Source organism: Dipteris shenzhenensis, chromosome 7 (assembly GCF_047967505.1).
Source record: "Dipteris shenzhenensis isolate YYH24624 ecotype China chromosome 7, Dip_SZ_1.0, whole genome shotgun sequence".
NCBI lineage: Eukaryota > Viridiplantae > Streptophyta > Polypodiopsida > Gleicheniales > Dipteridaceae > Dipteris > Dipteris shenzhenensis.
The window spans coordinates 6,928,954-7,001,042 of record NC_141602.1 but is presented as its reverse complement, the minus strand read 5'-3'; the positions used below and the strand labels follow the sequence as shown (position 1 = coordinate 7,001,042).

Sequence of the window (72,089 nt, the reverse complement as noted above, 5' to 3'; positions counted from 1 at the left end):
GAATTTTGGTTTGGTATATTATTCATCGGAGTAGTTGAAGTGTTGGAGCACGTCATTATATGGATATTTGGAGAATGGCACCAATGCCATTCATCACCTAAAGAATGGAGAATGGAAATGGAGCCATTCTCAATATAATCATATAGTGTTCAAGATAATGGCACTAGTGCCATTCTACACATACTCAAATAATGGCACTAGTGCCATTCTACACATACTCAGATAAAGATTGGCATTAGTGCCATTCTCTAGAAGGTCGGATGAGAAAACTCTCATGTGATAACCTTTACATCAGGAGAATGGCATTGGTGCCATTATCTACAATCCATGTGATGGGGAGATCTTGGATTACTTCTTAGACTCTCCCATATAGTGATCATATGGCTCTAGTGCCAATCTTACATGTGAGTTTGTGGATATTGCTACCAGTAGTGAATGGCAACTTGGTGCCAATCTCATGCTGGAATCTGGAAAGTAGCATTATTAACCCTAAACTTACATGTAGATTATAGAGTGTAGTAAATTCAAGATGGTACCATTCAACATAAAATCATATGGAGATGGTACCATTCAACACAAGCTCACATGGAGAATGGCACTAGTGCCATTCCTCAACAAAAATACGAGGTGTCCAATGCAATTCCCATGGTGGTTCCACTATGTTAGTAGTAGACAACTATAGTCTAATCATTCTTGCCTTGCTGATGGGTACCATCTATCAATAAAACTCATCCCAGCCCTTGGGATTGAGAGTTCCTTGTTGATTCTATTATATCAACAAGGAATCCCAACACTTGGGATAAAAACTTTCCCGGTACTTCTGGGTTCCCACCACCATGGAGTAGGGGTCATTGCACTAGGCAATGCCCTTGGTGGTTCCACTATGTCAGGCAACTATAATCTAATCTCTCTTGCCTTGTTGATGGACACCATCTGTCAATGAAACTCATCCCATCTCTTGGGATCAAGAGTGCCTTGCTAATGCTATTCTATCAATAAGGAATCCCAACCCTTGGGATAAATACTTTCTCATTACTTCTGAGTTCCCACCACCATGGGGTAGGGGTCATTGCACTAGGCAATGCTTGTGGTGGTACACTATGTCAGACAACTACAATCTAATCATTCTTGCCTTTTTCATGGACACCATCTATCAATGAATTGCATCCAGACTCTTGGCATTGAGAGTTTTTTATGAACAACGAATCCCAACCCTTGGGATATATACTTTCTCATCCAAACTCATCCCACTGACTTGAACTATGGATTGCACATTCTTCATGAAACCCACATGGAATTGCCAAACGTGACAATGCCCACAAACTCACATGGAGAATGGCACTAGTGCCATTCTCCACAAACTCACATGGTTCCAATATCCATGTGAATATATAGACAATGACACTTGAGTAAATCTACACAACCCTTTGTGAGGTATGACATTGATTCCAATGTTAGTGGATTTATATAATCATATCATGTTATGGACAATGGCACTAGTGCCATTCTCTAACCATCATCTGTGTGACAACATTGACATACAGGAATAATTTGAATTCTATATGAGTTGAAGTTTGAAGAATGGCACTGGTGCCATTCTCCAAAACATCATGTGAATATTTTATAAATATCACCAATGCCATTCATGCATGGAGAAATGGAGAATGGCACTGGTGCCATTCTCCTCGATCTATGTACTAGTGCTATATTGTGCAATCCCTATGATACATGGCACCAATGCCATTCTACACATACTCAAATAAAGATTGGAATCAATGCCATATTCTAGAAGGTCAGATGACAAACTCTCATGTGATAACCTTCACATCAAGAGAATGGCATTATTTCCATTCTCTACAATCCATGTGATAAAAAGGCACTTCTGCCATTCTCGATTTGCTACATGTGGCATTGCCCACAAACTCACATGGTGCCAATATCTTTGTGAATATATAGAGAATGACACTGGGGCAGATCTACACAATCCCCTATAAGGCATGGCACTGATTTCTATGTTATTGGATCAATTTAGTCATATGGTGTTGTGGACAATGGCACCAGTGCCATTCTCTAAGCGTCATCTATGACAACATTGACATGCATGAATAATTTCAACTGTATATGAGTTGAAGTTTCAAGAATGGCACAAGTGCCATTCTCCACAACATCATATGAATATTTTAGGAATAACACCAATGCCATTCATGCATGGAGAAATGGATAATGGCAATGGTGCCATTCTCCTCAGTACATGTGATTGATGCCATAGGTTCCACTCTTAATATAATCATATGTTGTTGTGGAAAATGGCACCACCACCATTTTCTAACCAACATCTGTGTGACAACATTTACACACATGAATAATCTATATGATTTGAAGTTTGGAGGATGGAACTGGTGCCATTCTCCACAACATCATAAGAATATTTCAATAATAGCACCAATTCCATTCATACATGGATTCGCACTCTCCTCAATCCTTGTGATTATTGGCACACATGCAAGTCTCAATGTAATCATAAGGTGTTGTCGACAATGGCACCACTACCATCTCTAACCATCATTTGTGACAAAATTGAAATCTAGGATATGACCACATGCAATTGATTTTTGCCAAATGAAATTGTCATGAGGGTGTCTTCTTTACCTACTCATGAGGCCTTCCTTGAATTTTGGATTGGTATATTATTCATTGAAGCAGTTGAAGTGTTGGAACACGTCATTATATAAATATTTGGAGAATGGCACCAATGCCATTCATCACCTAGAGAATGGAGAATGGCAGTGGTGCCATTCTCCTCAATCCATGTGATTAATGGCACTCTTGCCATTCTCAATTTAATCATACAGTGCTCAAGACAATGGCACTAGTGCCATTCTACACATACTCACATAGAGATTGGCATCATTGCCATTCTCTAGAACGTCACATGAGAAAACTCTCATGTGATAACCTTTACATCAGGAGAATGGCACTGGTGCCATTCTCTGCAATCCATGTGATGGGGTGGATCATGTATTACTTCTTAGACTATCCTTGTAGTGATCATATGGCACAAGTGCCAATCTACATGTGAGTTTTTACATATTGCCACCAGTGGTGCCAATCTCATCCTTGAACCTGAAAAGTAGCACTGTGAACCCTAAACTTACATGTAGATTAGAGAGTGAAGTAAATTTGAGATGGTACCATTCAACATAAAATCATCTGGAGATGGTACCATTCAACACAAACTCACATGGAAAATGGCACTAGTGCCATTCCTTAACAAAAATACCAGGTCTCCAATGCAATTCCCATGGTGGTTCCACTATGTCAGACAACTATACTCTAATCATTCTTGCCTTGCTGATGGGTACCATCTGTTGAGATATCGAGCTCCACTCGAGATATGCCAGGGTGACCGTTGTGTACTTATGTCACTGACTTGTTAGTTGGAGATGCGGTTGGTACACCGCCCACGAATAATAGCTGGATGACAGCTATCCTTATCTACTATAGTTTGTGGCTCAGTTAGTATGCCACCTTAGTTAGTTGAGTTTGGTTTGAGACCCACATATAGGGTTCTTCTATTTCTTTGTACTAGAGTTCTTTTGGCTTTCACAACTAAGAAGAGGAAAACTGTTTTCAGCCTCCACCTTTGTGTGTATTCCCCCATTGTGATTGTGAGAAAGCCTCAAGTGAGACTCCTTCCCTCTCTCCCACAATCTTCACATGGTATCAGAGCCTTGTTCGTGGTAAGGAGCTCAAGAAAGCAAGCCAAGTTCGTGGTGTCCTGGTAAGAGGACCAGTGTTGCTTTCCTATTTCGAGTTTGGGAGCAAATCTCTGCAGGTAGCACAGCCAGAAGTGCAGGAGTGCACTGTTTCAGATTGAGACGCCCTTCGCGGTGTGGCGAGAGCGCAGTATATGCTGCGGGCATGGGCAAAGCCCTCAGTGACTTTATTTTTTTGATTTGTGGCCGTTTTGGGGCCCGTTTTGAGGGCGGAAGTTCTTCGCAGGCACTCAAAAAAAGGCCCTATTTTTTGCTGTTGTGCGACCACTGCGCGGCTAGTCGGTGGAAAGGTGCCACATAAATTGCATCGTATGCCTGTGTGCAGAGATATTGGGAGTTGCAGATTCATGCCTATTGCCTGTTGATGCAAAATCGTCACTAGGAAGTGACTGTGTGGTGAAATACCACTCTCGTCGGTTTTGCAGATCTGCCCGTGTGAGGCAAAAGCTATGTTTTTTGCAGTGACAGAATATTTTGCAGTGTTCTGTAATGGCATCTGATTCTCTTTTGCAGATTGTCACTGAAAAGCTTGACAAGAACAACTTCCAGGCATGGAAGTTTAGAATGACGAATTTCTTGATGGGAAAAGGCTATTGGGAATTCATTACAGGAACTGAAGAAGAACCTGTTCTTCCTAATGTTCCCAGTCAACAGGAAATGCAGGCATTCAAAGGATGGCATGAGAGATCCAGGAAAGTTATGTACTGGCTGTCTATCAGTATTTCGGACTCCATGATTGTGCATATTCAGGATGCAAATACGCCAAAGGAGGCATGGGATACTTTGGCAAAAATGTATAGCACAAATACGCAAGCCAGGAAAATGCAACTCAAACAGGAGTTGCACAATGTGCAGAGAGAAAATTTGAGCATAAATGACTACCACATGAAAGTGAAGAAAATTGCAGATGCACTTGCTTCCATTGGGTCGCCAGTGGATGATGATGATTTGGTTTCTGTGACCTTGAATGGTCTAGGAAAGGATTATGCAGAGTTCCGGACATCCATTGCCGTCTGTGAAAACTTTCTTGATTTTGAGGAGTTGAATTTCTGAAGAGCAGAGAAATGGGGGTGCATCTTCTTAAGCAGGAACTTCAAAAGAAACTGTCTTCTACTCAAATGCTGGCAGAGGTAGAGGCAGAGGTAGAGGAGGCCGATCTGCAGGCCATGGTAGAAATCAGAATATGCAACAAACGCAAGAAAACCAGTCCTATGCAGGAGGACGTGGTAACTCTAGAGGCAGGGGGAGCCAAAGAGGCCGTGGTGGATGGCAGAGAAGCCAAAATGCAAACAGCAATGTTGAATGCTACTATTGTGGCAAAATGGGTCATATGGCTAAAGACTGCTACAAAAAGCAGAATGACATTATGAGTGGAAAATTGCAGCAAGGCAATTATGCATCCTCTAGTAGATAGGGCGATGACAGAAATGAGCATTTGTTTATGGTGCAGCATATGACAAATTCTGTAACAAGTGCAGAAGAAAGCAATGATGTGTGGTATGTTGACTCGGGTGCATCAAACCACATGACAGGTCACGCTGAATGGATGCAGGATGCAAGAAAAATGGAAAAACCAGGATTTGTGGAGACTGGTGATGATACTGCACATCCTATTGTGCAGATTGGCAAAATTCCTTTGTCTATGCAGGATGGGAAAAAGAAATACTTGTCTGATGTATTTCATGTCCCGAACATCACCAAGAACCTGGTTTCTGTTGGTCAAATGGTTGAGCAGGGCTTGCAGGTTAGATTTAATCCTCATGGATGCTTTGTTGAGGATATGAAAAATAACGGTCGCTTGATAGCAAAAGGAAAGAAGAAGGGCAAGATGTTTACGTTGGATGCAGACATGCCTGAATTGAGTGCAGCAATGTTTGCACATGGGACCGGTGTAGTTGCAGATATTGATATCTGGCACAAACGCATTGGTCATGTTAATATACAATGACTAAAATCAATGCAAGCCCAAAATATTGTTGCAGGATTGCCTAAATTCAAGGTTGCAGAAATGCACAAGGTTTGTGAAGCCTGTCAATTTGGGAAACAGGCAAGGAAACCTTTTCCTAGGCATGTTCAAGAGAGTAAAAAGCCATTGGAATTAATCCACTTTGATGTGTGGACTACAAAAGCTGCATCTATTGGAGGCTGTCACTATTTTGTCACATTTATTGATGACTTCAGCAGAAAACTGTGGGTGTATTTTATGAAAAAGAAAAGTGAAGTGTTTGGGCACTTCAAAGCTTTCAAAGCTATGGTTGAAAAAGAAACAGGCCTGCAAATAAAATGCCTAAGGTCAGATGGAGGGGGAGAGTACCTCTCAAATGAGTTTGCAAGGTTCTTGTAGGAGCATGGTATAAAGCAGCAATATTCATGCAGCCATACCCCACAGTAAAATGGAATTACAGAAAGAAAAAACAGGCATATTGGAGAGGTATCTCGGGCTATGCTAAATGAAAAAGATCTACCAGATTATTATTGGGCTGAAGCAGTTGCTACAGCAGTCTATATAATGAACAGGACTCCCACTGCAGCAATACATGGCATGACGCCAGAGGAGATGTATACTGGTAGGAAACCAGATATTTCTCATTTGAAGATTTTTGGTTGCATTGCCTATGTCCATGTGCCAGATGAGTTGAGGTCCAAGTTGGATCCAAAAGTTGAGAAGTGCGTCTTTATTGGTTATTCTCTGCAGCAGAAAGGGTATAGATGCTATAACCCTTCTACACGTAAGTTCACAGTGAGCAGAGATGTTGTTTTTGATGAGATGAGCAGCTGGTATAAACCAGTAAATGTGATGATTGATGTAGATGCACAAAATGGTATTGCTGCACAGAATTCACAGCAGCAATCACAAAATATCAGTGGACCTGCAGTGTCCTCTAGCAGTGGTTCACATACTTCACCATGGACAAGTAGATTGAGATCAGGAGAATCTCCTCAAAGCAATGCAGATAGTGGTACGCAGGTATCACGAAAAGGAAAAGAGAAGGTAGATCAGCCCATGTTTGATGTGAATGCAGGTCACTCTTATGTGGATGGTGAATCCAGTGGCTCAGAACAGAGCATTGATGATGAGTTGGGTATTCCTTCTATTGTTACACCTGGAGTAAGGAAGACCAGGGATGTTTTGAGAGCACCTGGAAGTGAGCCTATTTTGCGTAGGTCTACCAGGGTTAGGTATCCTATGGATAGGCTGAAATATGATGGATTTACAGCCATTCACTATGCCTATATGGTCAAAGTGATACAGGAACCAGAACCCACTTCTTTTGAGCAAGCCATGGGAAATGAAAAATGGGAGAAAGCCATGGATGAAGAAATGGATGCCTTGGATGCTAATGCTACATGGGAATTGGTGCCTTTGCCTAAAGGCAAGAATGCAATTGGTTGTAAGTGGGTTTATAAGATCAAGCACAATGCAGATGGTTCTGTGAATAGATACAAGGCAAGATTAGTTGTCAAAGGGTATGCACAGACATATGGCATTGATTATGAAGAAACTTTCAGCCCGGTTGCAAGGATGGCAACCGTAAGAGCAGCCATTGCTATGGCTGCATCAAAGGGATGGTCTTTACATCATATGGATGTAAAGAATGCCTTCTTGCATGGTGATTTGCAAGAAGAGGTCTTTATGGAGCAGCCAGCAGGTTATGTTCATGCTACTCATCCTGAGTTTGTTTGCAGGTTGAAGAAAGCCTTGTATGGCTTGAAGCAAGCACCTAGAGCATGGTCTGACAAGATAGGACAGTATCTTGTCACTATTGGCTTTCAGATTTCCAAGGAAGATTTCTCACTCTATGTGAGAAAAACAGAGAAAGGGATTATGCTGCTGGTCATTTATGTTGATGATTTGATCATCACAGGTGATAGTGATGAAGATATCCTTCATGTGAAAATGCTATTGAGGCAGAAGTTTGAGATGAAGGATTTGGGAGAGCTGCGTTATTTCTTGGGCATTGAGGTGATTAGATCACCAAGTGGGATACAGCTCTTGCAGAGGCAGTATGGATTGGACATGCTGTCCAAATATGGGATGACAGGTTGTAAGCCTATTTCAGTTCCTTTGGAGCAGAATGTGAAGCTGAGCGCAGATGCAGGTGAGCTTCTGGAAGACCCTACTATGTACAGACGCATAGTAGGAAGTTTGTTTTACATGACTATTACCAGGCCAGATTTGAGCTATGCTGTTGGGTTGGTAAGTCAGTTTATGCAGGCTCCAAGGAAACTGCATTTGGATGCGGCTAGACGCATACTCAGGTATGTGAAGTCCACATTGCAGTATGGACTATTTTATGAGGCTGGGGTTCAGATACAGTTGCATGGATACACTGATGCTGATTGGGCTGGTAGCATTTCTGATAGACGATCTACCAGTGGATATGTGTTCTCTTTTGGGAGTGCTGCAGTCACTTGGAGCAGCAAGAAACATCCTACAGCTGCCTTGTCAAGCACAGAGGCTGAGTACAGGGGTGCAGCAATGGCTGCATGTGAGGTAGCTTGGTTGCATAAGCTACTCTATGATATGCATCAGTCTACAGATGGGCCGGTTGTCATTTATTGTGACAACATGAGCAGTATACACTTGGCAAAGAACCCAGTCTTTCATGCCAGAACAAAGCACATTGAGGTGCATTATCACTATGTGCGGGAGAAGGTTTTACTAGGTCTTATTGATCTAGTTTATGTCAGCACAGAGGATCAGGTAGCTGACATATTCACGAAAGCATTGGGCGCAGAGAAGCTGCGCAAGTTCAGAGACCTGCTTGGTGTGCAGGATTTGGGATTGAGCTCGAGGGGGAGTGTTGAGATATCGAGCTCCACTCGAGATATGCCAGGGTGACCGTTGTGTACTTATGTCACTGACTTGTTAGCTGGAGATGCGGTTGGTACACCGCCCACGAATAATAGCTGGATGACAGCTATCCTTATCTACTATAGTTTGTGGCTCAGTTAGTATGCCACCTTAGTTAGTTGAGTTTGGTTTGAGACCCACATATAGGGTTCTTCTATTTCTTTGTACTAGAGTTCTTTTGGCTTTCACAACTAAGAAGAGGAAAACTGTTTTCAGCCTCCACCTTTGTGTGTATTCCCCCATTGTGATTGTGAGAAAGCCTCAAGTGAGACTCCTTCCCTCTCTCCCACAATCTTCACACCATCCATCAATAAAACTCATCTCAACCCTTGGGATTGAGAGTTCCTTGTTGATTCTATACTATCAACAAGGAATCCCAACCCTTGGGATAAATACTTTCCCGATACTTTGGGGTTCCCACCACCAATAGAGGTAGGGGTCATTGCACTAGGCAATCCCTGTGGTGGGGGGTCCACTATGTCAGGAAACTACAATCTAATCTCTCTTACCTTGTTGATGGACACCATCTATTAATGAAACTCATCCCATCTCTTGGGATCGAGAGTGCCTTGTTGATGCTATTCTATCAAGAAGCAATACCAACCCTTGGGATAAAGACGTTGCCAGTACTTCCAGGTTCCCACCATGATGGGGTAGGGGTCATTGCACTAGGAAATGCTTGTAGTGATTCCACTATGTCAGACAAGTACAATCTAATCATTCTTTCCTTTTTCATGGACACCATCTATCAATGAATTGCATCTAGGCTCTTGGGATTGAGATTTTTTTATGAACAACGAATCCCAACCCTTGGGATATATACTTTCCCGATAGTGCTAAGCTCCCATGGCCACATGGTAGGGGTCATTGTTCTTTGCAATGCCTTTGTGGTTTCACTATTTTTAGACAAGTATGAATAATATATACAATAACAAACTCCAAAAACTCCATAAAGCGCATTGTTTTGTGAACATCCAAGGAACAACTTTTGAAGATGTTGGACAAGTTAAGGAGATGGAGGATACCGAGAAAGATAACGTTCCTTGTCTCAAAATTCATACATTAGGTGGCAATGTGGATGAGTTGGATCGTGCTTGTTCTGATCATGCGAGAATGAATGCTATGTGAAGAGAGTGGGAGAGAAGTAAGGAGTCTCACTTGCAGCTTTCTCACATACACAATGGGGGAATACACACAAAGGTGGAGGCTAAAAACAGTTTTCCTCTTCTTAGTTGTGTAAGCCAAAAGAACTCTCTAAGTACAAAAGGAATAGATGAACCCTACATGTGGGTCTCAAACCAAACTTAGCTAGCCTAGGTGGCATACTCACTGAGACACTAACTAGAGTACATAAAGATAACTATCATCTAGCTATTATTCATGGGCGGTGTACCAACCGCATCTGCAGCTAACATGTCGATGACATAAATGCACAATGGTCACCCTGGCTTATCATGAGTGGAGCTCGATATCTCAACACTCCCCCTTGAGCTCAATCCAATTCCTGCACACCAACCAAATCTCTGAACTTGCGCAACTTCTCTGCACCCAATGCCTTCGTGAATATGTCAGCTACCTGAATCTCTGTGCTGACATAAACTAGATTAATAAAACCTACTAGAACCTTCTCCTGCACATAGTGATAATGGACCTCAATGTGCTTTGTTCTAGCATGATAGACTGGGTTATTTGCCAAGTGCTTACTGCTCATGTTGTCACAATAAATGACAACTGGCCCATCTGTAGACTGATGCATATCATAAAGGATCTTACGCAACCAAGATACCTCACATACAGCCATTGCTGCACCCATGTACTTAGCCTCTATGCTTGCCAAGGCAATTGTAGGTTGTTTCTTGCTGCTCCAAGTGACTACAACACTCCCAAAAGAGAACACATATCCACTGGTAGATCGTCTATCAGAAATACTACCAGCCCAATTAGCATCAGTGTATCCATGCAACTGTATCTGAACCCCAGTCTCATAAAATAGTTCATACTGCAATGTGGACTTCACATACGCAATTTCCATGGAGCCTCCATAAATTGACTTACCAACCCAACAGCATAGCTCAAATCTGGCCTGGTAATAGTCATATAAATCAAACTTCCTACTATGCATCTATACATAGTAGGGTCTTCTAGAAGATCACCTGCATCTGCGCTCAACTTCACATTCTCCTCCAAAGGAATTGAAATAGGTTTACAGCCTATCATCCCATATTTGGAGAGCATGTCCAATCCATACTGCCTCTGCAAGAGCCATATCCCACTTGTGGATTTAATCACCTCAATGCCCAAGAAGTAATGCAGCTCTCCCAAATCCTTCATCTCAAACTTCTGCTTCAATAGCATTTTCACATGAAGGATATCTTCATCACTATCACCTGTGATGATCAAATCATCAACATAAATGACAAGCACTATAATGCCTTTCTCTGTTTTTCTCATATAAAGTGAGAAATCTGCCTTGGAAATATGAAAGCCGATAGTGACAAGATACTGTCCTATCTTGTCAGACCATGCTCTGGGTGCTTGCTTCAAGCCATACAAGGCTTTCTTCAACGTGCAAACTCCCAAGAGGTGTCCACTGAAGCATGCGAAGCTCTGAATCTCTGAATGAAGTAAGTGGTACATCTTGAAGAGAGTAGGGCTCTATCACCTGCCGGCGGATCGAGAGTGCCCAAGAAGAAGGCTCACCCTCATAAAACACCCGGTGCCTAGTAAGGGATAACCATACGACTGAGCCCCAAGTCATGAAGAAAGGAAAGTATGAAAAACGATGAGTATCCGAGCAACCCCTTTCCAAAGAGTAGCCTCCTATAGATGTAGCTTTAGTAGTCCACACGTCAGAGTGGATTGATTCCAATGGCCTCTTACTCTCTTGAACATGTCTAGGAAATGGTTTCCTTGCCTGTTTTCCAAATTGACAGGCTTCACATATCTTATCCATTTCTACAACCTTGAACATCGGCAATCCAACCATAATATTTTGGGCCTGCATTAATTTAAGTCGTCATACATTAACATGACCAATGCATTTATGCCAGATATCAATATTTGCAACTACACCAGTCCCATGTGCAAATATTGTTGCACTCAATTCAGGCATGTCTGCATCCAATGTAAACATCCTGCCCTTCTTCTTCCCTTTTGCTATCAAGCGACCTTTATTTTTCATATCCTCAACGAAGCGTCCATGAGGATTAAATCTGACCTACAAGCCCTGCTCAACCATTTGACCTACAGAAACAAAGTTCATGGTGATATTCGGGACATGAAATACATCAAACATGTATTTCTTTTTCCCATCCTGCATAGACAAAGGAATTTTACCAATCTGCACAATAGGATGTGCAGTATAATCACCAGTCTCCACAAATCCTAGTCTTTCCATTTTTCTTGTATCTTGCATCCATTCTGCATGACCTGACATCATTGCTTTCTTTTGCACTTGTCATAGAATTGGTCATGTGCTGCACCATAAACAAATGCCATCCTGTCTACTAGAGGATGCATAATTGCCTTGCTGCAATTTTCTAGTCATGATGTCATTCTGCTTTTTATAGCAGTCTTTAACCATATGACCCATTTTACCACAGTAGTAGCATTCAACATTGTTGTTTGCATTTTGGCCTCTCTGCCATCCACCACGACCTCTTTGGCTCCCCCTGCCTCTAAGGTTACCACCTCCTCCTCCATAGGACTGGTTTTCTTGAATTTGCTTTATATTTTGATTTCTGCCACGGCCTCCAGATCGGCCTGCTCTACCTCTGCCTCTACCTCTTCCAGAGTTTGAGTCGAAGATGGTTTCTTTTGAATTTCCTCCTGAAGAAGATGCACCACCATTTCTCTGCTCTTCAGAAATTAGAAGAGCAATCAACTCCTCAAAATCAAGAAAGTTTTCACGGACGGCAATGGATGTCTGGAACTGTGCATAATCCTTTCTTAGACCATTCAAGGTCACGCAAACTAAATCATCATCTTCCACTAGTGACCCAATGGAAGCAAGTGCATCTGCAATGTTCTTCACCTTCATGTGGTAGTCATTGATCTCATATTTTCTCTCTACACATTATGCAACTCTTGATTGAGCTGCATTTTCCTGGCTTGCGTATTTGTGCTATACGTTTTTGTCAAAGTATCCCATGCCTCCTTCGGCGTGCTTGCATCCTGAATATGCACAGTCATAGAATCTGAAATACTGAGATAGCTAGTACATAACTTTTTTGGCTCTCTCATGCCATCCTTTAAATGCTTGCAACTCCTGTTGATTGGGAACATTAGGAATAACTGGTTCTTGTTTAGCTCTAGTAATGAACTCCCAATAGCCTTTTCCCTTAAGGAAATTCGTCATTCTAAACTTCCATGCTTGGAAGTTGCTCTTATCAAGTTTCTCAGTGACAACAAGTCATGCTTTTGACATGGTAATCGGAGAATGGCACTAGTGCCATTCTTATCTCTATTACATGATTTGGATTAGAAGAATGTCTAAGATGATTTTGCTTTTTTTTCAAAATTTTGTAGGTGTCGCAAGCATGTCGATGGGCGATAAATTTGCTACGAAGGACACACACATGGTCACATATGATGATGACATCTATGAACAATGGATTCGGATTTTGACATTGGTGAAGCAGGGTGATCTTAGGGTCAAAATCCCACAATAAGATATATGAGGTGTCTGGTAGAATTAAAAGACGATGATATATGTGCACTTCAAGTAGAGATTGAGTGTAAAGAAATTGTCTTGGTCAAGTCAAGCAAAGATAGGGGCTCCATTGAAATGTCTCAATGAGCGATGGAGATTAAGCATAATGGAGCTCTGAAAGAAGTGCTCATCAAGGAGTTCAACTCATGCCACCCTTCGCCCCAACATCAAATGTGGGATGCCCTTGAAACTTACTTCAAAATTGATTCAATTGTTTATCCATGTGAGTCATGGGTTAAAGAGAAGCTACAAGTTGGCAAGTCCACACCTAATTTCCCAAAAGCCGCATCAATCTATGTTGATTGGGTGATTAGTTCAATAGAGGGTAACAAGTCTACATCACAGTCTTGTTTTCCTTGGACAGTTATTCAGGTGAACATGGAGATGGAGGGGGAGAACTTTCTAACATGTCACTCCAAGGGACAGCTTCCAATCAGCTTGTGTGTGCATGACACCTCAAAGGGATCTGCCAAAGGCATGTGTTGGGAGAGAGAAGCTACAAGTTGGCAAGTCCACACCTAATTTCCTAGAAGCCGCATCAATCTATGTTGATTGGGTGATTAGTTCAATAGAGGGTAACAAGTCTACATCGCAGTCTTGTTTTCCTTGGATGGTTATTCAAGTGAAGAGGAGATGGAGGGGGAGAACTTTCTAACATGTCGCTCCAAGGGACAGCTTCCAATCAGCTTGTGTGTGCTTGACACCTCAAAGGGATCTGCCAAAGGCATGTGTTGGGATAAGGATGCCTTCAAGAAGTTGCTCTGTGGTTTGATGGAGACCGTTGCCACCCCATCACAAAATGTATTGCTATCATTTTTTACAATGACAGAGATGGTAAATCTCAAGGAAGTGGTAGAGGCTCAATTTTGGCATAGAAGGTTTGTGGGTATTATCCACATGAATCAAAGAGCACACAAAAGGTTTTGTTTGAAACCTTATGTTTTTTGTTGTTTGTAAGCTCACATGATGGGTTTGATGGATTTGAGCACCTATTAGAAAACACTAGGCCATACACAATAACTGAGGACAATATTATTTATTCTAATGAGGATGATGAGTATGAAAAAGAGGCGGTTGTGAAGCATGGCATCAGGATTGCATCAGGTGCTATTGTAGCAGAGAACATGAAGTTGTTGTTGACGTCTTTACTAATGAAGGTGTGGCATTACAATCATGGTCAACCAAAAGAAAAGTGATCGCACTGGTGAAGACATCCCAATAGGTGACAGAGGTCAAGGCTATGTGTGTGGCACATGCATCAGATAATCCCCATATTAAGATTTGGTGTAGCATTGAGATACCTCTCGAGACACATAGAGTTGATTCACCTATAGATGAAGGAATTGAAGAGGGTGAGCATCACATTGAAGATTGCAACCTTTAACTAAAGCAGAACTTGAAGCTATCCCAAAGATTACATTGGAAGATTTAGAGCAAGAAGGTCTTTAGCTACTCATTTATTCCTTATGTATGCAGTTTCAAAAGAAAATTTAAAAATAAAAAATATTATGACTTTTATGGATTTTCTCGATTGCACATACTCTCATTATATGAAAGAGATTAAACATGTGGTATGACAAAATTGTGTGATATAATGACATGGGGAATGGTACTAGTGTCATTCTCCTTATGTGTGGTTATACGCAAGAGGTACTACTGACATTCTATGTGACCTCATATGGAGAATGGCACTAGTGCCATTCTCCCTTTGTGGTTATGTAGAAATGGTAATACTATTATGCTCCTTTCTTGAATCTATGTTAGTTGAAAGCATTACAGAGATTAAAATTATATAGTATTAACTATTCTGCCAAAGTTTGGATTTGGGTGCTTTCTACAAATCTATTGGAGCATTGGGAATGGCACTAGTTTCATTCTCCCACTAAGATTATAGAAATTCTCCATGTCATCATTTGGAGAATGGCACTTGTGTCATTAATTCTATGGGGTTATGGATATTTTATGTTCCTTTGTCAACTTGTGTGCTTTGACTGTAACAAAGAGAATAAAACTGTAATACAATATCTATGCTTTCACATTGTGCATTATACATTTCTTTTGGGACATGGGAAAAAGTCACTAGTGGTATTCTCTCCTCTCAATGAGGATATAGAGAAAGGCACTAGTGGGATTCTCAATAACCTTATATGTAAAATGGCACTAGCATCACCCCAAGAGAAGAATGGCACTAGTGCCATTCTCTCTATGAGTTGAGAGAGAAAGGTTGCACTATTTGCATTCTCAATGGACCTTTACAGATATTGGCACTAGTGCCATTCCCCAAAAAGACAATGGAATGTAATGGATAATGGTCGTACTTTATAGTTCTTTATTAGTTTCATATGCTTTTTTGCTTCGACATTGTTGAATACACTCTAAAGAATCCAAATATTTCTATTATCCTCAACTTCCACAGGGACCAATGATGCATGGAAGGATATGGAGACATCAAATGTAGAGGACAACATACCAGCCAAAACAGGGACTATCAATGACACGATGGAGATAGGAGGTATAGAAGAAAACATAACACCAAAAAATGGATACAATTGCAAGGAATATCATTAATCCTATACTTTTAGAAAAGAACATGGATGAAAATACTGTCTCAACATTGGGGACAAGACTAGATAATCTTATTGTTGTTGCAAACATGTATGAAAATGTAGCACTTGACAATTTGGATGAATCCGTAGCCAGCAACTTCAAGGAGAATTTGGATCTACATCCACATACAATTTCTTTGGATATGCCATGAATAACAACCATATTAGACTTGAATGGCTTGCTATTGAGTCACTACTTATTTAAGTTGCCAATACATCGATCTATTATGCATGGCAAAAATATTTCTATGGTTGTTCATCCTGAAAGCATAGAATTCCTTAAAATCTTTCTCTACAAAGATTTAATGTAGGTATCTGGTCAACTGCAATGGAGCATAAAATACTTGATATGGTAGGAAAGCTGCAAAATTATGCAAATGAGAGCCTCCCTTTCTTTGTTATATGGTCTCAGCAAGGATGCTACACTTATAGTAAGACGAGGATAAATAGGCCTGACAAGGTTGGTGTTGAGGCAATGTTCAAATCCTTAGCAAAAATCAATTGCATATTTCCTTCAACATTTGATGTACAAGACAAGGATGATAATATTCTACTAGGAGAGATGATGCCTTACTTACTACACTCAATGAAGCGAAATATGTGCGCAACATGATCGAACAAATTGGTATGGACAATTACCTCTGATGGAGGGGCATAAGGATTTCAACCTCATCCAAAAAGTAATTTTTGAATGGAGGGAGGAAGATCATGCATGGTCAAGAATGTAATATAATACAAGAAATCTTCCTCTTACAGATCAACTAAGAGAGAGGACTATAGGTGGTAATACAGAACCAAAGGGTGTGCACCCTAGGGCAACCCATGGTGGTGATGGCTAGGTGCCTAAACTCAATGCATACCAAATAAGTGTTTTAAGGAATGCTCCACAACTCTTTAGCATAAATGCTATGCAAGTTTCTCAATTGGCTATAAACCTAGGGTACAAAGGTCGCTATATCAAGAAATACATTGCTAAGGCGTATATAAACCGACTACAAAATGCATATTTTCCATGAAGGTACAAATGTCAATGTGTTTTTTTATTTTATCTCAAGTCTATATAACTGTTGTTGCAGCTAATTGGAATAGTCTTTTGTGATGTAGAGAGATATATATTAAAATCATGCTTGAATAGGTACATACTAGAACGAGATCCATTTAGACCACCAAAATTACCTATCCCTATCAACAAAGTGTTCTGGATCAAAATGTGGCTTTCGAGGTGCATGAGTCAACCATTACACATGTTGGCTTGGCCTTGTTTGTGCATGACTTCATCAAGAGAGGTACTACTATGATCCATTATGGAGGTGACAAGCACTCCTACAAAGACTGGAAGGAATTATGTAGACTTCATCCAAGGCTAAAGAAGTACTCCATCCAAGAAGACCCTACTGTCCCTATGAAGGATATGGTGCATATTGTTGATGATGTTCAATATGGCAATGTGGCAGGGTTTATTAAAAGCAATAGAAATACCAATGCAAAGCCAAATGTTTGTTATGTATTTTCCCCTAATGTTCCACCTTGGTATGACCCCATGAAGAACATAGATATTGCAGAATATGGTCACATTTGTATTGAATCCATAGATGATATATACATGCAGAAGAGCAGCTAATTGTAGACTTAGAGTTTTGAATAACAACATTCTATTTCTTTATGCAATCATTATTTATGGAAATTACTAGTTTTTTACCAGATGTGTAAATTGGTTCGTAATTGTTGTGTGTGAATAATATGCAAACATGTTCATAACTACATTCATAATGGATTCTGAAGGAGTATCCCTCGTGCCATCCTTTCCAATGGATTGTGGAGAGCTGGAATAGTGCCATTCTCCCCGTCGAGGCTATAAATTGAGAGTTTCTTTAGAATCATGACTTATTTCAAGGATTTCAATGGTGCATCAACAAGCTATTATGTTTTCATCCTAAAGTGTAATTTTTTACTTTGCAATGAGTACTCAATATGACATGTAAAGTTGTCCTTTTACAATAATGCTAGTCACAGTCTAAAGATTGAAAGTCCATGATAAATAATTGTCATTGCCACCTAATTTTACATCAAATGCTTGTCATTTCCCATTGATTTTACATCAACTACATATCTTGAATTCATTCTCCTCTAGAAAAACTTAGTCAAGTTAAAGAGCCTATACATTGTCATTGCAATAGTCATGGTTATTATAATTACACTCTATGTATTTTAAACGATGTTTTGGAGATTTTCAAATGAGAATGCTCACAATAAAGCGAGTCTCAATATCAATGGAAATTCTAGAGAGTTATTATGAAGGTGTTTTTGAACACCACTATGCCTCACGAGATGAATTTCACTCAAATGGGTTTCAAAGTTTATTATTTTTTTGATGATAATGTTGTTTAGACACTATTATTGTATTTATTATTTGAGAATGTAGTTGATATTTCATACTTCATGAATGGAAATATAGTCTATTTTCACATATTTCTCCTGTTTTTTCATGGAGAAAGGCTACAATTTCTTCCAAAATCGCCACTCTGGGAATTGCATTTTTCTTGAATACTCACAACAAAGCGAGTCTCAATATCAATGGAAACTTGAGAGAGCTAATATGAAGGTGTTTTTGAACACCACTATGGCTCACGAGATGAATCTCACTCAAATGGGTTTTGAAGTGCTCATGCATGAGTATAAGCATAGGAAAATGCATACGCTTATGAAAAGAGAGAAAAAAGGATGAAAGAGAGAAAATAAAAGAGGGGAAAAGAAGACAAGGAAGAGGAAGGAAGAGGGGGAAAGAGATGAAAGAGGGGAAAAAGAAGATGGGAAAAGAGCATAAGCATAAGAGAAGGAAAAAGAAGAGGGGAAAATAAGAAAAGAGAGGAAATAAGAGGGGGAAAGAGGATGAAAGAGAGAAAGAGAGAAAGCATATGCTTATGCTTATGCATGAGCATATGAGCATATGCTCATGCATAAGCATAAGCATAAGCAAATGCATATGCTTATGAAAAGAAGAGAAAATAGGATGAAAGAGAGGAAATAAGAGAGGAAAAAAGAAGAGAAAGAAGAGAAAGAAAGAGGGGAAAAGAGAGAAAGTCGAGAGAAAGCATATGATTATGCTTATGCATGAGCATAAGCATGTGATCATATGCTCATGCATAAGCATAAGCATAGGCAAAAAGAGGAAGAGGGTGAAATAGAGGAAGAGAGAAGAAAAAAGAGAGGGGAAAAGAAGAAAAGAGGAGAAAAGAGAGAAGAGAGGTTGAAAGAGTGGAAGGAAAAGAGAGAAAAATAGAGGGACAAAAGAGAAGAGAGAAAGCATAAGCATATAAGCATATAAGCATACGCATACGCAAAGGAGAGAAAAAGAAAGGGAAGGAAGAAGAGGAAATAATAGAGGGAGGGAAAGAGGGGGGAAAGAGAGAGGAAAACAGAAAAAGAGAGGAAGAAGAGGGAATAAGGGAAGAGAGGGGAAGAGAGGGTTCTTACACCCATCATTGCAGCTAGCGCTTAAGGCACTAGCTACAGGCCAATATTGCAAATAATGAAAATTAAAAAAAGAAAAAAGAGGAAGCAGTTTCTTACCTGGAAAAGTCCCGCTTGTTGTTTCATGGACTGTGGCCCTACAAAAGAGAGGAAACATACCATTTTTCAGATAAGTAGTTAGAGGAAGGAGGAGTTTGGAGAAGCAACTTTCCAAAGGGATTGGATTGAGGGGACAAGCATAAGCCTACAAACAAGGAGAAAGCACGAAAGGAAGGGAAAGAGGAGGAAGAGAAATACCAAAAAGAGAAGAGGTGAATCTTCTTTTTTTCACCAAATCTCGTTTTTTGTCAACCTCTAAAAATCAAGCATGAAAATTAGCACATAGGCTTAGCAATGCAAGGAGGAATCCTGAATGATCTTCAGCTTGAGATGGTGGGCATCAGAAATCAAGCCAACCCCCCTCCAAGAGATCGTGCTAATGTTGTATGCTATGAATGCCACCAGAAGGGTCATTATCACACAGAATGTCCCAATATTCCAAGGGTGAATCTTCTAAGTGAATTAGGCACTGAGGATTCTGATGTAGAGATCCTTGACCTTGGGAAAAGAAGTCATACCACCTCGGACCCCTCTCCAAACTGTGGACTGGGTCACACTAGGAAGAAGGTGTCCTTCTCAGAGCCCTCAGATGCTGAGATGGCAGACCCACCAACAAAGAAGACTAAAAGATCCCACAGGAGTAAGTGGTCACCCTCGGATTTTTCCATCAGCTTGGATCAAGAAGACTATTCAGTCGTTCCGGACCTTGCTCATCGTTCTTTGAGCATCATGCTCCCTCAACTAAAAGCATTAAGCCCTAAGGTGAGACGTGAGCTGCAACAAGGGCTCTTAACAAGGAGGAACAAGAAAAAGGGAAAGGTAAGATAGGTATCTTCTATCTCTGAAGAAATTGATCGGCACCCACATACAGTCGATGTCATCATAGATAATTACCGTGTCAAAAATGTGTGTTGATGGGGGAGCTGCATGTAATATCATGGTGCCCTGAATCATGAAGAAATTGAATTTGAAATGTACAAGGCATTCGTCCACTCGAATCAAGGTAGCAGATGGTTGATGACTCGACACCCTGGGAGTCATTGAGGATTTGCGCATCACTGTCAATGGGTTGACCACCACCATCAATTTCTATGTAGTGGACATTGAAGATACAGGCAAGAGTTAGCCATCCGTACTTGGGAGACCATGGTTGAGAAAGAGTGATGCAGTCAGCTATTGGAAGGCAGGACACATGTCTTTTGGTGCTTCTAAGGAGAAGATCTCGGTGCAACCCGGTGCCACGGAACCAGAAGAAGAAGAGGAGCAAGACAGTGATACTCTCTCATCCTCGGTGTCTGAATCAATGGAAGAATCAGACGGAGGGGAGGAATTCTCTGAGGAGGAAGTTTACATGATGGGGTGTCTCGGACCCCGCCACTTGCAGAAAAGGTAATAGCTAGTCCTCAACAGCTTGAATCTATGCTTTCCCCAAACCTCACTCCAAGTGAGAAAGATGAGTTCCTAGAAATGTTCAAAGATTTCCCTGACCTCTTTGCAACTAGCTACCACCACCTTCATCATGTGACTGCCATAGAGCACAAGATAGAGCTGCTGATGCGAAGCCTGTGGCTCAGAAGTATCAGATATTAGGGCCCCTGCAGACCGATGCTTTGTGCTCAGAGTTGCAGAAGCTTGTAGAAGTTGGGTTTATTGTTCCAGTTCACAATATTGAATGGGTTTCACCAGTAATAGTCACCCCAAAGAAAAACAACAAGTGATGGGTCTGCATCGACTATAAGAAACTCAATGCAGCCACCAAGAGGGACCATCATCCTCTTCCCTTTCAAGACCTCATTCTTGAGAAGGTAAGTGGTCATGAGATGTATACTTTCTGTGATGGTTACTTCGGGTTTTATCAAATGTGAATTGCCCAAGAAGATGTGCTTAAAACCACATTTGCCACACTCTGGGGGACATTTGCATTCAAGGTAATGCCATTTGGCCTCACCAATGCTCCTACTACCTTTCAAAGATTTATGTAGATGGTGTTTGCTCCTTATTTGGGGGATTTCTTGGAGGTGTTTTTAGATGATTTTTGTATATTCTCGTCAAGTAAGGAGCACGTCATGAAGGTTAGGTTGGCCTTCCAAAGGTTCAATGATGCAAATGGCAGTCTCAACCCTGAGAAATGCACCATTGGAGCCCCTCAAGGGAGGTTACTGGGACATATTGTCTCCTCCGAGGGCGTCAAGCCTGACCCCAAGAAGGTAGAATCCATCCTCAAGCTCTTGCCACCAACAACCAAACGTCAGGTATGCTCATTTGTCAATCTAGTAGGATACTATTGCTGCTTCATTGATCAATATGTTGTTTTGACACGACCCATGACTATGCTATTAAAAGATGGGGTTGATTGCTCTTGGGAAGAGGATTGTGATCATGGGTTTGCACAAATCAAGAATGCTCTAGCTTCATAACCCATTCTATACAATCGAGATTGGTCAAAGACTTTCTATATCAATCCTGGGTTTGGTGAGCACACTCTGGCAGGTATTCTTCTCCAGCAAGGGGAGGATCAGTTGATGTATCCCATTCGATTTGCTTCTCGACAATTGCTCGACACTAAGCGATGCTATTCAGAGGCTGACAAGCATGCCTTGTCTTTGGTGTTCTGCATTGAGAAATTTAAGCATTATGTGGCTAGAAAGTCCTTCATTATACTCACTAGCACTGGTCTTGCAAAGCAGGTTCTTCAATCACCAAATCCCATGGGCCGGTTGGCCAAATGGTTGGCAGTTCTACAAGAATATGATTTTTCTTTCAAAATTATAAAAGGGGGTTATTCCAACTTGAAGAATGCTTTGATTGATTTAGAGGAGTGGCTCGATGTAACCCTTATAGCAGCCATAGAAGTTGGGGATCCATGGTATGGTGGTATCTACAGGTTTCTGACTACTTTCTCCTTTCCTCCTAAAAGTTATAGCTATGAGTGATGATGGGGTGTTGTACCATCAAGGCATGGATGGGGTACTAAGACGGGCCATTGATGCAGATGAAGTGCCTAAGGTATTGAAGCATTATCATGATGGATTTTGTGGAGGCCACTATGCCAGTGACTATACAGCTAAGAAGATTTTACATGCTGGATACTATTGGCCGACCTTGTTCAAGGATGTCACTTTGTATTGCAAAACCTATGAACCATGTCAATTCTTTGGTAGGAAGGATTTTCGTCCTGGGCAACATCACCCAATGATGTCCATCCATCCGTTTCAGAAGTGGGGGATAGATTTTATCGGGCCCTTGCCCATGACCGCCCACAAAAAGAAGTATCTTTTGGTAGCCACTCAGTATGTCACTAAGTGGGCTGAAGCTATCGCCCTCCCCACTGCAAATGGTAAGGCAGTTTCAAATTTCATATTCAAACGTATCTGCACAAGGTTTGGGACACCCATGGAAATTATCTCTGACCATGGGAGTCCATTCTTAAATGAAGCAGTGGAGTTACTGATGGATCGCATGGGTATTGATCATCGCACTTCTAACATCTATTATCCAGCATCCATGGGTCAAACAGAGCAGACCAATGGCCTCCTTTGTAAAACCATGGGAAAAATGGCCATAGGAAATAGGAGCCATTGGGATCAGAAGGTCACTGAAGCTGTGTGGGCTTACATCACTCATAAAACGTCTACAGGTCATTAAGGGAGAAAGAAATGGTTGAGAGGGATAGAAGATGAAGAAGTGAAGGAAATGGAATAGTGGAGGCTTGAGATTGCAAGGGAGAATGAAATGTTGAAGAGGGATAGAAGATGAAATAGTTAAGGGAATGGAATAGCAGTTTGTAGCTCAACTACACTTGCAAGGTAAGAGCCACCGTAGTGGTTGGCCTGAATTTTGAATAATTCAATGTGACGATACTGACTTGAATGGTAATGAATGATTAGAGGTGGTGGCATCTAAGATTCCCAGCCACGTTTGTGGTGGTGGCTAAGACCCACCGGGCTGGCAGTTAATTACTAGCCACTGCAGTGGCCTACAATTACTCAGCTTCCAGTTACCACCACCCGGCTTGCATGCATGATTACTATGAGTGCAGTAAATTACCAGTCACCGGGCTTGCAGGCTCAGGAGAGTACTAGAGTGCATGGTAATGAGGGATTAGAGGTGATTTGGCCTCATGATTTATGGGAATTGCTTCTCGATGGTGGTGGCTTTCATCAGCCACGTTTGTCGTGGCTATGATTCCACCATGCCACCGCTCACCCACCACCGTGCTTAAGCATGCACGATCACTACGAGTGTAATAAAAATTACCAGTCACCGAGCTCACATGCTCACAGTAGAGAACTAGAGTGCAATAAATTACCAGTCACCGAGCTTGCATGCTCAGGAGAGTACTAGAGTGCATGGTAATGAGGGATACTTTTATGGGAATTGCTTCGCGATGGTCGTGGCTTTTATCAGCCACGTCTGTCGTGGCTATGATTCCACCATGCCATCGCTCACCCACCACCATGCTTAAGCATGCATGATCACTATGAGTGTAATAAAAATTACCAGTCACTGGGCTTGCAGGCTCAATAGAGAACTAGAGTGCATGGTAATGAGTGATTAGAGCTTCATGATTTACCTTTGTGCATGGTAATGAGTGGGAATTACTGCTTGGTGATGGTGGCTCTCATTAGCCAGTTTTGTCGTGGCTAAGATTCCATCGAGCTAGCAATTAATTACCAGCCACCAGAGTGGCACCACATGGCATCTTCTTCATAATTACCAGCCCGCTGTCTGGGGGATTCCATCGCGGTGGCTTACAATTAATATGGATGGAACCCCGGGTTCCAGCCACCACGTTGGCTCGAACTTTATAATATATAAGATCCGTGGCATTTGGCATTTTACTACATTGATGTGATCTACCCATGGTCTGCTACTTTGCTCCATCATCTTTTGGCTTACTGGATGTAATGTTTTGGGCTGGATGTAATCTTTTGGGCTCTCAATGATCTTTTGGTTTACTGGATGTAATGTTTTGGTCTCTAAGGCATTTATGTAATCTTTTTTGTTCAATTTGAGGTTCTCAATATGCACTGTTGTTAACTTTTATATTTTGATTTGAATGGTTATGGCTGCTACATGTAATCTTTTGGCCTTTAAGGCTCTCAACAATTGCCAAGTTTTTATAAATGTAAGATCCTCTATTCAATTTTTGCTCGGTATAAGTTGATAATTTTTATATAACCTATTATTGGACGTAGATGTATATTGTAATCTCTCTTGCTCGATTTTTACTCGATAAATTGTACTTTTGTCCTCATTTATGTCTAATTATTACGCCAAGAACTAGCGCGGTGGTCACTCCAAGCCAACCTTCAATTTTAATGATCTTCATGGGTGCATGCCCAGTGACAGGTAGCAAAGTCAGCAAAAGGATACACGATGATAAGTGATCAGGCAGTGTAGGCCAAAGACTGTGCTGCGTGAAGCAGTGTAGAGATGTGGGAGAGATGCCTTGTGTTGAACTATGCGGTTGCATCTCATTATTATGCCAATTCGCTTTCATGACATTGGGAAATTTTTCGACGAGAGCACGGGTACACACAAAATTCAAATATTACACCTTGAAATTTGGGCAACACATGAGAAAGTTACATTAATTTGAAAGTAGATGGGTTTTCATATTTTAGTGTATTTTTTGTTTTACCTCCCCCCCCATCCAAAAGACTCCCCCCCCCCCCCCCCCTTGCGCCTCACATATTATGAAAAAGTACAAATCTTAAAATCTTGTATATTTTTCAAGGTATATACCTTATATTTTGTGGGAGGGACGACATGAAAATTTCATATTTTTCCCTTGCATATTTGATTTTTTTCAAGGAAATATATGCATATTATATATGGAATTTCTCCCTGCATACCGTGGATTTTGGATGAGGGTAGTAACATATTACATATTGAGTTGGTGCCCCAGGCCTCCAACACAGTATACAAGGATCAATATTCTCACTGCCTTTCCTCTTTTACTATAGTAATGCAAAATACAATACTTGGAGGTATTGTACATCATGTTGAGATATGGTGCCATGGGCACATAGATTAAGAGGCTAAGGTATGTGCTAAGGAATGTATTAAAGTAATCACCCTAGGATGTGGACTACATGATGTGAAGATGTGGATTGAGGATATCCACAAGGAGAGACGTGGACCAGAGGATCCTACAAGTGTTGACTATTCAAAGGGCACTCTCTATAAGAGGCCTATCATGTATTGTTGAGAACACACATTACAAGAGATATAGATTTGCTATCTCCCTCTCATGTCTTATTTAGTGTACTTTGAACCTCCTTAGTTCTTTCGTTGATCTTGTGTGCACTAGGCTAAGTACGATCCGCACTTTGTTATGGTATCAGACCATACGTTGCCCACAAGCCTAGGTAGTTTAGAGTGAGTGGCACACTCTTATCTTGATGTTAGGGAGAGTTTGTGAGATTATGTCCATGATATAGTTTCAATTCATGGTGGATTCTTGAGTGTTCATTGAGAGCTTTAAGATTTTGTGAGACAGAGATGGAGAGGTGTTCTAAGAGGTGAGAGGTGTTGATCATACAGAGTGAAATAATCCACATCCTCCTCTACAGTAGCAAGCTATTAACTCCATTTAGCCTTAACTAGTCTGTATGTGACTCTACAAAGGTGCTTCAAATCAAGCCCTAGCCAACGCCTCAGCTGCTCAGCTCCAACCACATGTAGTACCGATCTACTCACGAGCCTCAGCAAGATAACAATACACAAGGCAAGCAATAGTACCTTAGCATGCCGATAGCCAGCCCCACTCCACACAGCAGAAAAGCTCTCTATAATAGGCCTTTAGATGCCTTCTACAACAGGCTCATCTGCAGTAGATCTGCAATGGTCTCAGCAGTGCCATAGCTCGATAGATTCTACAACCCAACTCCTATGGCTAGCCTGCTCTCCCTACTACCAGCACGGAGCCTTCTACATCCATAGACAACTCTGAAGCTGCTCCAACTCTAGCTACAAACGACCAGCACCAGAAATGCCTTCCAGTTACTGCAAACGACTGAAGTTGCTCCAACTCCAGTTGCAAATGACCAGCACTATAAATGCCTCCACAATAGTCATGCTCCACCTGACCTCATGATAGTAGCTCCAATGCTACAACTCTCCAAAGGGCCTACAAGCCCATCTTCTCTCTAGCCAAGACTCCACTCCAGTTTTGTTGACAAGGAGAAGCTGTATGGCTGCCCAGTGTATTGTGAGATTCGAGCCCGCTCCTATGAACAGGTGCCTTGCTCATGCACAACGGACCACATCACACCAAATGTTTGGTGCTTTAATTCCCGGAGAGAAGAAATAGAGCATTGGAATGTTGAAACGAAGTCAGATGCAGAGTGGTAGATGATGCACAGTGTGCGCATTCTTTGGAATGAGTCTAAGGAGAAGCTTCAATCATAGAAGTTTGCCGATTTGGAGTCTAGCAGCACAGGAACGTTTACACAGCTGCTCTGAGCCTTCTGTCTTCTAGCAAGAGAAGCAAGCGCAGCAGCAACAATAGCTATGGCAGGGGGAAAGAGCAGTAACAATGTAGTGTGGGTGGTGCTAGTGAGCTTGATGATGATGGGAGGAGCGATGAGCTAGCCAATGCCTCCACCTAGTTCAATATCCAACTCGAAGGCTTCATTAGGTAGGCCTTGAAGCAGGTAGTGCGTCATCCTCCTCCTCTGCGAGCCGTCACCCCCTATAATAGATTTCCTTCAAAGCTCTTCTTTCTCCAAGGTCACCAAAAAATGACATGTGGAAGATAGGGTTAGTAAACCTTGTAGTTGTGGTTAGGTAAGGTTAACACATGGCAACTCAACCCACACTAAGCCATGGTTAGGAGTGGTTAAGTTAGTAGGGTTACGTTCAGTGATTGGACCCTAGTTAAGTTTTCTTAACCTTGGGTTAACTCCTTTGGGTCAGAAGATTGCCACATGTCAGCAGTGCCACCTAAGGATAGAGGCCCTTATGAAGCACAGTTTGAATTCTGCATGTGAATCCCTATGCCACATCATCAAAGGCCCTCTTCTTCACAAAAACTTCGACAATCCATAACTTACAATCCAAGAAGAATTTGCACATGCTCCAAAAAGAAAAAGTCATCATCTTTTTGAGCTTTACACATTGTCAAGTCAGAATCATTATATGCAATTAGACACTACCAATATTGAAAGAAATCAATTGGTAAGACCTTTGCAACAAATGGAAAAGCGACGCATGAATGCACAAAGCGTGCCAAAAGCACAAGTGCACGAGATGACCATAGCACAGAACATGGCATCCACATATAAAGCATCAAGGCACATGGTAGAACAAAGCATCATGCATCAAGCTACATCAAGCAAAGAAGACAATGCCATTGACATCAAGCATTGAGAAGTAAAAACCTTGCCACCTTCAGCCCATATGTTTGTAAATCAAACCTGATCACTTGAGAATAGCCATGTAAGCATCCAAGGGAGGATTTGATCTTGTAATACCTACACTTGACCACCTTAAGTAGCAATGTATGCACTAAGGGGAGGTGATGGAATGTAACTCACATCTGACCACCTTGCAGTAATGAAAGGATCATGGCACCAAGGGGAGGTGTTGAGATATGGTGCCATGAGCACATAGATTAAGAGGCTAAGGTATGTGCTAAGGAATGTATTGAAGTAACCACCCTAGGATGTGGACTACATGATGTGGAGATGTGGATTGAGGATATCCACAAGGAGAGATGTGGACCAAAGGATCCCACATTGCAAGAGATATAGATTTGCTATCTCCCTCTCATGTCTTATTTAGTGTGCTTTGAGCCTCCTTAGTTCTTCCGTTGATCTTGTGTGCACTAGGCTAAGTATGATCCGCACTTTCTCACATCATTTCCTAGAATAAGCTATAGTCACCTTGTTTGGGTTGCTTTTTGAACCCTCCAACATGGTATAGAAGGATCACATTCATTAGTTTAAAGTAAAATAACTCTACGCTATTATGTGAGGCGGCACATTGAATTTCGATCATAATGCATTGCAAATATTGACAAACTTATTTTTAAAAAAGGACCACATTGGTGTGTTGGAGCCTCCAAATTGTGTTTTCCTTGATTGGCCTTTGCATAATGTATAGGTTCATAGTGCAACCTAAGACACTTGGAATTTTCTCATTCAGATCTCTTCTATAATTTTGTGTAGCACATGTTAGCGTCACATGTGAAACACCTTTAGAAGTGTAGAATATTACAACTTTCATGTTGTTGGGCACTTTATGACTTTAGTGGGCAAGATAGCAGGTAATTTCAATAGAAGCGGTTTTATGTTCTTATGGAGTTATAGGAAAATACTTAAATTCCTTTGTTTAAACACACGTGATATAGGGGGTTTCACATAGTGAACACCCCGGTGGGAGCCATGCACTCAAATATTAATTTGCTCTACTCAACATGTCTAAATCTAAAATAGTAAACATATAACAACAAACCAAAACCAAGATGATCTAGACCAGTTTTGCCAATCACACGTCTAGTTGGAAAAGTCATTATCACAACGGTATATGACATTATCACAATGGCATATGCCATCATATATAAATATGGGAACCATTGAACCAGATTATAACCAGATCTAGTTGATGCCTATATATTATACATACATATATATTGGATCAAAACAAGGTAATATAGGCTAACAAGTGTGAGCCGCACCCAAATTTGACCCCATTTCCCCTTCCCTCTTTCTCTCAAGTTAGTAAGGTCGAGATGATTCATGCTAGAAATTATAGTACACACACCTCGACCTAACTGACAGACACAAAATAAAAAGGAACATTCTTCAAATCTGTGTGTGTGTGTGTGTGTCTAATTCTCTCTCTCTCTACATGTCTGCTAGGGAGGGGTGGTACAAGCTAACAATTTGCAAGCCACACACCCAACTTGTGGCAACACGTGGTCCAAGAGTTGCCATGTGCTAAACACATGTAAGACATGCATGGCATCAGATAGGCATGATAATATCCAAACACCATGAGGTATAAACTAGAAATATCATGTGATAATTTCTCGATCAATTGGTTTCATGGCACCAATGGGAATAAACCTGTTTTTTGCATTCTAGGTGTTTTTAAATTGAAAAAAACATATTTTTTGCATTGGAGAATTGCGTGCTTTTACAATCCTTTCCTTATCCTTTTTGGACACTGATTTTCTCTCACATCATGATTCGCATCTGGATTTATGACCCGCTGAGGGGTATTCAAAATCGTGCGAATTTTCAAAGTAGGATTTGGATTTTTGGATGGCATGCAAGGGACTCCACTTTCTTCTGTGCCTTGTCGCTAAGGGCCTTCTTGTTTGTGTCCCACCCACTTCTTTCTTTTGGCTAGTCTCATCTTCTTTGTTTTAGACTCTCTCTCCCCTGCCCCCCCCCCTCCCCCCCTTTTTCCATTTCACCCCTCCCCTTTCCTCTTTCACTATAGTAATGCAAAATACAAATCCTAGAGCTACTGGACATCTTCCCCTAGAACACATTATAGCCACCTTTTTAGGCTAGTGCTTGTATACTTTTTGGCCCAAGATGGTATACAAAGATCACCTTGATTAATTGGAAATAAATTCGCTCTATGCTATTATGTTAGGGGGGCACATTGACCTTCAATCATAATGCATTGTGAATATTGAGAAACTTGCTTTAGGAAAAGGACTACATTGAGGCGTGGGAGGCTCGAAATTGTAATTGAAGTGCGTTACTTTCCATGCAATGCATCTCTTAGCCATTTTGTTGAAGCATTTTCCTTGATGGGCCCTCTTTAATGTATAGGTTCATATTCGAGTGTAGGATATTTGCAATCCTCTTGTTCACCCAAAGTTGTTCACTTAATGTAGAATAATGTTTCAGTGTATCTTGCATCCCATATTCTATAAGTTTGTGTAGAGTTACATGTGAAACACATTTACAGATGCAGAATGAGCATAGTTGCTAGGCACTTTGTGACATTGGTGGGCAATAAAAACAATGTTCCAAGTTACATCCAATCAACTTGGGCATGTATATCCAATCAACTATTTCATCCACTATAGTATGAGGATTTGTAGTTATTACCATTTAGCATCAATGTACACTCTTGTGATTGGAATGCTGGATGGCATGCCAAGTGGTTTATTAAATGTATGACAAGGGACTCCTCCCTTGGCCCTAAGGGCCTCCTCCTTTGTGCCCCACCCCCTTCTTTCCTTTCACTAGTCTCATCTTGTTTGTTTTAGCCTCTTCCTTTTCATGCCTCTCTCTCTCTCTCTCTCTCTCTCTCTCTCTCTCTCTCTCTCTCCTTCTTGCTTTCATTATAGCCTCTTCTTTGTTTTAGCCCCCTCCTTTTCATGCCTCTCTCTCTCTCTCTCTCCCCCCCTTTTTCAGCTTTCACTATAGCATCTATTTTCAAAAATAATCAAGAAATGCTTGCAGAAAACAAAGGAACCTTGGAGGATTGCTACTGTGGGGGTTAAAGGTCACTGTGCCTTTACCCCAGTTATGTACAATACTCAAACACATATATAAATGAATGAAAAAGAAGATTAGGGTGGTTCTGCACCCACCAAACTTGTGTGGCTCTCTGTCTTTCTCTCCTTCTTCCATTCTTGCTTCCGTTGAGAGCACTCTCAACTGGTATCAGAGCTCGGGTGATCTAGCTGAGCGTGCGTGAATGCTTGGAAGCTCAGCAGCTCTGTGGGAGGAAGGAGAAGCTCTGTGGGAAGCTTTGTGGACTTTACTTGCATCCGAGTGTGCAGAGACCTTGGAGAAACCTTTGGAAAAGTCACTTTGGCTTTACGAAGTGGTTTTGAGAGCCTGTTAAGTGGTTTCAAAGAAAAAGTCGTTTTTTGAGCTTTTCCCTGTTCCATTCGATGACAGAGACTCCGTATTGACTTGTAAAGGCAACTATTGCTTGCTTTTGGTGTCCACATTACTTCAGGAGCTTGGAAACACCTTCATTCTTGAATCCGGGATCATTTCATTGGATTTCTGACTCACTGTGTCAGTTCTTGCGTTTTTTGCCCGGGTGTTGGAACTCAAGTTTGGAGCAACCATTTGCAGATCTGTCAATTCCGGTGGACTCAGGAGGTCCTAAAACTTCTATGTTGCTCATCATTCGCACTCTGGTGGAGTTTACAGATAGCTCTGTTTCAAAAAACGTTTTTCAGTCCGTGTGTTGGACCCAGTGATTGAGACCACGGTTTCCAAAACCGTCTGTCCCATTGCGTTCCGGACGCCCAAAAACCCCTACCTATCAGTTCTTGCGCGATTCGATGAAGGATTTTCAGAGTTATAAATCTATGTGTATTCGATTTCGTCTCTCTGTTATGCATTTTTTCATACTAAGGTTTTGAAACCTTAGATTTATGCCACATGGCAGTGGATAAGTGTTGACTCCCATTTCTCATTCATTGGTTGGGATTTTGGAGTTTTGGCAGAAGAGAGATATTTGCAGATTTTCTTGTTGAGTAATGCAAAATACAGAATTTGGAGCTACAGTTGTACATCATCCCCTAGAAAAAGTGATAGTGACCTTGTTTGGAATGCTTTTTGGCCCCTCCAACATAGTAAATAAGAATCACCTTTCCCACCCCTTTTCCTCTTTTACTATGGTAATGCAAAAATACAACACTTAGAGATATTGTACATCATCTGCTAGAACAAGCTATAGTCACCTTGTTGAGACTGCTTTTTGGCCCCTCCGAATGGTATACAAGGATCACCTTGATTAATTTAAAGTAAACTCGCTCGATGCTATTATCTGAGGGGGCACATTGACTTTAACATTGACAAACTTGTTTTTTTTAAAGGACCACATTTGGGTGTGGGAGCCTCCAAATTACGTTTCCTTGATGGGCCTTTCCATAATGTAGAGGTCCATAGTAGAGGTCCATACTGCAACGTGGGACACTTGGTATTTTCTTGCAACCTAGGACACTTGGTATTTTCTTGTTGAGATCTCATCTTCTATAAGTTTGTGTAGCGTTACATGTGAAACACCTTTAGAAGTGTGGAATGTTACAGCTTCCGAATTGATGGGCACTTTGTGTCTTTGGCGTCCAAGTTGCATTCAAACAATTTTGGCGTGTATTTTCAAAAATTTGAATGAACTATTTGAGATTTGCAGTTTTCAACATTTAGCATCCACGTACGTTCTCGTGACTCCTATCGTTCACGGTTGTTGGGTGGTCTCGATCATAACGAGTTACAATCCCACGTTGTCGAGCATCCACTCAAAGTCGGTGTATAATTATGTGGCTGGACATCTCAGGCTCCTTGATCTTCAATCTACTGATCAGAAAAAGGTCCCTGGAAAAGCTCTAGCCCTCTGCTTTACCCCCCCGAATCCCGTTTTGCGAAGACTCGTACAGGAGTTGACAACCTTTTAGAAACCTTCCAGACGTTGCGCCAACGCTTCAATTATCTACAGGCGCTTTCTCTGCCTGCTCCACTCATATATTAGCATCTGCCTTGTCGCTGCACAAATAATAGTTGTTTAGAGCTGAGTCTTGAGGACTCGTATCTAACGTCGCTTCAGTGCAAAAGTGCAAGCATCTTGCACATTGCTCTGAGCGATGGGTTATGTGTAGGCCTCCGTATGCGAGGGGCAGGGACTGCCGGAAACATTGCCGGAAAACCCATTGCACAGATGTGCAAAAGAATTTGTACAAGGCCCGTTCACGTACAGCAACTATTTGAATCACGGCTATATTTTCCAATCATACATGTGCCCAGTAGACTTGTAGCTCCCGTGAACTTTCTCGTCTTACGGATCGGCGTTCGGTCCATGACTGACGTAGTCTGTGCCCACGACATAGCCACATGCACCTTGTGAAGTATTGGCACTTAAACCCCGTCGTGGATTGTATCTGGCATCCACGCACCGACGCCCAGGCTCCAGCAGCGCCCTTGCTTGATTTAACGGACTCCAGCGTAGCGGTCCCTCCAGGGACTTGTTGAGCACTGTGACTCGGAGAGCTACAGTTGCTTGTTCTATTCGATCAACGTTCTTGTTGTCAGCAGGAAGCATCGTGTTCAACGCCCATGCCCTTAATTGCTTGGTGAGTGCGCTTTCCACCCAGAGTTGGGAGCACTCTGGCGGTGAACATTCAGAACCGCGTTTCACATTGAATAACTCCTTGTCTCGTTTATTTTCCTCTCTATTCATCAGTTCATGATCACGGCTGTTCTGATCACGGTTGTTCTTCAAGTTCATCAGCACGCTCCGTCCAGCCAGTTTTGCATCGTGATTCCACCTTCCGCCATGGTTCCGGCTTGTCTTCTCCTTGCATACTTAACGTCCGCTATATTCCTGCAACTTCCCGCTGCATATTGTTCTACGCACCATCGGCTAAATTTTGTTGTAAGTTCTCTTTTCACACAACTAGTTAATAGGAATGTTCATTTTTTCAATGTTATGGGGACATACTCGTAGTATGAGCCCGTTATCTAAGTCGCAATGTTATTTAACAGATCGATTATTTGAACGTGACACGCCTTTGCCACACGAAGCCGCTAGTAGCGGTTAATGGGATGTTTCCAGGTCCGACACTACGCGTGAATGAAGGGGACCATGTGTCAGTAAATGTGACAAATTTAGTCTCTTATAACATGACTATCCACTGGTAAACGAACTCTTGCTCTCATTCTTTTGCACTTTCGAAGCTCCCTGTTGTGATCCGTCTATCTGCACGAAATATTCGATTTGCAGAAGGCGACAATTTAAGAATGAGTCTAATCCCGCAATACTGTTGCAAATTTGCAGGCACGGAGTCCGTCAAGTATTGTCTGCTTGGGCCGATGGACCTGCATACATCACGCAATGTCCCATCCAGACTGGACGCTCTTATGTGCAGAAGTTCCGGATTGTAGATCAAAGAGGAACTCTCTTTTGGCATGCGCATATCAGCTGGCTTCGAGCTACCGTTCACGGAGCTATTGTCATACGGCCAAGGCATAAAACGCGGTACCCATTTGCCAAGCCAAAGCACGAGTATACAATCATCCTAGGTAAGTCGAGTTAAATGTGTTCAATCAATTATGTTTAAGATACAATCGAAATTTGCGTTTGTTTCGCATTCAAATGTCCGGGTTATAAAACTGAAGACGGAGGGCTATTGACGCCTTAAAACTCTTACCTTGTAAACTTAGGTTGCGGATTGAATGGATAGGAGGCAAGTTTTTAAATACGGGGCAGGTAATGGGCATGACGAGAATACGTGGAGTCGAAATCTTGCCCTTTCCAAGCCCTTCCCTGGGCAGCCTAGCTTGGTTGCCCAACAATGAGCACCCCTCAAATCTACCAATAGGTTTCACAAATGACAAAACTATCGATGCGTGGTGTGTAAAGGGGGTGCCATGGGTGCCCACTCAAAAAAGCCATGATGGGCAACTAGTGTGTAATGGGATACGCCCATTCAAAATTGCCGAGGACTCTTTTTGATCACCCGCATGTTGGGTTGTAATTGGACACCCTTTAGCGGCATGCAAACAGCTTAAAGTATACGACCGAAAGTAGACTCTCAATCTAGTTCCTATATTATTACGATTGAAAGTTTTACTTTCAACCATCTTATTTGTTGAGGCAAAAGAATTATAGTTGGGATCTTTCTTAGGGCAGAATAAAAAAATGGTTATTCCAAGTTCTAGTTGAATGCAACATGTTAGGTTCGAAATCCGATGGAGGAAACAACCAATTTGGAGGGTACGACAAGTTAGAGAAAATACATACTACAAGGTGAGTAGATAATGATATAAAACAATTGTAAAGTTGCTCATATGTTAATAAGATTAGCTAGTTATGGGTTGATGTTATGGATAGAAAAAAGAGGGAAACATGTATTTCTCTTATGTTGTGCAAAATGGACAAGGGAAATATTACCCGAATAGAGGGGTCCTAAGGAAAATGTTACTCCATGCTAGAGAGGGGATGAAAGGGAAATAGCACTCAATGCTTTTCTATATTCCTATCCATGGGAACCATTGATTCTACACTTCTCTAGAGCCCTCTCTCATTGATGTGATATTTTTTTCCAGGCCTCTCTCATTTTCCTTTTGACATTATGTCATGCTCTCAAGGAAAACTTGAGAATTGTACTCTTCTAAGGAAAAATTCTTCCAATAAAGCCATCCCTATTTCCCCTATCTTTCTCCTCATGACATAAGCCTATTAGTCTATGTTACACAGATTTAGTTTGGTGTCTTTACATCTTCTTTACATAGGTAGATTTGAAATCGATGCATATACTAGTAAGGAAGTAGTTGATCAATTGCAATGCTCATGCATCTAATTCTATAATTACATTAATGCAATCCAACTAATACGTAGAGCCATTTTGCCTACAACTTCATCTCTCTTCTTTATTTTGGCTTAATTACATGTGGCTTCTCTATTGTATTGTTCTAGTAGATTTAGAATCCAAGCATGACATTAGAGTCATTTACACTATCCTATGTTGGCAGTCCTTTGGCAAGCTATGGTAACTGGTTTAAATAGGAGCCATCTTTAATAGAAAGGGCATTCGAAGCCCTTGTGGAGAGAAATGATAACTCGTGTAGTTTGGGGTCACTTTGAGGAAGCATGATGAGATCCCTTTTAGGAAGGAATGGTAACTGGCCTCACTATGTTGAGGGAAATGAGGGACTAGGCTTTGATAATGTATCTCTTATATTCTTGTCCCTGCTAGCCATCATCAATTGAATAAAAAAAATGAGCACTTCAAAATGAGCCATCTCTTTCATTTTTTGGACTAGTAAATTGGCTTTTCTCCTAGACCCTTAGGGACTAGGATTTGATAATGTATCTCTTGCATTTCTATGCCTACTAGCCATCATCAATTAAATGTTGAGATATCAAGCTCTACCCCTGACAAAATATGAAGAGGGGGAGAGGAGAAGAGTGGAGATGAGGAGAGAGGGCACAGCTAGAGAGCACACCACAAATGACTAACTGTACACTAGATTTAGTTGAAAAAATAGAATATATACAAACCCTTTTAGGGTTAGGGTTAGGGAAGCTAACCCTTTCCTTTATAGCACTCTATAAGGTTAGTGCTATGCACATATGATCACGTGATGGTGCTATGCACACATGATCACATGATGTTGAGCATGAACTCTCAACACCTTCCCTCAAGATCAACATCATGAAGTAGGCCTTCCCTCAAGATGATGATTCTGGGGAATCGAAGAAGGACTGAGCATTACATTCCATCACACCCCTTTAATGGGAATGTCCTTCCTCTGCATCAAACCAAGAGCTAGTCGGTGTTTCTCGAATAGCTCTTGACCGAGTGGTTTGGTAAAGATATCTGCAACATTTTCTTTGCTATCACAATGCCGCAGTGTGATGTCACCAAGTAACACTCTTTCTCTGATGAAGTGCTCTCTGACATCAATGTGTTTTGTTCTGGAGTGATATACTGGATTTTTGGCCAATGCTTGAGCCGATTGATTATCACAGTATATTGTTGTTGGCTTTGACTCATCAAAGTAATCTGTTTCTGACAATAGTCTTCTGAGCCATATAGCCTCACATGCACCTGTAGTGAGTGCTCTATATTCTGCTTCAGTCGAAGACAAAGAAACAGTTGGCTGTTTGTTTGACAACCATGATATAGCACCTTGACTAAGGAAAAATGCATATCCCTGTGTCGATCTCCTGGTCTCATGATCTCCAGCATAGTCACTATCACAGTATCCATGCAACCGTGGATGACTTCCTCTGTATTCTATCCCAAATTGTCTTGTACCTCTGATGTATCTCAAGACTCTTTTGGCTGCATTCCAGTGAGACTGTTTTGGATTTGCCATAAACTGTGCTAGTGAGCTTACTGCATAACAAATATCTGGCCGTGTGATTGTCAGATATATAAGAGATCCAATGAGTTGCCTGTAGTATCTGTCATTGACTGTAGGCTTTTCTGAATCTTTAGTAAGTTTCAAACTCTGTTCCATGGGAGTGGCTGCAATCTTGCAATCTGCCATATGAAACTTCTTCAGGAGATTGTCAACATATTTGAGCTGACTCATGAATGTGCTATCTGAATCTCTCCAGAACTCAATTCCAAGACAATAGTGCATAAGTCCAAGATCTTTCATGTCGAACTCTGCAGATAAGTCTTGTTTTAGTTTTCTGATGAAGCTATCCTTGCTTCCTGTCACAATCAGATCATCTACGTACAAAAGTGCAATAGTAATATCCTCCCCTTGAACTTTGTAGTAGAGAGTATGATCTGCATTTGACTTCAGGTATCCCAGATCAGCAAAATACTTGTTAATTCTGCTGTACCAACTTCTGGGTGCTTGCTTTAAGCCATAGAGACTTTTCTTGAGATGGCAAACCTTGTTCTCCTGTCTTGGTTCAACATAACCGGCTGGTTGTTGCATGTAGACTTCCTCGTCTAGATAACCATTGAGAAATGCATTCTTGACATCGAGCTGATACACATTCCATTTACTAAGTGTTGCTAGTGATATCAAGAACCGTATGGAATCCATCTTTGCTACTGGAGCATAAGTCTCATCATAATCTTGACCATATTGTTGTGCAAATCCTTTTGCAACTAATCTGGCTTTGTATCTTTGAATACTGCCATCTGGATTGTACTTCACTTTGTATACCCATTTGTTGGCTATGGCCTTCTTTCCTGGTGGAAGGTCGCATAATTCCCAAGTGTTATTTTTATACAAAGCATCCATTTCCTCATTCATTGCAGTTTGCCATTCGGGCTTATCTACTGCGTCTTCGAAGTACACTGGCTCTTCTGTAGCCATGATGGTAGTCATAAGAGCATAGTTGGTGGTTTCCACCTGAATTGCTTTGCCTTTCTGAGCATATGTCAATCTGGCTGGTGGTCTGCTTTCCCTAGTAGACCGTCTGAGCTGCTGTGACGCTGATTGGGGTGTTGCTGGCAATTCTTGCTCTTCTTCATCAACCTGTTCTGTAGATGACTGTGAAGTCGATGCTTCTATCTCCTGTGTAGGTGAGGTTTTCCATTCTGATTCCTCATCGAAGATTACATCTCTGGAGATAATGACTTTGCGGTTGATGGGATCATACAATTTGTATGCTTTACTTTCTTCACTGTAGCCAACCATGATGCATTTGCGTGACTTAGCATCCAATTTCCTGCGATGATCATCATGTATGTGGGCATATGCTATGCAACCAAATATGCGGAGATGCCCAATGCGTGGCTTGTGTCCAGTGAATGCTTCATAAGGAGTCATACCTTCTATCGGTTCGGTAGGAAGCCGATTAAGCAAGTAGTTAGCTGTAGCTATTGCTTCTGCCCAATACTGATTCGGAAGATGCTTTTCACTAAGCATTGCTCTAGCACTGTCTGCTAAAGTCCCATTTTTCCTTTCAGCTATTGCATTTTGCTGAGGAGTATCTGCACATGTGAATTGTCTTCGAATGCCGTGTGTTTTGCAAAAGTTCATGAAGGCTGAAGACATGTATTCACCTCCTCTGTCTGATCTCATGACCTTGATCTTTCTGCCTGTTTGGTTCTCTACCATGGCTTTAAATTCTTGAAATCTGGCAAACACTTCAGATTTCTCTTTCAGAAAGTAGACCCAAAAATATCTACTGTAGTCGTCGATGAAGGTCAAGTAATAAAGTGAACCATTGATGCTGCGGGTCTGGGCATAACCCCATACATCTGTATGAATTAAATCAAGAATACCTCGTGCACGAGAGGTACTTCTGACAAAGTTGGTTCGCTTTTGTTTGCCGAAGCAGCATGCTTCACAAACTTTTCCAAGAAACTGTAGCTTCGGAATCCCAATTGCCATATTTTGATTCCTTAGATCTAACAAGTACTTGAAGTTGACATGACCATATCTCTTGTGCCATTTTGCAGATAGTGGCATCTGTTGCATTTGGGCTGACATGGCATGTTGATCTGGTACTGTAGCTAGCATCCTGTATAAGCGTCCTTCCTTGACACCTTTTGCTACTAGCTGACCTCTTTTGGATTTGTCTCTGATAGTGCATTCATCACCGTCGAAGATGACTTTGTAGTTGTGTTCCGTCATTTGACCTACTGACAAAAGGTTCTTGCTGAGCTTCGGAACATAGAGCACATCTTTGACTAATCCTTTTGTACCAGTGAAATTATTCATAGGGATAACACCTGTCCCTTGAACCGGATTCGGTGTATTGTCTGCTGTATAGATGACATTCTTTTGACCTTCTAATGGCTTCATTTCTGTGAACCATTCCTGATGATTTGTCATATGAGATGATGCACCGCTGTCGATGTACCAAGGATCCTGTTCCACTTGGTCGACTTGATAACTGAAATCTTCTTTGGAATTGAAATCAGTGTCTAGGTGCATTGTATCAGTCTGATGCAATTCCTCACTTGCAAGAAACATATTGCCATGTTCATTTGCAAAATGACTGTGACTAGAATGTCCACCACGATGATTTCCTCTTCCTCCGGAATTCCCTCGATTACTGCTGGATTGACCGCCTTGGTCATACTGCTTCTTGCGGCAATCTCTTTCATAGTGTCCAAACTTGTGACAATAGTTGCATTGAATGTTTGACACATTGGTGGATGCATTCCCTCGTCCTTGGAATCTTCCTCTGTTGGAATGATTTCCTCTTTGCTGATTTTGATGTTGCTGAGGATGCTGCTGATGCTGATTCTGACTTTGATTTTGACCACTTTTCTGATATGATCTACCTCTGTTTCTGCCTTTGCCTCTGCTTCTGTCTGAAGCGGTGAATGCCTGATCATTAGAATGACCTTTACGTGCTTGAATGGCCTGAGTCCTGAGTTCTTCACCAAGTAGAACTGACTGAAGTTCTTCAAGTGTTGGAATTTGCCGTTGGATGGCAATACTCTGGACCAGATTCTCATATCCTTCTCCTAGTCCATTCAGGATTACTTGAACCATTTCTGCGGGATTCATAGTCTCTCCTGCTGCTGCAAGTTGATTGTTGTAGTCTTTGATGCGGAGTACATAAGCATGACCGGTTTCATTGCTGTTGCGGAAACTCTGGTTGATCTGGTTTCTCAAGGTGAGAATCCTGGATGTGTTCTTGGACTCGTAGAGAGCTGCGAACATATCCCATGCTTCTTTTGATGTCTTGACTGTGTTGAGCTGTGCTAGCATGACATCTTGCACATTCTGCTTGATCAGGTGATAGGCATACTTGTCTTTCTTATCCCATTCTGCTTGAGCTCGGGCAATGGCAGGATCTGCTACTGGTGCGGAAACTGTTTGTGTAGATGTAGATCCCGATGTAGATCCCGTTGCTGGTGCTGTGACAACAGATGGAGTAGAGCTACTGGTGGCTGGATCGGCCAATGGTCTAGGTATGGATCCATCAACATAATCCCATTTGTCCTGAAGCACAAGAATGGTCTCCATTCGGTATTTCCATGTACCGTAATTGGAGTTGTCTAACTTAGCAGATGCCTCCAGATTGAGGTTGCTAGTCGACATGGTGCAAACAATGTACTCAAGAAGTGTCCTGGAAAACTCTGTATGAATCAACTGCAAATACACTGAAGATGCCAAGTGAAATCTCTGTACTGTCGGTGAAGATAGAACTGCAGTAAATAAGATCTGACCTGTATTACAAGGCTTGTGGCAATGATGCCGGGAATAGCCAAGAGGCTTTACAAGGCTGAAAAAATGATGTGCACGATGCCGTGAGATAGCCAACTAGGCTTTACAATGGTGGCATGTGTGTGTGAAATCAAGTGCTATCTGCCCACTGAATCAATCTGCAATGCCTCTGAACTCTGAAGTCTGCTCACTGAACTGATGAACGTAAGATTTCAGGTAATGTAATGATGTGAAATCGGATGTGAGCGTATGGACTGACTCCGAGTAGGTACTAGTCGGGAATTTCGGGCATGGCTTAGATTGGCAACTTGGGGAATTCAAAGCGTCCCCTCTATGGCGATCTAGTCTACTCTGATCTAGATCTAAATCAACTGTCGATCGATGAAAGAGCAGCAAATAATTCCTTTTCCTTTGTTCTTTTTAAGTGCTGGGTCAGATGCGTCGATGTAGAGGCAAATGTGCGTGAAGGAAAGTGGTTTTGTTGGCGAGGCTTAAATGTGAGTGTAACTTGCGCCGAAATGTGCGCGTGATGTAACGAGCGCGTAGAGCACGAAAAATCGAGCGACTTTCCTTTTTGGAGCACCCTCAAATTCTTCCTGGATCAAGAGATATGACTTGATCTAGGTGGAGGGGCAAAAGGAGTGCAAATGTTGCTCAATGATGATGTGTCACTGTGAGTCACATGCAGTGATGATGTGGCACTGTGCTTAGCAAGAGGTGTGCCAGTGAAGCTCTGTGCTGAGGTGGCAGTGCTAAGGTGTCACTGATGACGTGGCACTGATGACGTGGCACAAGTGACGTGGCAGATGACGTGGCACAGATGACGTGGCAGTGCTGACGTGGCTGATGACGTGTCACTGGTGACGTGGCTAATGACGTGTCACTGATGACGTGGCAGGTGACGTGACCTGATGACGTGTCACTGATGACGTGGCAGTCGGTGCTGACGTGGCAGTCGGTGATGACGTGGCAGATAGGATTGGCTGATGACGTGGCAGATGGATAAGGTGGTGACGTGGCAGATGCTGAAGCCTGCTGACGTGGCCGGATAAGATGTCGTTGCCACGTGTCGATAGGAGGGCCACCGGAATCTTTCGGAGATTCCGTCGAAGATGCCGATTCCGTCCGTGATTCCGTCGCGGAGGAGCACGTTGTCGTTGAAGACGAGGCTTAGTTGCAGAGCTGGCTTTTGGAGTTAGGTTGGAGCGCAAGAGCTCGAAGCTGCTTGTGGCATCATCATCTGCTGCTTGTGGCGTCGTCTGCTGCTGCTATTGGCGTCGTGTGTTGGAGAATGCAATGGAGCAGCCCGTCGTTTAGTTGCAGTCGGACGTTGATGGCGCTGTTGGAGAAGGCGTCAAAGCTCGTGGATGCTGGAGCTCACTGGAGGAGCTAGGAGCTTTGCTGCGAAGCTGATGGCGGCGGTTGGAGCTTGCTGTAGATGTTGTAGCTAGTCGGCCGCCGGTGGAGAAGGTCTCGTAAGCCTGAGTAGTCGGAGGTCTTGTGGACGTCCGTCTGGAGGTGCCGCTTTGTAGTCGCTTCGTAGTTCGTGGAGGCGTGCCCGTAGGCAGCTGTTGTTGCAGGCTGCTGGAGGCTCTTCGCTTGAGTTGGTGCCTACAATACCACTTACCTGTACTGTGTGTGTCGCTCTTCGTTGAAGGTCGTCGGGAGCATAGATGTCACCCGTGAGCTCATAGATGACTACCTTGTCGAGTCGAGTTTGCGGTTGAAGCCCTCGTTGGAGGCTACAAGGCTAGGTAGTTAAGGGCAGTCGGGCGCTCGTGCTGTCGAATGGAGGCACTGGCCGTGAAGGATCTTGAGCCTGGCAGTATGGCTTGCAACTGTTCGCGATCTTCAAGAAGATGTAGAACCTTGAGACAGTCCGTCGGGTCATCGAGTTGAGAGCTAAGTGCCCGTGTTAAGGTAAGATGCCCGTATGGGCTGTAAAAGAGCCTTAGTGGTCGTGGCTCTTGACAGTGAGAGATGGAGCTTTGGTCTCTATTGCACGCTACTCGCAGGTCGTGAGCTATTTTAGAGCCTTTGGCTTGTGATAAGGTCTCTCACACGATTCTCTTGCAGAGATCACTCACAATCTCTCTTGCTTTCAATCAAGGAAGTCTTTCAAGAACAATGACGGAAATTTCTTTCAATGGACGGAAATTCTCTCAACGGAAGTGAAGGGAAGGATCTCACAATCACTCAAGAGAACTCTCACAAGAAGGATGGCGCCTCAACGGAAGGCAGAACCATGCTCTGATACCATGACAAAATATGAAGAGGGGGAGAGGAGAAGAGTGGAGATGAGGAGAGAGGGCACAGCTAGAGAGCACACCACAAATGACTAACTGTACACTAGATTTAGTTGAAAAAATAGAATATATACAAACCCTTTTAGGGTTAGGGTTAGGGAAGCTAACCCTTTCCTTATAGCACTCTATAAGGTTAGTGCTATGCACATATGATCACGTGATGGTGCTATGCACACATGATCACATGATGTTGAGCATGAACTCTCAACAACCCCCGATATATCTCCTGGATGACTATCATTTATGTCACCGCCTATGTTAGTTGTACTCGTGGTGTAGTTAGACTACCACGTATGTTTTTGGTTTGGGTTCACATATGAACCACGTATTCTAGGTTTTGACATATAGGGTATTTCCCTCTTCTATTGTATGGTTGTTGTGTGCAAAAGTGAAGATAGGCTTCACCCTCCAACCTTGTGTCCTCTCTTTTGTGTGTTGTCAAGAAAGCTGCACTTGAGTCTCCTATCTCTCTCCCTTATTCTTTACATGGTATCAGAGCCTTGTTCGTGGTAAGGAGCTCAAGAAAGCAAGCCAAGTTTGTGGTGTCCTGGTAAGAGGACCAGTGTTGCTTTCCTATTTCGAGTTTGGGAGCAAATCTCTGCAGGTAGCACAGCCAGAAGTGCAGGAGTGCAGTGTTTCAGATTGAGAGGCCCTTCGCGGTGTGGCGAGAGCGCAGTATATGCTGCGGGAAAGGGCGCAGCCCGGTGTGACTTTATTTTTTTGATTTGAGGCCGTTTCGGAGCCCGTTTTGAAGGCGGAAGTTCTTCGCAGGCACTCAGAAAAAGGCCCTGTTTTTCGCTGTGTGACTACTGCGTGGCTAGTCGGTGGAAAGGTGCCACAGAAATTGCTTCGTATGCCCGTGTGCAGAGATATTGGGAGTTGCAGATTCATGCCTGTTGCCTGTTGATGCAAAATCGTCACTAGGAAGTGACTGTGTGGTGAAATACCACTTTCGTCAGTGTTGCAGATCTGCCCCTGTGAGGCTTTTTGCAGAAGTTTTGCTATTTGCCCTTGTGAGGCATTTGCTATGTTTACAGGTTGCTGTTGCAATTCGTGATTTGTAAAATGTCTGAGAATCTGTCTACCATTGTCAGTGAGAAGCTTGACAAGAACAACTTCCAAGCATGGAAGTTCAGGATGACAAACTTCCTTATGGGAAAGGGAGTTTGGGATTACATCAGTGGTGAAACTGCAGAACCAGTTTTGGGTACTGCTCCCACTCCTGCTGAATTGAAGGCCTTTAAAGAGTGGCATGAAAAAGCCAGAAAATGCTTGTATTGGCTGTTTGTTAGCATTTCAGATTCTATGATTGTGCATATACAGGATGTAGAGACACCTAAGGAGGCATGGGATACATTGGTGAAGCTGTATAGCACAAATACCAAAGCACGAAAGATGCAGCTAAAGCAGGAGTTGCACAATGTGCAAAGGAAAAATCTGAATATAAATGAGTATTCCTTGAAGGTGAAAGACCTTGCAGATTCTCTTGCCTCCATTGGAGCACCTGTTGATGAGGACTTAGTGTCTGTGACCTTGAATGGTCTTGGGAAAGATTATGCACAGTTTCGGACATCCATTGGAGTGCGTGAAACATTTCCTGATTTTCAGGAACTTATTGCTCTCTTGCTGAGTGAAGAGCAAAGGCATGGTGGTTCAGCCACCTCAACTTCTCAAGAGACTGCTTTCTACTCGAATACAGGTAGAGGCAGGGGTAGAGGAAGAGGCCGTTTTGGTGGCCGTGCAGGAAATCAGAACCAACAGCAACAACAGGAAAACCAGTCCTATGGAGGAGGACGTGGTAGTTCTAGAGGCAGGGGGAGCCAAAGAGGCCGTGGTTCATGGCAAAGGAACCAGCAAGTAAATAGCAGCACAGAATGCTATTATTGTGGAAAGCCTGGACACAAGGAGAATACATGCTATAAAAAACAGAATGACATCAAAAGTGGGAAGTTGCAGCAAAGCAACTATGCATCATCAAGTGGGCATGGTGACGACAGAAATGAGTACCTTTTTGTGATGCAGCATATGGTTAACTCCATGTCAGGAGATGTTGCAGCTTGCAATGATGTTTGGTATGTTGATTCAGGTGCCTCTAACCACATGACCAGTCATGGTGAGTGGTTTCATGATGTTAGAAATTTGGATAAGCCAGGTTATGTTGAAACAGGTGATGATACTGCGCACCCAATTACGCAGGTTGGTAAAGTGCCATTGGCTATGCAGGATGGCAAAACGAAGTACTTGGCAGATGTACTTCATGTTCCAAAAATCACAAAGAACCTGGTTTCAGTTGGCCAGATGGTTGAGCAAGGTCTGCAGGTTAGATTTAATCCTGATGGATGCTTTGTTGAGGACTTGAAAAATAAGTGCCGCTTGGTTGCGAAAGGCAACAAAAATGGAAGAATGTTCACCTTGGATGTTGATATGCCTGAGGTGAAAGCTGCTATGTTTGCGCATGGGAGAGGTGTCATTGTAGATATTGAGATATGGCACAAGCGCATTGGGCACGTGAATATACAAAGGCTGAAATCTATGCAAACGAAAAACATTGTTGCAGGTTTGCCTAAATTCAGAGTTGAGGGAATGCAAAAGGTATGTGAAGCATGCCAAATGGGTAAGCAGGCCAGACATGCATTTCCCAAAAATGCTAAGGTGAGCAGAAGACCTTTGGAAGTGATCCATTCAGATGTTTGGACAACCAAAGTTGCTTCTATTGGTGGATGCCATTATTATGTGACGTTTATTGATGACTACACTAGGAAGGTGTGGATTTATTTTATGAAGCACAAAAGTGAAGTGTTCAGCCATTTCAAGGCTTTTAAGGCCATGGTTGAAAAAGAGAAAGGTGTGCATATTAAAGTGCTAAGATCTGATGGAGGGGGAGAGTACTTTTCAGAAGAATTTTGTGAATATCTAAAAGAACAGGGAATTCAAAGGAAGTACTCATGCAGGTCTACCCCTCAGCAGAATGGGGTTGCAGAAAGGAAGAACAGGCATATTGCAGAAGTAGGACGGGCGATCCTAAATGAGAAAAACATGCCTGATTATTTTTGGGCTGAAGCAGTAGCAACTGCTGTTTATATTATGAACAGAACCCCCACTGCAGCTGTCCATGGCATGACGCCTGAAGAAATGTATACAGGCCAAAAACCAGATATTTCTCACTTGAAGGTATTTGGTTGCATAGCTTATGTTCATGTTCCTGATGAGAAGAGAACAAAGCTGGATCCAAAGGCAGAAAAATGCATCTTTATTGGATATGCTCTACACCAGAAAGGGTATCGCTGTTATAACCCTTCCACCCGCAAAATGCAAGTGAGCAGAGATGTTGTTTTTGATGAAATGAGCAGCTGGTATGCACCAACTGTTATGGTAGGAGATGCAGATGCAGGAAATGGGCTGCAATAAATGCAGAGCAGCAATCTCAAGCCTTGAGTGGACCCAGAGAGTCCTCTACTAGTGGATCTAATGCATGGACAGGGAGATTGAGATCTAGTGAATCGTCACATGGCAGCCCTGATAGTGTTGTGCAGGTATCACATAAGGGAAAAGAAAAAGTAGACCATGCTCCAGTGTTTGATGTGTCTGCTGGTAGCTCTCATGTTGATGGAGAGTCAAGTGGCTCTGAAATGAGCCTTGATGAGGAACTTGGGATTCCTTCTGTTGTTACACCTGGTGCAAGGAAAAGCAGGCATGATTTAAAGACTCCTGCAACTGATCCAGTTGTACGGAGGTCCACTCGTATTAAGTATCCAGTTGACAGGCTGAGATATGATGGGTATACAGCACATCACTATGCTTATATGGTCAAGGTTCTAGAGGAGCCAGAGCCCACATGTTTTGAGGATGCAGCAGGGCATAAAAATTGGGAAGCAGCTATGGATGAAGAGATGGCTGCCTTGGATGCAAACCACACTTGGGATTTGATGCCTTTGCCTCATGATAAGAAGGCTATTGGCTGCAAGTGGGTTTACAAAGTAAAGCACAATGCTGATGGGTCTGTTAGCAGGTACAAGGCAAGATTGGTTGCCAAAGGTTTTGCACAGACATATGGAATTGACTATGAGGAAACTTTCAGCCCAGTTGCAAGGATGGCAACCGTGAGAGCAGTAATTGCTATGGCTGCTGCAAAGGGATGGTCTTTGCATCAGATGGATGTGAAAAATGCCTTCTTGCATGGTGATTTGCAGGAAGAGGTTTATATGATGCAGCCAGAAGGTTATGAGGATAATTCACACCCTGATTTTGTATGCAGGTTGCGCAAAGCCTTGTATGGCTTAAAACAGGCACCGAGGGCATGGTCAGACAAGATAGGGCAATATCTTGTCACTATTGGATTTCAGATTTCCAATTCAGATTTTTCACTTTATGTGAAAAGGACAAACAGAGGGATTGTGCTTGTAGTCATCTATGTTGATGACTTGATTATTACAGGTGATAGTGATGAAGACATTAATGAAGTGAAGCTGCTGTTGAAGCAGAAATTTGAGATGAAGGATTTGGGAGAGCTGTGTTACTTCTTGGGCATTGAGGTTATTAGATCCCCGAGTGGGATATGGCTATTGCAAAGGCAATACGGTTTGGACATGCTGTCCAAATATGGGATGACAGGCTGTAAGCCTATCTCTGTTCCATTGGAGCAGAATGTGAAGCTCAATGCAGAGACAGGTGAGCTTCTTGAAGATATTACTATGTACAGGCACATAGTAGGCAGCTTGATTTACATGACTATAACCAGACCAGATTTGAGCTATGCTGTGGGGCTGGTGAGTCAGTTTATGCAGGCACCGAGGAAGCCACATTTGGATGCGGCTAGGCGCATACTGTGGTATGTGAAGTCCACATTGCATTATGGACTGTTTTATGAAGCTGGGTGTGCATTACAGGTACATGGGTACACAGATGCTGACTGGGCTGGTAGTGTCTCAGACAGGAGATCTACTAGTGGTTTTATGTTTTCCCTTGGGAGTGGTGCCATCAGTTGGAGCAGCAAGAAGCAGCCAACAGTTGCCTTGTCGAGCACAGAGGCTGAGTACAGGGGTGCAGCAATGGCTGCATGTGAGGTAGCTTGGTTACGGAAGCTACTTGCAGATATGGGACAGTCAGTTCATGCAGCAGTTGTCATTCATTGTGACAACATTAGCAGCATCATGCTTGCTAATAACCCAGTTTATCATGCTAGAACGAAGCACATTGAGGTGCATTATCACTTTGTGAGAGAGAAGGTTCTAGCTGGTGAGATTGATCTTGTCTATGTCAGCACTGAGGAGCAGGTGGCTGATATTTTTACGAAGGCATTGGGTACCAAGAAGCTTCGCAGATTTAGGAGCTTGCTTGGTGTACGTGAGATGGATTTGAGCTTGAGGGGGAGTGTTGAGATATCAAGCTCTACCCCCGATATATCTCCTGGATGACTATCACTTATGTCACCGCCTATGTTAGTTGTACTCGTGGTGTAGTTAGACTACCACGTATGTTTTTGGTTTGGGTTCACATATGAACCACGTATTCTAGGTTTTGACATATAGGGTATTTCCCTCTTCTATTGTATGGTTGTTGTGTGCAAAAGTGAAGATAGGCTTCACCCTCCAACCTTGTGTCCTCTCTTTTGTGTGTTGTCAAGAAAGCTGCACTTGAGTCTCCTATCTCTCTCCCTTATTCTTTACATTAAATTTATAAATCAGCACTTCAAAATTATGCTTGATTATATTGGCGTAAAAGCATATGGATGAAGCTCATATAAGTTGGGGTCTTCTTGTTGGTTTCTAATTATTAAAAGTGAGGCTCGAAGTTAATTACCAAGTAGATGGGCTATAAGGCCATAGCTCTATTTCTTTTCTATCAGGGTGTTTCTTGCATTTTCAGCTGCATTATTGAAGTTTCTTCTCAGGAAAATACATACCAATGTAGTTGCTAATTTCTCTCTTTACTATATTGAAATTTGACGCTTTGGCTTAATGCTTTCGCCATAGAATACATCAAAAGAAATACGAAAACATCACTATGACATGACATTACTATTAGAGATCTGTGATTTCTAGATGGATTAAGGGACTTTATCTTTGAATTTCACATTCTCGGCATTTGTATACTTTTTTTTATGGTAAAAGCTTGTTCTATTGCGATTCAATGATACTAATGAATATGTTTCTATGTGGCCACACAGGGGAATGGTGGAATGCAAATGTTGAAGATATCATTAGCGAAGCACTGGCCACTGGTGCAGCATACAATATCTCGGATGCCCTCACTATCAATGGGCAACCTGGCGCACTCTACAATTGTTCAGAGCATGGTAGACTTCCCCATAACATTTTGTAGAGACTAAGTTCATTGCATGACTCAATATTATCTTTAACCTCTTAACCATGGACATCAAAAAAAAAGGAGAGGAGACGTGGCAGCTTGGAGGAGAAGAGCCTGCCACGTGCCACAAAGAAGGAGCTCTTGGATGGAGGCTTAGAGGGGGGAGGAGATGGAAAGACAAGAGGCATCTTTAGGGGCAAGGAGGAGATAGAAGGTCAATGGAATGGAGGAGATGGAAGGTCACCTTCCGAATGAAAGAGGAGATGAAAGGTCTGAGAGCCATGGGTTAAGACTTACCCAAAATTTAAGAATCAAAGACCCAGCTTCAGATAGGGAGTGGTTGAGGATGGTCATGCATCTTTGCCTATGCAAAGCACGGGTTCAATACTCATTTTATCCAATTCAAATTCTTCCATAATTTATATACAGCCTTTTGATTTAGAAGGCATGCTTTTTGAACAGATGGTAAATCTAGAAATGTGGAAACTTAGCTATATCGCATTGCATGCTAAAGGATAGCTCACATTCTAGATGTTCATCATATCTTGCAGTGAGTGTTGAAGGATTGCTCACTTGACTCTTGAGTAATTGGGGATGAGGTGGTTCCTCACGATATTAGATTGTATGCTAACTGTAGAATGTTTGTTGCCCGTGCAATTGAGCACGGGTGTAGGTCATCATGGATCAAACAAGATAGAGCTTTTGACAAGTTTAGACTTGGATAACTCACATTCTAGGTGTTGACCATAAATAAAACATATTGCAGCAATTGGGGATGAGGTAGTTCCTGATGAGATTAGACTGTACGCTAATTGTAGAAGGTTTGCTACCCGTGGGGAGTAGGTCATCTTGGATCAAACAGGATAGAGCTTTTGATGAGTTAGACATGGATTGATGTTTATTGATCTTGGATTGCATGCACAGGTGGGAGTAGACCAGTATGCTTGATCAGGGTTTGCTACTTTGAGATCAAGTTAGTAAGCTGACGGAGTGATGAGCCTGATCAGCTTGAGTTGTGTGTGCAGTGACACAGGTATTCGATGTTGAGCAAGGACAAACTTATCTGCTGCGTGTGGTAAATGCTGCCCTCAACTTCCAACTCTACTTCGCGATAGCTAATCACACTCTCACAGTAGTGGAGGCCGACGCAGAATACACACAACCCTTGAAAACGGATGTGGTTGTGATTGCACCTGGGCAAACCACCAACGTGCGGATCACTGCCGACCAGCCTATTGGAAACTATTTCATCGCAGCTTCAGTCTTCTCTCCTGCCGACAATACCATCATACCTTACCCTCTAGTACCTGCTAGTGCAATCCTCAGCTACAACAAATCACTCCCCCAAAATGTATCTTTCTCTGCATTGGCTTTACCTAGTTTTCCGGCAGCCAATGACACCGCTTATGTTGCCAACTTCACACAGTCCCTCAAGGGCCAATACTATTCCAAGGGATACTACTACTATGACGTACCTGCCAAGATTGATCAGGATTTGTTCTTCACTATTGGCTACAGCTTGCAACCTTGCTCCACTTGCTCATCTGGTTTCACGGATAGTCGCCTAGTTGCGAGCGTCAACAACGTCACCTTTAATACACCAAACATCTCTGTACTGCAGGTACATTTGATCTTGAGTTAGGCTTTAGAGTCGAGTAAAATACTAATAGCGGTTCTTAAAATATCTCTTCGTTCGATGAGTGATTACCTCACGTGTGAGGCTATTGAGTTGTACCGTAATTCACTTGTTTCTAAAGCTTCTACTTTAGAATCTATCGATCATCACGACAAGCTATGATCATGCTTTACTATCTCTATTTAGTCAATGGCATTTAATCTGTGACTTTTTAATGATTTGGTGGTTTTTGCTAGGCCTACTACAATCATATCAATGGAGTCTATGACCCGAATTTCCCAAGCATGCCAGTTTTCCCTTACAACTATACGGGGATTGACTCATCGGACATTTTTGATTCCATTTTGGCGACCAAGGTAAAGGTGTTGGAATTCCATCAAAGCGTACAAATCATTTTCCAGGATACTGCATCATTGCTCTTCGAAAGCCATCCAATCCATCTCCATGGCCAGAACTTTTACATAGTGGGGACCGGTTTTGGGAACTACAACGCGAGTTCTGACCCTACGAACTTCAATCTCAAGGACCCACCATCTCGGAACACAATCGCGGTGCCATCTGGTGGATGGGCTGCCGTGCGTTTCCAAACAACAAATCCAGGTTTGACATCATCGATTCAAACACGTCTTCACAATAAATTCAAAGCATTTGTTGCTTCAATTTAAAAGACAGAAACCTACACAAAAACTCCGATTGCAAATACGCAAAGCATCTTAGCAACTCTGCACAAAAGCATCTGCATTTATATGTCACAGTCTTTATTGCCTGTGTGCAGGGGTGTGGTTTATGCATTGCCATATCGACTTGCACACATCATGGGGAATGTCGATGGCATTCATAGTGAAGAATGGGAAGGGACAAGATGAAGTGTTGCCGCCCCCTCCTGATGATTTTCCTCCATGCTAAGTAAAAGTTGGACCTAAGGCATTTCTCCAGGTTGTTTCAAACAGAGTGGATCGTTCTATTCAACTTTATAGAGCAAGCTCCATTGCAAATTATTAGCTTTTGTTTTGTCATTAAATTATTGGATTGCCATTAGTATTTACACTTATCATTCATTACAATAAGTCACATCCATGAGAAGCCCTTGGAGGGCCATGTAAATAGGTTCGACCATCATCCACTTATTTGAACATGAAATCAGTAGGAAAAAATGTTAAGGAGACCAAGACCAATTACTTCATTCAATTGTAGTCTCTTCAAATAAATATTTTTATGATTTTTATCCATAAGAATGTAAGTTATAAGTTCCATATTTTTATGTTCCAAGCGAAAAATTACTAGTACAAGACACAATGCTTTGGTTAAGATTACAAGTTGGAAAGTGTGCATTATAATGTTGTGGAAAATGTGTGCATTCCTAAACGTCCACTAAGTTATATGTGACGTTCCCTCAATAATCCTTACCACCAATAATATTATAAGTACCACCTGGGATTTGTTTAGTATGTTTTTTTAAAGAAAAGAACGTGTTTTTCGAATTTAGAATGCTTGTGGATGTTCAAAACGCAAAAATGTGTTTTAAATAATTGGCCAACATACACCGGTTGATTGGCTAAACGCCGCTCAGTGTATCACAACACCGGTCGGTATTTGACTAAATATACCGCATGGGGTAGTAAAACATTGCTCGATGAAAAAAATACCGATCGGTATCATATACATGGATGGGTAAATACTTACACCGAGCGGTGTATTGGGATTATACCAGGTGGTGTAGTGATACACCGATCGGTGTGCATCGACCAAACACACGGCCTACATGTGTTGGCCAAGAAACACCAACCGATGTGGCGACATACCAGCTGGTGTGTTGAGTTGGGCCTATAAAGGGCAAGCTCCGCGGCATTTTTTTCACCTTTGACTGAAATTGACCACTATTTTTCGTTGTTTCCTGCATTCCTACTATTTTCCATTGCTTTCCGCCTTCTCCTTCAGGCTTTTGGTAAGCTTCTAGCCTTACTTTTGTTTTCAATTAGGGCCGAGTCATGGCTCACTTTGGTCAGCCAGATTCACCTCGCCTGAGCTAAGAGAAAAGAGAGAGAGGAATATGTAATGTGTTTATGCTTGCTTGCTTTTGTGTGTGTGCTTGCATGACGTGTATCACTTGGGATCAGATGATGATTCGCTTCGGTCGGTTGGATTCATCTCGCCTCGACTGACATTCCAGTAGTATCATGATTAAGGCTGGGTGATTGTAAACTCCACTTGTGCCAAATAAAGCCTCAAGAACGAATGACAATGGACTTGTTGCTAACTAAACTTCATGCACACAATGTTGATGAAAATGATGCAATGCGTCCAATGGACGATATGGAAACTTATCTATAAAATTGTAATTTTGACATGTCATCATATTTCAATTTACAAGTCTTGTACTTTTTTAATATTCCGAAATCATATTTTGCACTGTTTTGAAATGGATGTTGGATAACATCATTGGTTGTTTAGGGTTTATGTTTTGATATTTCTAGGAAACAGTCTTCTACAACTGCATGAGAAGCAAATGCTTGAATGTATGTATGTCTCATGTCTTGAACTCGTATCTTTGCTATTATGTTTAGGCTTTAGCATTTCATTAAAACAATGGCATCATCATCAAGAACACGCTCTCGACCATCCACATAGGTCAAGTACCAAGCCCAAGACAAAGGCACATGCTATAGTGAAGCGATGAAGTTCATGATTGATGTGGCTGATGCCACCATGCAACTGCCCAAGAAAGAGCAAACAAAGGCAATTAACACCATATTAGAGAATTGGGAAAATCCTGATAATTTGGGAACTTTTGAGGGGTTGTAATTATGTAACATTCAATGTTTTTCATTGATTTTTCCCATAGATTTGGTAGTCCATCCAAATCTCGCAAATGTGCATGGTTTGCATCAACATAAATAAAATGTCAAATGTTGAGGTTTCGACCAATGCATGGTATTTTTTGAGGGGTTGCAATTACAATGCATTGAGTGCACTCCATTGACTTTCTCCCTAGATTTGGTCGTGCATATGAAACTCACAATTTGGAGTGTGCCTGTTCTGCATTAGCCGAGGAAAACACATCATATGTTTGAGTTTAACGAAGCATTTTTTGCCTCTTCTCGAAAAAAGGTGGTGTTCAAAAACACCATCTTAGTTTAGTTGGAGAAAAAGTAAGAATGCAACACTAGTCCTTGATATTTTGTCGAGTGTGTAGAACTTACAACCACAAAGCAATGGTCTGCAAAAAAAAAGATAAAGAAAAAAGATCAATGCCATACCTTCCAAATATTTGTCAGTATTCAATTAAATTATCATTGTGCAAGGAAAAAAAAGTCATGCTTTTCAAGTACCTTCACTCCATTGTGGAGTCAGCATCAGAGTCGGAATCTATTCTATGAGACAAACTGGATAAAGCTTGCTTGCGTGCAATGGTTGGTATCTTCACCCTGATGGGGAGGTTGCTGCTCTTCGAGGAAACCTTCTTTGAGAGGTTACCTTTTGGAACCCATGACCATACAATAGCATCAACAGATTCCCAACGTGGAGGATCACCTTTATTGCACATCCAAATCTTGTTCCAACAATCTGCATACACCTCCTCAATTTGTGCATTGTGTCTTTTGCATACGGGTGCCCAATATTGCATGAAAACCTTCTTGAAATTTTTAGATTTATTATCCTTCTGTACTTCAGTTTGAGCAATGCCTAGCCAAATTGGGTAAATTTTTTCTGCTGGTCGAACCAAAAGAAAGTGTCCTTTTTGTACATCAACCATTGGATCAAATGATTGTTTTGGCTTTTTCCTTTGAGGTCCACAGTAGTGATCATTCAACTCTTCAATTCCTTGAAACTCATCGTTTTCATTATCTACTTGCACACAATCAATATGTTGCGTCTTTGGCCAAAATCTCTCGTACATGCCCTCTACACTATTGTTTGGTTTATCAAGCTCGTCAATCATGTTCTTCTAGTACTTCACTACCGGCTTGTAAAACTTTGTGAAAGATGCTTCTGGACCTTGCAGGTGCACCCATTTTTCCCAAAAGCATACATACTCCTTGATACCAAGTATCACATCTAAGTGATCCTTCACATACTTAAACATGGTTACACAAGGTGGCTCTCCACTTGGTAGCATTGGATGACCAATTGGATGTCTCTTCCACAACTCAATGCCACCTTCACTTGGTTGCCAATCTAATGATCATGGATGCACTTTATGTTGCATGATAGGAACTTCATTTTGCATAAAGAACCGAAATTGGAGAGGCTTTGAGTGTCCCACTAAAGCATCTTACCCATCGCATAGGCATCCATCAACATAGCTCTTGAAATCAGGGACTTCCATTACCAAAAATGGCATTGGAGAAGACTCCTCACATTGTCCAAAAGTATCCACGAGATGTGCAAATGTCAATGTTTGGCTAGTTCTTAACCTCTCTAAAAACCTGCTAAACATTGCATCAATATCCTCATGTGTATGCCCAACCATTGACTTGAAAATCCCTCGAGCAACAAGTAATGATAGGTATGCAAACAAGTACCTATTCTTGTTTTCAGAATCACAATTATCCAACTACAACAATAGGTGTTCGGGTAGTTTCTTATAAGGATTTTCTTGATGGGAACTTCCAAGTCCAAGGTCTTTGAATGTTCCACCCACTGTTCCAAGATGAAGTTGTTGCTTGTCATTAGAAACATAGTGAGAATCCAATGCTTCTCTTGAGGTTAGTGCGTTTAGCAGAGCATTGTCAAACCTTGGCATCCCATCATGTACCAAATCTCCAAGTGCATGGTTATCAAATCTTTCAAGATTTCTCAAACACAAAGCCAATGAACCAATTGTGAAGTTAGGATCCGACGACCATAAGGATAAAGAAAAGTGACCATAATGTCCTTAACCATGTCCATGTGTTATCATGCCAGTCAAAGCCACTGGGAGCTGAAAGGATTTGTCTGTGTCCTTTGAACGATTGCGTAATCTAGGGATGGCTGTCTTCTTTTGGTCCATCTTATCATGGATAATGCACAAGTATGTCTGAGGATACATTTCAGAAAATCTGCACCGTGTAGTACACATTTCTACAATTTTTTGTTGTAACATGTGCTTTCTTCTATCTTCCATCAACTTATTACGTTCATTTTGGCATTTTGTCGCTGCAAGCTGAGCCTTGATTGCACTACATAAACCACACTTAGAGAATTCACTTGTTTTTGACAAAGTTACATGCTTGAATTTAGAGTTCCATATGTGGTTGAACGTGGAAGTTGACATCTCCTTACAACCCAAACTATGCTTTAACTGCATGTTAACCTCATAGAGAAAATCAACCTGCTTGTATATATCCGGTATCACCAACTGTGTTTCCCTTGATCCATCCTGAAGTGTTCTACTTTTGTGTGGCATACGCTCAGAATTGTTATCCACAAAATCTTGGATTATGGCTCTACCCAGTTCTGTGTGATCCCAACCTCTCCGCACAATTCCTTTATTACCATGCATGCACCTTCGTATACCAATTTCAAATTGCTCCCTACATCGATAAAATGTTGTTTTTGGAATACCATGCATTTCATACCATGCTCTACAACAAACTTGAATACCATTCAATGAAAAGACATATTTGAACTGCCCATTGTCATCTTTTTCACAAGCAACCCCAAGAGTGTCATATACATAATTGGTGTGAGCCTCCAAACTTTGGCCCCAATTATTCTTTATGCGTAATTTGGATATCATTTGATGATCGGAAAATTGACAACAATTTTGTTTACAACAATCAATCATAGATACTTTTGTGATTGCATCCCTTGTGAGTCTAGATGATGCTAATGGCATGCCATGTTTTTTAGCTTTCTGCTTTATCATGCAGTAACGCCTCTTTTTTGTGGATTTTTCCATTGGGTCCTCATCTTCCATGTGCTTTTTCCTAGAACCACTTGGAAAATTCATGGTGTCATCGATTCTTAATGAAGTTCCATCTAAAAAGGTTATTTGTGCAATGGGCCATTTTATTAAGTGGATGGTATCGATGCCTGATACATCACTATGATACTTTTCAATTCCCACACCTAGATTACCTTCACCAAGCATCTCAAAATTTATAGGTTCAAATGGGTAGACATACAAAACAACACCCTCTACAATGCTCTTGGTTTTCTATTCATCCCATATTAAAACTTTATTGTCCTTCCATGATTCTCGAATGGAAAACTCATCATATTCACATAGAGGTTCAACATCAATGGTATCTGATGTTATATCATTCATTGGTACAATAGCTCCATTGACATTGTCCACAAAACTCATTGATCGTGCTTTCCAACGAACAACACTACCCAAAGCCTCATAGACTAAGAATGCATCCATTGTAGGAAATGGAAGAAGTGCACTTTCATCCATACAAATATCGATCGCCACCGATACATTGTTTTCTCCCAAGGGCACACCTTGGCACATGTCATCATGTGATGTAGAGAATATTGTCCCAATGGCAACAATCTTTCCACTGACAAGCAAGTTGACTTTAACTCCCACTTTCAATGTGGCACCTGCATAGTACATATTATTTGTTATAGTTTAATATTGATATCTGATGGTGTGACTTAGGATGAAAATGCTTTACAAGATTTCATTGCAAGACCAAATCTTCCTAAACCTTGGTGCTTTAAATTTTAGGTAGCAAAATTTGGCTACATGGCCAAATCTTCACAGACCATGGTGCTTTGAAAGGGAGATAGCAAGATTTGTCCACACAACCAAATCTCTTGAGACGCTGGTGCTTTTAAGAAACCATCAAGATTTATCCACACATCCAAATCTACTTAGACCTTGGTGCTTTGAAAGAAGCCAAATCTCCACATACCCTGATGCTTTGAAAGAAGCCCACAAGATTTGGCCACATGGTCAAATCTCCAGAGAACCTCGTGCTTTGAAAGGAGCCAACAAGATTTGGCCACATGGCCAAATCTCCTAAGACACTACTGCTTTGAAAGAAGCAATAAGATTTGAAAGAAGCAATAAGATTTGCTCAGACCTTGGTGCTTTCAAAGAAGCTAGCAAGATTTGGATGCACGGCCAAATCCTTCAAGACCTTGGTGACTTCTTTCAAAGCACTGAGAAGATTTGGTTGTGGCGTCCTTTCAAACTTGGGGAGATTTGGTCGTGTGGCCAAATCTTGTAGGCTTCTTTCAAAGCACTAGGGTATGGGGAGTTTTGGCCGTGCAACCTCCTCTTGCATGCTTCTTTCAAATCATCAGGTTCTGGGAGATTTGGCCGTGTGGCCAAATCTTTTAAAGCATTAGGGTTTGGGAAGATTTTGCCATGCTGCGAAATGTTGCTAGCTTCTTTCAAATCAATGGGAAGATTTGGCCACATGGCCAAATCTTCAAACGTTAAATCTAAAAATTGAAAATTCAGATTTTAAAATTTAAAATTTAAAGTTCAAAATTCAAATTTCAAAATTGAAATTAAAAATTCAAATTTCAAGTTTCAAGTTTCAAATTTTGAAATTCAAATCTAGAGATCCTACTTTCAAAAAAATCGTACATGCTTTTCATGATTCATGCTATTACACTTTAAAATCATACTATTACTTTAAAAGCAAACCAGAAAATCTAAAACTATTAAAAAAACAAAACTTTAAAAGGCAAAGCTAAACAAACCTTTTAAACCAAGCATAAAAAGTAAACCTATGAGAAGGAATTAAATTCATCTTCATGGAGGATCAAGTGCTAGGCTCACCTTGTTCTCTCCCTTTCTAGATCTCAAATGTGTAACTGGGGTTGTTTCAGAGCCTAAGGACAATGTCTTAGATGGGGCAGTTCTTGGAAAACACTCCTCCACCCTTGGTTAGCTAATTGCAAGCAAAAAAGTTCAAAACTATGTCAAAATAAGAGGTCCCGGGAGGCTCACCATCCCAGATTTGTCCTAACAGTGTGCACTTAACTATGTAAGTTTTAAAATTCCATTACCAATGAAACTCTCCATAGATTCCACACTCAATAGTGGAATTAGAAAGAGGTCTTTTTTTCTTTTTTTTTTGGGCTCTACATGCTTTTGGGGAGATTACTCCTTCCCCCAAAAGTATGCTTTTTTTGGGGACCTCTTCCCTCCCAAAAAATGGAAGCTGCTGTGGGCAGCGGAAGCCGGCCGGGCCACCGCTCCTCCTCCTTCTCATGGGACCTCCTCTCCGTCCCTCCGACGGAAGCTCTAGTCGAAGCCGAAAGGATCGCCACCGCTCCTCCTCCTTCTTCTCACGAGACCTCTTCTCCCTTGCTCATGCTCTGCTGTCCTCACGGTATTCCTCTCCGTCCCACCAACGGCTCGCTCTCTTCTCTCCGTGCTTCTCCCCTTTGGCTCCTCTTCCGTTTGCCAGCAAGAAAGACAACTCCTACAATTGCTATAGCTACTCTCTCTATAGCTCCTACAATTGCTTGAAATCCTAAGAGCATAAGCTCACGAACAACAATGGCTACTCAATCATCCAAGCAAGAAAACGAAAAAAATCAAAAGTGTACCTAATTCTTGCATCTTCTCCATTTTTTCCATTTTGAAACACCACGATTTGAAAGAAAGAGTCTTGTAAAAGTAGGAATCTCGAAGTGTGATTTGAAACTAGGGTCTTTATTATATGATTTGACTTTCAAATCTTGAAATTTGAAATTTGATTTTTGTATCTAAGATTCAAATTTCAAATCTGAAATTTTCAAAATTCAAAATTTTGAATTTCAATTTTAAATTTTGAATCTAAAATTTTGAATTTTGAATTTTGAAATTTTCAGATTTGAAATTTGAATCTTAAGATTTGAATTTTGAATTTTAAATGGGGAGATTTGGCCATGCGGCCAAATCTTCTTGGCTTCTTTTAAAACATACAAGATTTGGCCATACAGCCAAATCTTCCTAGACCTTGGTGATTTGAAAGAAGCTATAAATACTTGGCATCACAACTAAATCTTCCTAAACCTTGCTGCTTTGAAAAGATTTGTCCACATAGCCAAATCTTCTTAGACACTCGTGATTGGAAAGAAGATGGCAAGATTTGGCCGCATGGCCAAATCTCCCTAGACCCTCGTGATTAGAAAGAAGCTAGCAAGATTTGGCCGCACGGCCAAATCTCCTTAGACCTAAGTGATTTAAAAGAAGTTAGAAAGATTTGACATCACAACCAAATCTCCTCAAATACTGCTGCTTTGAAAAGATTTGGCCGCATGGCCAAATCTCCCTAGACCCTCATGATTAGAAAGAAGCTAGCAAGATTTGGCCACACGGCCAAATCTCCTTAGACCCAAGTGATTTTTAAGAAGCTATAAAGATTTGACATCACAACCAAATCTCCTCAAATACTACTACTTTGAAAAGATTTGGCCACATGGCCAAATCTCCCTAGACCCTGGTGATTAGAAAGAAGCTAGCAAGATTTGGCCACACGGCCAAATCTCCTTAGACCCAAGTGATTTTTAAGAAGCTAGAAAGATTTGACATCACAACCAAATCTCCTCAAATACTGCTACTTTGAAAAGATTTGGCTGCATGGCCAAATCTCCCTAGACCCTCGTGATTAGAAAGAAGCTAGCAAGATTTGGCCACACGGCCAAATCTCCTTAGACCCAAGCGATTTTTAAGAAGCTAGAAAGATTTGACATCACAACCAAATCTCCTCAAATACTGCTACTTTGAAAAGATTTGGCCGCATGGCCAAATCTCCCTAGACCCTCGTGATTAGAAAGAATCTAGCAAGATTTGGCCACACGGCCAAATCTCCTTAGACCCAAGTGATTTTTAAGAAGCTAGAAAGATTTGACATCACAACCAAATCTCCCCAAATACTGCTGCTTTGAAAAGATTTGGCTGCACAGCCAAATCTCCCCAAACCTTAGTGCTTTGAAATGATTTGGCTGCATGGCCAAATCTCCCCAAACCCTAGTGCTTTGAAAAGATTTGGCTACACGGCCAAATCTCCACAGACCCTCGTGAATAGAAAGAAGCTAGCAAGATTTGATCGCATGCAAATCTCCCCAAACCCTAGTGCTTTGAAAAGATTTGGCCGCACAGCCAAATCTCCATAGACCCTCGTGATTAGAAAGAAGCTATCAAGATTTGGCCACACGACCAAATCTCCCTAAACCCAAGTGATTTAAAAGAAGCTTCAAAGATTTGACCGATTTGAAAGAAGCTAGCAAGATTTGGTTGCACGGCCAAATCTCTCCAGATCCTAGTGCTTTGAAAGAAGCCCACAAGATCTAGCCACAAGGCCAAATCTCCCCAAACTTTGGTGCTTTGAAAGAAGGCCATATGATATGGCCACACATCCAAACCTCCCCTTCTAGTGCTTTAAAAGAAGCCCATAAGATTTGGCCGCACGACCAAATCTCCCTAGTACAACCAAATCTCCCTAGAATCTAGTGCTTTCTCAAATCTACTAATATGTCTAGTGTCAATTCTGAATTCTATTTCAGATATGTTTATCGATAATGTGTTTTTTCTAACATTAGAGATTATAAAGATGATACTTTGTATATTGCTTGGGTTTTTTACAGGAAAGACACAAATGTAAAGAAGGTTGAGAAAGTTGTAAGTGGATTTGGAGAAAAAAGCATACCTTGGTACTTTGACATATATAGTATTGAGGGAGCACAGTTGACACGAGTTCACTTATTTGTTTTGTTACCTAATAAAAGTGCATACACTTCTGTTGGATCAGTACATCAAATCACAGAAGATGTGGTTGGAAAAGAGGGAGATATTGGATTGTTGATCATTATAAATCAAAATAAGAAATTCCTCTTGGATCCCAGTGATTATGAAGCATCTCGTATGAAGTCTGATGTAGATGACAATATGCACTCAAGAGGCTAGATAAGTGTTGAATCAATTGATGGAAATGAAATTCACACGGTGACAACAATCATTGAATCATATCGCAAAGTTTCAGCAACATTAAAGAAGCGTAAGAGTGGGGAAGATAGTGGAGAAGGAACAAATAAAGGAAAGTCGACTATGGTTCAAGCACCAGGTGGTAGCGGAGAAGGGGCAAAGAAAGGAAAGCTAACTATAATTGATGTACCACAAGAAGTAACACCTCCAGAGGGTATGCTAGCAGTTGTGGAAAGAAGCAGTGGTAGTGAATTGGAGCCAAGTGGAAATGTCATAGGAAAAAAAGGGCAAAAGAGACCATCAGGCTTGGTGGAGTATGAAAAATACTACCCATTCAGATTGCATGCAACATTTCCAATTCCAGTTGCAAGATGTCAAAAATCTCCTCCAAGCTATGTATATAGAGGGTTGCACAAAGAGCATGTGGAGAAGCTTGCTGCAGACTTCGATTATAACTCTAGGCCTCCTGCTGCTGTAGCAGATTTAATGCCTTTCAATCCTGAAACAAAGCAGCCCCTAGAAAGGGTAGATAAAAAGGATTTAACCAAGTGCCACTACTGGATACTATCTAGACAACATTCAATATATGCTGCTAAAATATTCACATCTAATGATGATAACAGCATGGCCCAAAGAAAGAACTACTACCACACCCGCCAGGCGAGGATTGTAGTCAATTGTCCCGCATGCTTTTGTGTGGAGATATCAAAGATGGCAAACCTGGAGTCTCAAAATATCTTGAGACAATCTCCATACATTGATATACTTAAGCAGGTGAGGGGACAATGGATTCTCTTTAATAGACCCAAGAAAGTACAGCAAGGGCTTTCAAAAGGACATCTAGATCATGAGAATTGGGATGTAAGTACAAATTTTAATTATGAATCATTTTTTACAAGTCTGTTTTCTTAATTATTGCATTCTAATGGATTCATATATTTTGCAGGCTTTCATTGACACTAGCAAGGTAACATTGGGCAATAGCTTTGCCACGAAGGATGTACATATGATAATCACAAGCGATGCCATTTATGATGGCTGGATCTCCATCCTTGAGGATTACATTGCAGGCAAATATTCACAAGATGGAAAATGCCGTAGGCAACCCACAGTCTCAATGTTTAGATGCTTGCGTGGATTGAGTGAAGATCAAATTGGTCAAATTCAAAATGACATTAAGGAAGGTAGAGTAATCATAGCTAAAACAAAGACTGATGCCATGATTCTTGATATTGAAGGACGAGCTATGCAGATCAAGAGAGATGCTGCACTACAAGAAGAAATTTATATGTTTATATCGGCAGAACGACCTTCTTTAATTTTAAAAAATTGGGATGAGTGTAGATTACATTTTAAAATTACTCCAGAATTGTATCATCGGATTCGTGGTTGCTCTGACTCATGGTTAAAATTGAAGCTTCAACAGAGCAAGGAAACTCCACCATTGCCTGATGCTGCAAAGGGGTATCTAAGGTGGATTATGGGACAAAGTGAAGGTGCAAGTCATGGACCGAATTCCACCCGGCCTTGGAGGTTCTACACAGTCGGTTTAAACATGGAGGGAATGGAATTTATACATAATGTGTACCAAGAGCCAATGGCAATGTATGTAATGTATGGACCAAGCAGAAGTAGAAATTGGAACGAGGATCGCTTTGAGTGTTTGTTGAACTTCTCCCCCAGTGCAATTCCTTCTTGTGGTGTTCTTGACCATGAATCATGTATCATGTTTGAAGAATGCATTAAATAAGACATGAGGACAATATAAAATACACTTTGGTTGCCTTAATTTTGAAACTGTAGATATATTTGTCATTGGATCTATGGATGGCTTAATTGCCTGTGTACTGGTAAGCAAGGAAAAGCATTTCAACGATATTGAGTGCTATACCAATGCACAATGTAAGCCATCAATATATGTTGCAGATGAAAAATATGAAAAATCAAGTGGTGTAGAAGAATCAGGTGACGAGGATGATGATGATGAGGATGATGATGATGAATTTGAAATTGAATTGTCCTTGAAAACAAAACGTTCAAGTATCATGAAAGACATGATCATGCGTTTCTGTCGAGAAGATGAGTATGTATTGAACTTGTTCTCTGAGGGGCTTGCTGCAATAGAGTCTCTTTCTTGTAAGAGGCGTGTTGTTTCAGTTGTTGAGACTTATGAGGAGTTGGCAAAGGTTGAAAGTATATGTTGCACGTATGCTTACAGTAATCATGAAATTCGACAATGGGCTGGCTTGCAACAAGAACCAATATTGGCAATAGAGGGGGTACCAAAAGAACATGATACAATTGAAGGTGGAGGGGATAAAGAAATTGATACCATACCAAGACAAAAAGAGCTTCAACCCTTCAATGAAGAGCAGCGTGAGCATTTACAAAAACACGCTTCAAAGTTTTGGGAAACAGAAGAGGAAGCAACAGGTCCTTGAAATTGTCCTTTTATACGGTGTTCGTGTTTTCCATATGTTATCTTGCTATATTCTCCATATGATGTATTAATTTCGTTCCAAAGATCTTTTAATATTACTTGGAAATTTCTTCTATCTCATTGCCATAATTCAAACATTCATATGTATTATTGAATATGTTTAATTTTCTGTATTTCATGAAAAGATGTGTTTGCATGTTGTAATACCTTCGGATTGTGATACACATCCAAATTTATTTATGAGTTCATAAATGTTAAAAAGTGTGTTGAGTCTTGATCGTGATGAATGAATTAGTGTAAATTGTTGTTTCTATCCTTATTCACTTCATATGAATGCTCAAATATGTTTTGGCCACTTGGCCAAATCTTTTTTTAGTGGGAACACTCGGGAAATGCTAGATAATGTTGGACTCCACTCTATCTATTACACAAAGGTTTTTGGCATTGTAAGGATATATAGTTTTGGGGATTAAAATAACTTGAAAGGGTATAGATTCAACAACTTTAGGGGGTATACTAAGCATATGAACATGAATGCTTTCTTTTTTTTAGTAATCCAATTTTGTTTTGAAAAAGAAAAACATGAATGCTTTCACACAAACAAATTGCATTGAGAGCACACAACCTAAAGTTTGAAAATTTAGTTTTCCATCTCAATCTTCAGTTTGTTTCTACTTATGAATTTCATTTCCTTGTTTATCAACAGATCTTGGCCATCTCAATTTCACATCGCTAGAAGCATTGCCTGTACATGTGACACCTGATCCAATGATTCGTTATGTGCCTAATTTGAACATTAGCATGCAAGTTCCAAGCTCAACATGGTTGATTGAAAACGTTGAGGATGCAATGTCTGGAGTTAATGTTCCATTGACAAATGTGGATGCAAGCTTAGAAGGTAAAGGAGAAGATGCAATGTCATTGTATGAAGCCATGGTGTAGGAAGAAATCTTAGAAGGTAAAGGAGAAGACATAATGTCACCCTCAAAAATAATGTCAAAAGAGGTGATAACAAATATAAGACTAGCAGTGATAATAGATTTGAAGGGGTTATTGCTTGAGCATTATTTTTCGAAGTCAAACAAACATATGAGCTTGCACAATGGGAAGCATTGGCTTGTTCTCCGTCCTGGGTGTTTAGAGTTTCTACAATGGTTGCTCAATCACTGCCATGTTGGCATTTGGTCCACTGGAGGAGAAAAGGGCACGGTGCAACACATGCTGGACACTTTGGAGCATCATGTTAACAGAAAGTTACATTTCTTCATGGTTTGGGGTGCGATGGCATGCCACAAACATACAAAGAGTAGAATCATTCGACCAAATAGGATGAATGTGGAAGCGGAGTTTAAACCATTAATGAGAGTGTGGTGTTATTTTAAAGAGGAATGCAAACCAGCAAGAACAGTGTTCATTGATGTTTCACCTTACACGGGTTGTGTTAATCCAGCAGAAAATTGCATTTTTCCTACAAAATTTGATATAGATTGTGGTGATTCTAGTTTGCTTCATGAGTTATTACCATACCTACAGATGCTAGATGATGCTGTAGATGTGCGTAGTGCCATCTCTTCTAATAGATTTGGTCAAGCTCCGATTGTCGAAGGGCATGATATGTTCTATTATTTTCAACCAGTGATCCTTGAATTCAAAGAAAAAAACAAAGAAGTGCTCGAAAGGATGAATGTTGAATCTCATATGTCTACTCGTAGTTCAAAAAAAGACACAGAGAAAGGTATTACTTCACCTGTAACCAAAACTAGAGTGAGAGGGACTTGTTCGACTACAAGAAGTATGGTGCATGCTCAACATGTTACATTGAATGAAGAGGAAGAATGCATGCTAGGAAAAATTGCCAAAATGGGGCCATTGAAAGATAGTGAGGCTAAACGCTTTGCTATGGTTCTTGGATGCAAGGAAAGGGGAATCACTGCCGATGCTGCAAGGGAATTCTTAGCCAACTTGATTTGATTTTATTGCATAGACAACCCTTAGTGAATCTGAGTGATCTTGTTAATTAGAGTTGCAGACACAAATGCTCAGCTAAAACATTTGTACCTACATTTTGAATTATATTTGGACACTATTTGGTTAGATTCGATTTGCAAAACATTATGTTTCAATTTGTTTTGTGAAAGAATTAATAGACATTGAGTTAGTACCTTGTCCAAAAATTGCTCTGTGCTTTGTGATGTGAGTTTGTATTCCTCCACTAAAAGAATGATTCTTTGATTTTAAACATATGATAGGTGTTGCAGATTGTCCTGAAAAGTTGAAGAGCTATCTTATTACAAAATTTGATCCTGCATCCAATGGTGTATGGAAACATGAATTGCCCATACCCATTGAGCACGTGTTCGAAATGAATGGCATCCATTATGAAGTAAAGAAATCAACAATACCTGGGGCAGGATATGGTCTTTTTGTACATACGAGCATCAAGAAGAAACAAGATTTGATGGTATATAATGGTCCAAAGTATGATTATAATACTTGGAGATCTCTCCTCAAGTTTTTCCCAAGGATGAAGACTTATGTTATGTTTGAAGATCCATTCATTGAGCCATTGACAGATGTGAAATGTATTGTGGGAGATGTATTGTATGGAAACATTGCTGGATATATAAATAGCTCAATGTATTATAAAGAAAGAACAAATGTTATATTTGTATACATCCCTAAACTACCACCTTGGGCTCAAAAGTCACAAGGAGATTTGAGTGCCCATGCCTACATTACTATGCAAACCATAAAGGATATCTCCTTCGGAGATGAGTTACTTTGTGAGTATGAATACTAGTATGGAATTGTTAATGATTATGTTAAACGATGTGGTGCAAAATTGGCTATGTGTCAATGGTTTTGATTATATTTAGCACAAGAAAGCATTTTTAAAAAAGGTTTTTATCAAGACCACGTCTCTGAGTTTCACGAGCTCTATTGTGATGGAGAGTTTCACGAGCTCTATTGTGATGGAACGGTGTTTTTGAACACCACATTTATATGATGGATGTCAAAGCTCTACCATAATCCTATTGCTGCATATGTCAATACTGCAATTTATCAACATAGAAACCTATGCATTTGGCATTAATTTGATACATCTAATATACCAAATAAAAATTGACAGTTGTTGCAAGTTTAATTTTATTTTTGAGCACCACATTTATATGATGGATGTCAAAGATCTATAACAATCCTATTGCATATACCAATAATACTACAATTTAATTTACTCCAATGAATCTTCCTAACGCAACATCTATAAATTGGCTTTTGTTTGTGGTTTTGATGCATATGAAACAACAAACATCTTTCTTTCACTAGCAAATCAACAAATGTTTTGGCCATGGATCCATGTTCACATCTATTAAGGCCTTTTGCCATAGCAACATATGGAAGCTTGTTGCTTGGGTTGTAGGAATTGGGAAAGTATTGTGCATGGTCTAGTCTCCCCCAACATAATTGAAACTTGGGTTCTCAATAGAGCTAATGTTTCAATAAAAAACATCAAATTTTACTTTTGAAGTGACTATATTTTATTTCGTGGGAATTGGGATTTTCCCAAATTCTCTAATATAGTGTTAATTGCCATTGCCAGTCCTTTCCACAACCCTAATGGCATGAAGTGGTCATCTGTAAAGGCCCTCGTCTTAAATGATGATTCAGTTAGTATATGGGATTCGAGCATAGTTGCCGTAGGACACGGACGGTGGCCCATTTCACGGTGTTATAACCAAGCCATGAAAGAGAATGTAGCCTACATCTGGGAGATGGTTTTTGCAAAGAAATGTCACTCTGAAATTCCCCAATACTATGCAAAGATGCTATATGCAAAGTTTGTGCTTGGGCGTGAAGTGGACTTTGACTCAATGACTCGAGTACGCAAGGAACCACATCCTCCAAGCGCCAGACCCGTGGTAGCCGAACCTCCACAAAATGTCGGTAGTCCACTGTCAGGTGAATATAATATTTAAATATGTTGAGTATTTACTTTCGGGTTTTTTTGGAGAATTCCAATCCAACATCAATTGATAAGTTTGTATGTGACCTTATTGGACATGTAGCCTCAATGAGGACCTCTATATGAATATCAAAGAGGAAGTTAGAGAGGCAGCATGTGTCGAGCGAGATGTCACGTTTTCTATCGCAACTATATGAGATACAACTATGGAGCATCGACAGGTGCTGCAAGAACTTGAGTGGGTGAAAAGTGACAATGAAAGATTGTATGCATTGTTATCTCAAAGTGGCCAACGGCTTGATATCGACAATGCATACATGAAGATGTCCCTAATAGCAGCCAATTATTCTCAACAGATGTGTGATGCACAAGCTGCCTTGCAACATATCAAAGAAGGGGTCATAGTCTCAGAAATCAGTCGCGATTTTATTGGCCTTGCCGTATGCAAACCATCCACGATACCTGCATAATTACAATTCATCGTGGACAGGCCATGTTGTCCAATCTGCCAACACAACAAGACAAAGCAACTATAGACACGCTTGATAGACGCGTAAAATAGCGGGTGTGTCTATAGGCGCAGTTAGAATAGTGAAAATACGAGCGCATCTAATAGCGCATCTATTTGTGCATCTAATAGCGCATCTATTAGCGCGTCTGCACTGTGAATTAGACGTGGATTTAGAAGCAAAGCAGAGAATACAGAAAGTGAGATTTTGGTGCAAGCTGATAAATGTACATCACTACTTTCCAAACATTGCCCATGATTACCAAGGCACATAATTTTAATAAAAACATCAATGCTTTTTGGCAAACCCACATATACAAAAATTAAGTGAGGTGAGGAGAATGAGACAATATGTAAAATAGTTTGCCAATATCAATGATGGGCTACGGTTCATCAATCTCATCCTCAATGAGATCAACCCTTGTCAAACTATCTACTTCAAAGTCCAAACCAGTGTTGAGATCTACAAATACATTCAGTCCACTACCACTTGTGCTACTCATGTGCTCATCGAAATCAGCATCACCAATGGTAGGCTCATCCTCACGGGCAATGGCCTCAATATCTATATCTCCTATCTCATGATCATCCTCCTCTCTCGTATCACGGTCATCATCACCTCCATGGCCATGATCATCCTCCATATGCTCCATATTAATAAATGTACTATACATCACTTTGGAACGTGGCATAATAGGTATGACATGCCACCACATATTATTATCGACCATTGGTTGATAGACAACCTAATTCAAACACAAATACAATCATGTTATTTTCCTTGCATGGAAGGTATCAAATATTTAAAAGTGAGTATTTTTATATGTGTGTGATATGCATCCCCTCGTCTCTCTCTGCTCTCTTTATTTCGTCAAGTAGCCAATCAACATGACTATCCTTTGGAAGTGCTCTTAGATGCTATGGGTATGGCACATGAGATCCGTGGTGTGTACGAAAGAGGACCCTTTCTCCTTGTCTTCTTGCCTTTGCATCCTCGTATCTTGTCACCCATCTTTTCATCACATCAATATTAAGCATGCAATAAAGGTTGATATTATTAAGCAATCCGTGTCTATTACTTTGCTCCATCCTTTCCCTTGAGGCACAATAGAGGTCATCCTTAGGTCTTCATCATCTCTGCATAGTCATGGGAGAGAGCTATCTACATCAACAAGAAACTCAGAAATATATACAAGTGACTCTTGTACCAACCAACCCTCGACCATGCTACATTTGGGCCTTGCATTTTGTCTCACAAAACCCTTCAAGGTCTTTATGAAGCGCTCGAGGAAGAACAACCATCGTGCATGTACAGTATTGCATATAGCAATCTCATCCACCACATGCACTATAAGATGTAGTTGGCGTGTGAGAATGTAATGTGGAAATGTCTCCTCCACTAAACAAGCCACCTCCACTGACATAACTCGAGCATTCTCAAGTGTGGTGGGATCTATATCCTTTGAGCTCATATACCTAGAAAGAAAAAAGTACACCATATCAGCAATATGAAAACCTTGCATGGAGCATTGACACGCTTCACATTTTATATCCTGTAAAGAACATCACAAGCTTGCCCATCTTGTAAATACAATCCTTCACGTCCTTTGATGCACTACGAGAAATGCTAGTAGGTAGTATGAACTGAACACACAAGGAATGGTTGATTAGTTGCTTCTAATTCACTCACAAATTTGGAAGAAAAAAGATATTATCCACATAAAATACTTGGAGCATCCTTTACCAATCATGAGATTTCAAGCCATATAATTGCTCTACACCTCTTTTCTTGCTCTTTGTGAAGGCCCTCATAAAACACCTCATGCGTCTAGTGGGAGTACGAATTGTAGTGATAGCTCACTTCACCGCCACCATCTCTAGCTTTGATAACCTCCATGGTGCATGAGGTAAAAAGACATGCCCATTTGGCCTCTCTTGTGGCCAAGCTTCATGTATCCTCCCTGTGGTGTGTAGATTCTCCCTTATGCATATGAAATCTCGTGTCCATTCAAATATTTCCAAATGGTAGAGGCCACATTCTTAAAGATATGCATGGGATCAAGCAGGTGATTGATCTTGAGGTGGGACTTATATGGTAGTCGATAAAAGATGGAGTATCTAAACAAAAGATCGTGTTAGCATGCAATCTTTATTTCCATTCAATATAACACACAATAGTTACAAATCCTTATCGACTCATGCCAAGTGATAGAGTCATGGAATTGTCCCAAATTCTCATCCAATCTCCTGCAGTGAGTGATTATGGGGGAAATTCATTCCAAGGGGCCACATATCTAGGATGATCAAGAGGGAGAAATCGATGGTGATTCTCATAAATGACCTTATTCAATGCATCTGCCTGTGAGGTGTAACTATCGAAGGATCACAAATAAGACATGCATGGTAACCCGATGTAGTGAGACCTGAATAATAGAGGCAATTAAGAGTTCAAAGTGGGTTCAGAGTACCACATCAATTGCCTACTCATCATTAAAAGTTCAATGCTTACTTGAACACTTGCCATAGCCTAAGAAGTCATGCAACCTCCACATCAAGACTGCTTTGCAAGTGAAGTCAGTGACAACGAAGGCCTACTCACATCATGCACCTCGATACCTCTCCAAAGTATCTCTAGCTCATCAATCAAAGGCTCCAAATAAATATCAAGATTTTTGACTTTATGTTTTCCTGGAATTAGAAGGGATAACATAACATGTCCTTTCTTAATCGCCATAGAGGATGGAAGATTATAATTCACCAATATCAGTGGCCCATTAGGGGAATTTTGGACTCAAAAAGGACCTCATAAGGAGTGGATTAGCGAAATGGATTAAGAACTAATAAGGTCTATAAAGGGTCCCATCACCCCCATATGAGTCTAAAAAAGTACACCTCCGTAGACTTTGGTGCTCCCAATTTGTGGATAGGCATGAAGAAATAGAAATTACGTATCTTGTGTGTGC

General features: G+C 41.2%; 1 protein-coding gene and 1 pseudogene across 5 annotated transcripts; both read left to right on the top strand.

Moving 5' to 3' along the window:
* The first annotated feature begins 32,998 nt into the window (after positions 1-32,998).
* LOC147899877 (laccase-11-like) lies at positions 32,999-52,539 on the top strand. Of its 5 annotated transcripts, none has more exons than XM_087376852.1 (8): positions 32,999-33,882; positions 33,993-34,144; positions 34,285-34,529; positions 49,581-49,709; positions 50,746-51,341; positions 51,593-51,712; positions 51,809-51,956; positions 52,132-52,539. In XM_087376852.1, exons 1-8 carry the CDS (start codon positions 33,694-33,696, stop codon positions 52,260-52,262), a joined length of 1,710 nt encoding a protein of 569 aa, XP_087232978.1. In that variant the 5' UTR covers positions 32,999-33,693; the 3' UTR covers positions 52,263-52,539. The 5 variants fall into 5 exon arrangements, with proteins under 5 accessions (XP_087232978.1, XP_087232976.1, XP_087232977.1 ...); XM_087376850.1 differs by having other exon boundaries at positions 33,000-33,580; positions 33,739-33,882; positions 51,593-51,956; XM_087376851.1 differs by having other exon boundaries at positions 33,000-33,580; positions 33,731-33,882; positions 51,593-51,956.
* A 9,615-nt stretch (positions 52,540-62,154) lies between these two features.
* On the top strand, positions 62,155-68,815 carry LOC147899876 (uncharacterized; annotated as a pseudogene).
* Positions 68,816-72,089: the final 3,274 nt, after the last annotated feature.

Bases quoted from the DNA above. Each gene is read 5' to 3' on its own strand.
- LOC147899877 (XM_087376849.1), top strand. From the start codon at position 33,694: ATGATCACGGCTGTTCTGATCACGGTTGTTCTTCAAGTTCATCAGCAC. The intron at 34,145-34,284 runs GTAAACGAACTC...GCAAATTTGCAG, and splicing joins TATAACATGACTATCCACTG to GCACGGAGTCCGTCAAGTAT. The intron at 51,957-52,131 runs GTTTGACATCAT...GCCTGTGTGCAG, and splicing joins TTTCCAAACAACAAATCCAG to GGGTGTGGTTTATGCATTGC.